Source organism: Peromyscus maniculatus, chromosome 5 (genome assembly GCF_049852395.1).
Source record: "Peromyscus maniculatus bairdii isolate BWxNUB_F1_BW_parent chromosome 5, HU_Pman_BW_mat_3.1, whole genome shotgun sequence".
NCBI lineage: Eukaryota > Metazoa > Chordata > Mammalia > Rodentia > Cricetidae > Peromyscus > Peromyscus maniculatus.
In genome coordinates, this window is record NC_134856.1 from 51,400,063 (window position 1) to 51,472,151 (window position 72,089).

Genomic DNA, 72,089 nt, shown 5'->3' on the forward strand with positions numbered 1-72,089 from the left:
ACAGGACAGACTACTCTTGAATGTCCATTGTTGTCTCTATCCCTCTTCTTCCTGCTTGGTGCTCTGTAAGCTGCTTATTGTTTCTGGGCTGGCCCCAGAGTCAGGACATCCACCCACCTGTTACCTGCTTCCCAGCAGCCCCACTGACAACCTTCCTGGCATCAGATCCCACTCTTGAGGCTGCCATATGCAGCTCATAACAAACACAGTAAGCAACTTTCTGAATGTCACCTGTGGAGCAAACAAACGAAAATTGATGGGCCATCTGATGCAGGGTTCTCCTAGTGGGAAGATCTCACCTCCCTTAGCAGGAGGCTGGAGCTGCAGCATGAGGCTGTTTGTTAACACATTCACTCAGTAGCTTACCCCAGTGAGCAATGAGATGCTGCTTCCTGTTAATCGCTGAAGTAAGTGCAGAGGAACAGTGGTAGGTACGAGGATGCATTCTTCTAGGTATTCAGTTTCCTTGATGTGGAGACAATGGGCATCACTTCATATAAAAAAAAGTGCAGAAAAAAAAGAAAAGAAAATAGCATTAAAAGGAAAATGGCCATGGCTATGTTCTAAGGGGAGCTTTGGAGAGCAGGTGACACTTGATCTGCACTTTGAAGGATAAGGTAGAATCTGCTAGGCAGCAGAAGGGATAGGGACAATTCACCTAGGAAGAGACTCCCGTGTGAATTTTGGAGCAGAACAGGAAGTAGAGACTCACTGGCCAGGAGCTCACCGCTGGACTGGGCTGGCCCATGCCATCTCAGGCATACTTTGTGGATCCCTCAAGAGCATGGCAGTTTGTTTTCAAGTGAGCAAGTGATATGTTTGTGTGTGTTAAGGAACAGGAAGTGGAAATGCTGGGTGTGGAAGTGAAACAGAATGACGGGGTCCCTAAAGCAGGCACCAGAGGCAGGGGTCACAGCAGACAGCCTGCGACCTTGCAGAAGGACCACCTTTCCCATCAGCTGGATGGCAGTTCTGGGAGAGGGGAGTCCGGTTCCCTGAAATACTCTCATGAGCAGCCAGGGTTGAGAGACACTGCTGGCTTTGTGGATCCACCTGGGGGCTACACTGAAGTGTAAAGTATGGGACATCGCTTCTCAGCCAAGATCAAGTGTAATAATGGGACGCTGTTCCAGTTCGATTTCTGTTATTGTGACAAATACCCTGACCAAAACCGACTTAGGGGAGAAAAAAAACCTTTATTTCAGTGTATAGGTCACAACCCATCATTAAGGGAGGTAGGGACCAAAGCAGGAACTTGAAGGTAGGCCTGCTCGTCATTCCACAGCATCACCTCCAACCACCGAGCCCACAGGCCCCGAACTACTGACATCCTTCTGTCACTGCGGATTCATTTTGTCCCTTCTAATCCCGCCTAAGTAGAAACATACAGGGTGTGCAGAGTCTTTGGCTCATCATAATGTTAGAGATTTGCACATGTTGTATGTACCTGCAGCACAACATCTTTTTTTTTATTTATTTATTTTTTATTGCTTAGGGACAGTCCACTATGGGAATAGACCACATCTGGTTTGTCCATTCACTTCTTGCTTATTTTTTTCAGTTTTGACAACTATGAGTAACTGAGACTTTGTGTCAACTAGCTCTTCTGATGATTCTGATGCTGGTGGGCTCAGGAACTACAGTTGAAGATATTTTCACTGGTATTTTAGAGGTGAGCCCCTTCTGGTAGACCCCTTCTTGTTAAGGCCCCTCTTGACAACCTGCTGTGTTGTGCCATGTGGATGCTTCCTTAAAGCTCATCATGTTCTAAGAAGACACTGATTTTATTTTGTCTCTGGTTAGCCTACTTGTGATAGGGTGTCCCATCAGACCTCCCCTTGAATCTGAGTAGTGTCCCAGCCTTGAACACGGCCTTTCATCTCCACACTCCTTGAGGTGTCTCTGTCCCTCTAAATTCCTCAACAAGCTCAAGACTCTCCTTTCTTTTTTCAGTCTCCTATGAAAGATATGTCAAAGTAAAATTACATTTTTATTATTCTAAGACTGTAGCTGTGTAATCCCTCTTGGTGGCTCATGTTTTATTACTGAACTCGGGGGGAAAATAAACCATGTTTATTTTTTAATGGGAAAGAATGGAAATGTACAAGAACAAAGGGATGGAACTGGATTCTTACTTTGTTTGTTTCTATCTCACTCTCTCATTCTGTTCCCTGTTGTTCCCCATGATGTCTTGCCATTTGTAGACATCAGTGTTGTGTATAACCTGTGGTAAGATGTACCCCATAAATTTCAAAGTTTACTTCTGATATCCCAGTGGAGGTTTCTCCAACTTGAGCAACTTTCCTTCCAGGTGCTATGTTGTGTGACACCTACCCAGTGAACAAATGTCTACACATCTCAAATCAGGAACCGGCAGCAGACCAAGATATGGATACCACCGTCCAACTTGGTGAATCAGTAAGATCAATAGAGTTCCTTATAAGAATATGGGTGAGAGGTTACTTACAGATGCAGAAATGACTCAAAGGCATCTGTATCACCAAAGTCTACCTTAACATGAGTGACAGCTCACAGAAGCTGGAAACCTGGAATGTACTGTACAACCTGCAGGTAGCTCAACAAAAAGAATGACCTTTCCAGGTAGATCAGTTGGCCTGAGTCTCTTCCAGGCAGCTTGGGTGGCCCCTGCTTCTTCCAGGCCTCTCAGTTTGTCTGAGAGTATCTCTTAGCAGGGCTTACTGCTTATATCTGCTTGGAGAGGGAGGGGCCTAGTGAATCTGATCAGTTTCAGGGACTTCCTGAGACCTTTGTGTTTCTGAGATTAATGAGCTTCCCTGAAGCATAGAGTATTTTACCTCTCTTATAACATCCTATTTTTCTACCTCCCCTTTTAACATCCTATGTCTTAATGAGCTTTCCTCCAAGGTAGAGGTTTTCATCTCAGAGGAAACTGCCCTAAAGTAGATAACTCCAGAGCAAGGGCTCCATCTGACTCATGAGTCTGCTCTTCCCTTTGGTAGTTCCTTAATTGATCAGAACGTTAATCTTTCAAAATCACACATAGAATGCTTATAGGAGCCAAGCTTCAAAGCCTCTTAAGCTATTTATGTCCATATCCCAAGAGATCCAGAACTCAGTCCTGTCGTCACCCTTATGCCCAAGAGCAAAGTGAAACATGGTACCAATCATTGTGATGCTTCCAACACACTGTTCATAGCTTCAGGGCTTCCATTGCACACTTGAGCAACAGAGGCTCTGAGCTGAGCAATTTCTTAGTCTAGTTAGCTCTTAAGGAAGCCTCTGGGTTCCTTTGAGGGAAAATGATGAAAAATAGTCCTTGAAGCATAAGTTTCACAGGAGCAAAGACTTTACTCTTGTATCCTTTATTGTATCTCTAGCATGTAGTAAATTCCTGGCAGTGTATGGGTGCTCAACAGATATTTATAAGACTAGATTTTTGTAAACTAAATACATGATTTAATGTTTTGTCTTGGCTAGGTGTCCTGGAACATGTTCAGGCCACTAGCAGGTGACAGTGTGGTTTGAAGAGTGTGTCCAGACTAAGAAAAAAAAAAAAACACAGGCTGAGACTCCCAGGTCTGGGATGGGTGGGACCAATAGACAGTGGGAATGCATCACTGGATGCTTCTCTTGTACCAGAGTAATCAAAGAACCCATATGGCCCTGCAAATATCTTGGTAATTAAGGAGCTAGGAAAATTGCTATCCTTGTTTTGTTCATGAGGGCACCCATTCATGGAATTAATAGTCCTGGAACTTGCCAAAGCTCACCAGAGTGAGTCACAAGAAAGAGTCAGGGTCAGGATTTGAACTCATGAATTCTACCTTAACACTGGACTACAATGCTGAGAAGGCAGTTGGGCAGGACCCACGTTATGGAAGAACTAGTTAAAATTAAGGTCCAGGCAGCCTTTATGGGCATGAAGCCAAGCAGAGATTACTGTTCTATTGTAAGAAGACACCACAACAAAGGCAACTTGTAGAAGAAAGCACTTGGGGGCTTTCTTACAACTGTAGAGGGCTAGTTCATCATCACCATGGCAAGCAACATGGCGGCAGGCACAGCACTGGAATGGCAGCTGAGAGCTCATATCTGATCCACATGATGGAGGCAGGAAGAGTGAGACTGGGCTTGGCAGTGAACTTTGAAACCTCCAAGCCCACATCTATTGACACACCTCTTCCAACAAGGCCACATCTCCTAATCCTTCCCAAACAGTTCCACCAGCTGGGAACCAAACGTCCAAATATATGAGCCTATGAGGGCCATTCTCATTCAAACCACCACACCCTAGGAGCACCGCACTGGGGCCCAATCACAGAATAGGCAGGTCTCTACAGAGGGGTGGTGAGGCAATCTGGAATTTGAGACTTTTTCCTACAAGGAGGAGGACAGCAGATACCAGAAACAGACCCATAAATGGGAGTGTAGCAATGCCATAAACGACCATGGTGAGATGCTCCAGCAATGCACAGCAACCACCAACGTGGGGCTTTCAAGCTACCTCTGGACCTTCACAGAGACCTTAATGAACCTGTGGGCTTGATGGGGGAGAAGGCGGAGAAGGCTTTGAGCTCTCTGCAGCATGAGCTCACATGTGTAGCACTATGCTTATCTCTTTTACATGTTAGTATTCCACGGGAGACTTTGTTTAATAATACAAACTGGTGTTCTGAAAACCGCTAGCCTAATGACATCTAGAGCTCTGCCTTCTGTGTCTGCAGTGGAAATCAATCAGAAGTCCTTCCTTCAGACATAAAGACAGTGTGGCCCACGGCCCTACTTGAGAGTCCTCTGAGGGTGGGTGAGGAGAAAGCTCACTCTGTGCCCACTGACTCTGTCCTTACTGCCCTCTCCTGACCCATCTGTCACGAGGCAGAGCAGTGGGTGGGATGGGCCCAGCCAGAGGGAGATCTGCACAGTGCCTCAGAGGCCCTCGGGTAGGGTCTGCCCAGTCTTGTTTCTCTTTTGGCCGGAGCTCCACAGCAGCTCGGTTCGAGAGCATGCCTGGGTCATTATCTGAAAGAAATGGCCTGAGCTGCAGCCTGCTGAGAGCAAGGAGGGAGAGGAGAAACAGTAACTTTGATTTATTTGGGACAGGAAGATCTACCGATGGAGGGAAGAGGGAGAGGGGGTGACCATAAAGCTGGCTCTGTTTTGTGACCTGCCACAATCAGAGGCCATCACGGTGTGCTGTAGCAAACGTGAGCAAGGTGGCCACAGGGGGAGCCAGCACTTCCCCCGTCACAGACCAGTGGAGCTGGAAGCCCAAGGTGAAATAAATGGGCTCGGGCACCAGTGCCTGGGCTAAAGTTAGGCCCTTTGTCCATCTTCCCGAAGGTTGCTCCTGTGTGTCCACGTGCTCACCGCAGGTACTGTGCTCTGCGGGGCTGCTTGGTTTTAGAGGCTGGGGTGGAAGATGGGCTTGGCCTGCTAAATCCACCCCGCCACTCAGATATCAGCTAAGCTCGTTCCACCAGGCTTACCTCGCCTTCTGCAGTGGGGATACCAGGGCCTCCAGGCAGCGAGTTTCCTAACCAAGTCACTGCTGGGGGACATCTATTCCAGCATTAGTCTTCTCATGATGGTTCCAGAATCCTGAAGCTCCAGGTGGTATGATCTGCAAGGTCCAATGAAGGAGATCCCTCATAATCAGATTTATTTAGGGACCCCTATTATCCATTCCTTTGTGCTCCAATCTTGGAAGTTTCTGAAACCAGAGCAGGGTGAGTTACTATTTTTTTTTTCATTAAAGATTGGAGAAGTTTTTGTTGTTGTTGTTGTTGGTGGTGGTGGTGGTGATAGTGTTGTTGTTGTTGTTGTTGGTGGTGGTGGTGGTGGTATGCAGGTGCCTGTGGCAGGGTGTGTGTGTGTGTGTGTGTATGCATGCACATCAGCACATGTAGGGAGGCCAGATGACAACCTTGGGTGTTGTTCCTTCAGCACTGTCCTTTTTTTTTTGGAGACAGGGTCTTTTGCTGACTTTCGACTTGCCAAATGGGTTAGGCTGGCTGACCAGGGAACTCCAGGGATCCACTGGTCTCTACCTCCTCCATGCTGAGATTGGAATCTCTCATCACCACACTCAAATTTTTTAAGTGTATTTTTAGAGATTGGACTCAAGTCCCATGTGGGCAAAGCAAGCACATTGTCAATGAGCCACCTCCCCAGTCCCCAAGGGGCCACCTTCCCAGTCCCCAAAGGTTGCCACCTCCCCACCCCCAAGGGTTGCCATCTCCCCAGCCCCCAAGGGTTGCCAGCCACCTCCCCAGCCCCCAAGGGTTGCATGGGTCTTTACCATATACCGTGAAGCACCTCCCCAGGTGGTGTTTTCTTTTAACTGACAGGTAGGAGGAACTGCAAGATCTCTGCGCCAGCTACTGTGTGGAGGCATGGCAGACCTCCAGGCAACAGAGAGGCAAGAGTCTGAAATACTTTCCAACACACACCTTTGGCCTGGTGATTTGTATTTGAGCCAGAGTCAGTCACCTGGCTGAAGAGTTGATACCCATGAGCCATGTGAGTGACATATCTAGGACTTGGTGGGTAAGGGGAGCTCAGGGTCAAGGGGTCTGGATTACCATTTTATGCCAGGCACTGTTTTTTTTTTCTGCTAACCTTGGGAGCCCAGGGAGCTGTTGGCCACTCTTTTCAGAAGACCATGGTCATTCACTACTCTGGCTGGGGACACCCACAGTCTTGACTGACGGCGAAGACCCACCACAACCACGGGATCCTAGCCCAGCTTTGGCTTTTGAGATGTGTGACCTTAGCTATGTCAGACCTTAGTTTAGAGTGAATGAGGATGATATATATTGAATATTTTCTGTTTCTCCGTGTCAGTTCTTGAAGTTTTTCCACCTTTCTCTGTAGCCAAGAGGTTCACATCTATGGGTCCTTCCACGGCATTTCCCTGCCCTTACGTGGCTGAATGGGTGCCTCTGATGGAAGTTTCCAGAAACAACTTGGAGAATGGGAAGAGAGTGAGGTCAGAGTACTTAACGTTCAAGACCCCTCCTTTCTGAGTCACTGTGAGCTGGCTTTATCTCTGCCCTCACTTTGGCTTTTCTCTCTGGGTGCTGGTACCCATCCCTCCATTCACAATCTCTGTTAAATTCAAGGGCCTCATGGTACCTTCTTGCCATCCCCAGCCTTCTGGAGGTGCTGCCTATGCCACGTTTTAAGTGGTTTGTGTTGTTTTCCTAACTCATCTCATTTACATGAGCCATCTGTGTCCTGCTACAACCCTGTATATCCACCATGCAAACAGGGTTGGAGGCATGGTTCAGTAGGTTCAGAGCCTTAGCATCCATGTAAAGAGTTAGGCATGGTGGCATGCATCAGTAACCCCAGCACTGGGAAGACAGAGACAGGGGGTCCCTGGAGTTTGCTGGCCAGTCCATTTAGCTAAATTGGGTGAACTTTAGGTTCAGTCAGAGACCCTCTCTCAAAAAACAGGTAGTTAGTGACTGAGGAAGACACTTGATACCAGCCTCTAGCCTCAAAATGCACATGCACGTGCATGTGTGGCTGGCACACTGAATGGTCCGTGAAACACAGCCATTCTGTGACCCTTAACTGTTGTCACATTAGCATTGTCTCAAGGAAGGGAGAGGCGTATCGTTGGTTTTAGGCACTGGGTTTAGCAGCCTTTTGGCTCTTTGATATGTCTGATGATAATGTGTTCCCCAGGGTTTCTGATGAGTCAACAACACCTTTCCTGAGACCACAGGTCTCCTTCTCACACCACGTTTAACTCCTTTCTTTTCACTGGCCCTGTCTGCCCTGTGTCGTGGCTCAGCCTAGTCCTGAAGCCCAAGCATAGGCAGATGCAGAATACAACATTTTTTTTTTTTTTTTAAGACAGGGCTTTTCTGTGTAACCCTGGTTGTAATTTGCTCCATAGACCATGCTGGCCTCTAACTCACAGAGATCCACCTGCCTCTAACTCCTGATTCCTGGGATTAAAGGTATGCACTACCATGCCCAGCAGGCAAGATATAACATATATCGACAGATACATTTGCCAATGACATAGAAGATGAAAGGGTATGTCTGCAAATATCACCATGGTCTAATTCCAGAAAACTTTAATCACCTGAAGGGATCCTCGTGCATGTTTACAATAATTCACTCTTCTTCCTAATACCCCAGGCCTTGGAAAGCAATGCCTGCCCTTCTCTGTGTATAGATTTTCATCTTCTGGGCATTTCCTATAAATTTGGAATCATGTACAATGTACTGTTTACAAATAGATTTTAATCCTCAGTGCAACATATAGGAAAATCCGTTGTATGACTATACTATGTCTTATTTATCTGCCTCCTGCTGACAGACATTTAGACTGTTTCTATTATTTGACTACTACAAATACTAAGGCTGAGAACAATTGCCTATATATGTTCTTTAAATACAGAACAGTAGATAACAAACAGGTCTGGTGGGTGGGTAGGGTCCTGGAGGGGAAGGCTAGGCCAGGTGCATTTTAGCCAGCTTTCCAGGGATTCTAGGTGTGGCAGAGTTAAAGCAGCCCTGGCGATCACCATCTTAAGCATTCCCCTTGAGGTGGTAAGCCAAGATGGGGTCATTGTTTCATCCCTGTGTTGTTTGTTTCTGGCTCTTTTTTAGGGACCCGACACCCAACTCCCAAATAAATCACACATGGAGTTTTATTATTACTTATGAATGCCCGGTCTTAACTTGGCTTAGTTTCCAGCCAGCTCTCCTTATCTTAAATTATTCCATCTACCTTTTGCCTCTGGCTTTTCCCGTTCTCTAACTTCTGTAAATCTTGCTCTTACTCTGTGGCTTACTGTGTAGCTGGGTGGCTGGCCTCTGGAGTCCTGCTTCTCTGGCTCCTAGATCTTAGATCTTTCCTCCCAGATTTCTCTTCTATATATTCTCTCTGCCTGCCAGCCCCACCTATCCTTTCTCCTGCCTCGCTATTGGCCACTCAGTTCTTTATTAGACCATCAGGTGTGTTAGACAGGCACAGTAACACAGCTTCAGAGTTAAACAAATGCAACATAAACAAAAGTAATACACCTTAAAATATTCTACTACATCCCCGCTTAAACATTTCATTCATCTAGAACCTTGTTTGTGAGAAATGAACTGTGTTCCTCTGCCAGCAATGGTTCTGCATGAGATGTTCCAGCCTAGATCAGGTTAAGGATAAGCCACAGGGAGCTCTGATTTCCTTCTCTGACATGCACACTGAGCTGATGGCCTCACTACTGGAGAGTGAGCTGTGGATTTTCGTTTGTTGTGGGGAAAGCAGATTGCATCTGGTACAACCAGTGGGAAGCCTAGACCCATAGATATAACCACAGGGCATCCTGGGTTCTTGGAAGTTAAGCAGTGGGTTAGGTGTGAGGACTGGGGTTGGGATGGGCAGGAGTTGGCTAGCAGGTACTCCTATTGAGACTGCAAAGCTGCATGGCTATGTCTCAACACTGGAGCAAACCCTGGACTCTTCCCTCTTCTTGTATTGAACCAGACACAGCGTTAGCTTGCCTTTCAGCTGCTCAGAGAAATCCTGGCTGCCTTTTCTGGGAGAAGTTGCTGCTGGCTTTTGGAGGATACGTTTGCTCCTTGCTTTGATCTGACTTCTAAAAGAAGAAAGCATTTTATTTTTTTATAGCAAAGGAGACATCTAAGGAGTTTGAGTATTTAAAATTAAAGTCTCCCTTCAGCGTGTGAAAAGCAATATTAGTGTCAGTTAGGTGTAACGGAAGAGTAGTTAGTGTAACAAGACATGGGGAACCTGAAAAAGATCTGTATCCAAGTCAAAACCAAGGTCTGAGCTAAGCTGTCCTTTTTTGCTACTTAATTTTTATTTGATAATGCACATAGTCTGCATGTGAGCACCGGTAATCTCCAAGGGACACATATAGCCTATTTCTACCTGATAATGCATGGAAATTCAGCATAGCACTTGGCTGTTCTTCCCTTGAGGATCCTGAGATGGGGTGAGGAGCATGGCATGTAACTAAATACACAGGACTCCCAGGGCATGGAGCCACCTTTCCCTCTTTATTTAGGAAGTGGCTGCCCATTTATGTTAGCTCCTATACCATAATGTGAAGGTTTACTATAAAGTTAGTTACCATTTTTGCATACCGTACTGTGTGCCGGGTAGTGCTGAACATGTTGTACAGAGCCTTACCACAGCACTCTAAGGTAGGTGCCGTCACTATTATTACTGTACAGATGAGGAAACCAGAGCTCAAGAAGGTTAGGAACTCAGGTCACCCTATGCTTGGTCCCCCAGCAGTCCTCTTCACTACTCTCTTAATCCAGAAGGACTCAAGCTGTGGTCTGCAGAACCTGGGAGGGGTTCCATAGACCCTCTGGGAGGGGATCCAGGAAGCCAGTACTTTCCCTTAATGTTATCAATCTACTGTGGGTTCTTTCTGCTACTCTGATTTTTTACTGGTGATGAAATGTACCTGTGGGTAAAATGGATAATATCCCAGCCCGGATCAAAGCAGTATGATTGTACCGCACTGAGAAACAGTGGCTTCTTCCCACTTACCGAGCTGCTTTCCAAATGCCTACATGTAACAAAATTAAATTGTGAAACATCAGAATTTACTGTCATTAAAAAAAAACTTATTTTAACTAAAATATAATTATATAATTTCCCTCCTTTACTTTCCTCCTTCCCACCCTTCCTATGACCCTTACTACTGTCTCTGAAATTCATGGCCTCTTTTTCTTTGGTTATTATTGTCACACACACACACACACAAACACACACACACACACACACACACACACACACACACACACACACGCATGCGCAACCTGTCGATTTTATTTAGTGTTGCTTGTATGTATATGATCTCAAGGTTGAGCACTTGGTATTGAATAATAAAATAAGGGCTCAGGAAAGTGTCTCTGACAGTCCCACTGACATTACCATGGCACATGTGACATCGTGTGCCTGAAGTCAGAGTCAATCCAGTCCCACTGGCCTAGGCTGGAGCTCAGGGAACCACCTTGGCCAGCCTCGCCTCACTGTTGGCACTGTGTGGACCACCATCTTGTCTGGCATATAGCATTCCATGACATGGTTTCTTAAGAATGTCAGAGCCTGAACCTCTAGTTACCCAATAGATTGACACCAGTCAGAAAAGCTGTCATCTCTGTATGGGTTTCATTTCATCTGGGGGTTGGAGGTGGGGCTGGGGCTCCCGTCTATCCAACTGATGAAAGACTGATCACATGCTCCAAATGGAGACGTTAATCAGGAGGTTGATTTCAGTGAAAGGGAGAGCATCATTCAGGTCATGTGTTCTCACGAGGTGAGGAAGGAAAATCCCCCCATGGACTCCTGGATACCGTAAGAAAATTCCAGCAGACATACATCAGAAGCTCATTATCATCACTGGGTTTCTACTCTCTGCAAGACACCGTGCCGAGCTGTTTTCAGGGATGATCTCATTTTTCCCCCCAGCATTTCATAGACTGGGAAGCTGAGGGCCAGGGAAGGAAGTGGCCGATCCAGGCTTTGAACTTACTGCTGTAAACAGTACTGTCTGCAGAAGTTTCAGGTCTTAGATTTTTCTCTTGCATGACTCCCCTGAGATGAAATGAGAAAGCCAGTGCACTTGATGGCAGTTGGAAATACAAATTCTCAATTAGACAGGAATGAGCAGAAGGCCCAGAGGCAGACAACGGGAAACTGGGACAGTGAGGAAGAGAATGGATGTGGAGAGGAAGGGGCGGGGGCATCGGGCATCACGACGGCTAAGGTGTAAATGTGTTGACTATCGTGCTGAGCAGGGAGTCCTGCTATTTGTCTGCTCTTCAGAAGGAAGGCCCCTCTATGGAAACCAGAGGAAGTCAGTACTCAGCACAACCATTTCTCACGGAGCCAGAAGTTGGGTAGCAGGAGAGACTGTGTGGTAGAGACCAGTGCTCACAGGAACATAAGACACTCTAGAAAGCCTAGGAAAATCCATGGGGGACTACGGCTCAGGCAAGAGCAGATGGCACTTGAGTCTGTGTCCACCCCACTAGGCTGGCACTGCTCTGTGCCCCCAGGGTCTTCTTCTTGGACATGATGTTACTACCCAAAGAAGTCACATTGTATAGTGACCCAAACATAGCATGTCCCCAGATACTTCTTGCCCTCCTCTCTGACAGGAGCAGCTGAGCACTTGCCTGTTCAGAGTCACCCCGTACCCAGGACTCAGGAATTGTCTGGGGGATCAGATCGTAAGGCCCACATAGCCTCACAGACAGCTCTTCTTCTAGCAGCTCGCTCACCCACCGAGGTGGAACAGCTGCAGTGGGCGGGACATACAGGCTGGACACACTGTGTGGGTTCAGTTTCATCCCTTCTCCTCCCAGTGTCTGATAAGCACCATGCCGGTAAGCCACGAGCCATGTGGCAAAGTATAGATTAATAGAAATGGGTTAATTTAAGATAGAAGAACTAGATAACAAGAAGCCTGCCACGGCCATACAGTTTGTAAGCAATGTAAGTCTCTGTGTGTTTACTTGGTTGGGTCTGAGCCGCTGTGGGACTGGCGGGTGAGAGAGATTTGTCCTGACTGTGGGCGCTGCATTGTTGACTCTTCCCAGGAACTGTGCGGGACAACCACTGTTCCTTCATCCACGAGGAAACTGGGCACGGGAAGGAGCAAATCCAGGTGTAGGGGCAAATTTACCGAACCTTCTCTCTCCTTTTTTTTCCCCTCTGCTCCACTGTATACACCTCCTCTTTCTCTTACACAGTGCTGTGTGCAGTTTAATAGCTGCATGGCCATGCCTCGAGAACTTCCACCAAGCAGGCTGCTTTCTCTGGGCAAATGGACAATCCACCTCCTAACACCTGAGACCCAGCAAGACCACAGATGTGAAAGGGCCGGGCCAAACTTGGAAGCTGTCTACAAAATATTTGTTTTTTATTTATGAAGGCCCCCATCACGTTTTAGAAAGAGATTTGAAGTAGCCTATTAGTTGTCATTAGCGTGATGATGGTTAATGATTATAATAACAAGACGGGCATAATTGGTTCAAATTGTGCCTTTTGAAATGGACTCCTAGGAGGCCAAGCGGTGGGGAGGGCACAGGCAGCCTCTGCTGTGGGGAGCTGAAAAGATGGGCCTAATTGGTTAAAAGCAGCTTTGCTAATTGCTCTGGTAAGGGCCTGGGAGAAAGCTGTGGTATGATTATACATGAACCGGAGTCCCTTGAAGCCCCGTGATTCCAGGCTAGATCTGTTCCTCAAAACAGGAGCAGAAAAGAGAACAGATGTTCAGCCACTTGACAGATTTAATAAGACACTTAGAAAAATTACCATGTTCACATTGCCCCTGCTGACCCCAGGCTGGAAGCTGGGGGGAAGGCCTTTCATTATGGTTGTGGTTCTGAGCTGCAGCCACAGGGCATTTTCCTCTTGGAAGTGTCTGTTTTCCTGAGATCCCATTGTTCTTGGTCCCTTTCACTCCTACATGCCCAGGAGGGCTTCTAGTGGTTGGCAGTAGGAGAAGAAGAAGAGCTAGCAAGAGCCTCCTTGGCAAGGAGCAGCCCTGCCTCAGTTCTGGGTGGGTGTGAGCCACTGCCTCCCAGTGACAGAGCAATTGTGTCTGGAGGATGGAGGAGCAAGCCCACCTACGGCAAATCTGGCCAATCTTGCCCTGTGAGCTGGCGCATCCAGGCAGAAGAGCCCAGAGACGTGTTACAGAGAGAGCAGTTCCCTCCACATTGAGCATTTCCTCCTGGGGAGAAGAGGGAGTTTCCTATCAGGGAACAGAATGTGCAGGGCTTCAGGAGCTCAGAAACTCACCAGGTTCGCAGTGCCTTCCCACGGATGCATAAGCAGCAACAGGTGCTGAGGACAGGACTCTTCTGTGAAGCTGCCTGCTGATTGTGCAGGGAGCCCCAGGGATACAGCTGTGTAAGTCGTCACTCACGCTAGGGTGGGCTTTCAGGGACACAGCCGCCTCTGAGTCATTTATGCTCCTCTAAGTAACCCCTCCCTCATGAGCATGCGACCTCAATAAACTCCTTGACTGCCCCCAAACAAAGTCTGGGTGAAATTGTTCCTTTGGTCTGTTGTTAGGGGTCTCTCTGGAGTGAAGAGATGCTTGTCTCTTCAGCCAGACATCATAAGACTGAAGAGTGTGTTAATCACGGGGACAGAACAGTGTGAGACTTTCAATGACAATGTCTGAGTGTGAGTGTATGTGTGGGTACTCTGCTTTAGTCTGGGAAGGCTCTGGAAAGCCTGGCAGAACCTGTGGGTAACTGGTTATGGCTTTCTGGATGTCCCCAAACACCCTGAAATGAGCCTTCTTACTCACAAAGTAGAGGAAATAACAAAGTCACCCATCTCCTGTGGTTACTGGGGCAGTAAAATGCACAATGCAAAGCATCTGTTTCTAGCTGTGTTTTAACAAAGGGCCTCACACTAGGTGCCTAAGACAGTAGGAATTTAGAAGGCCCCAAATCCCAAATGTCAGCAGGGCAGCATCCCTCTGTGCTCCACTGTTACCCAGGGAGGGGGTAGGGAAAGAGCCTTCTTTACATCCCACGGTTTTTAGTGGCTCACAGCAAACCTTGGCTTTCCTTGTCTGAGAGGCATCATTCCAACTCATCCTCTGCCATTGCAGGAAATCTTTCCTGTTTCCATGTCTTCCTTTCCACAAGGCAAACACACTGAGCTCATCTCAAGGACCTCAGTCATGCCTGCAAAGACCTTATTTACAAATAAAGTCACATTTTGAGTTTCTGTGTCCACATGAATATTTAAGAGGCACTATTCAAAACCCGCCACGACAAATGAGGAGGTTAGAATGCCAGTTTGAATTTAGAAAGCTCTAGATAAATGTCCTCTACTACGCTCGCTCTGTGCCGCCAGGACTACGGCTGTTGCTATTGTAATACTAGAAGTACCAGGTCCTAATTGCTCAGGTCCATCTGAAAACCAGCTGATGTTAATTGTATGTGTCTGAGTCACAGTTCCCCGGGCAGGTAAATTGGACATGCTGAGATGTAGGGGTGACAATGGGAAATACATAAACATAGCGTATTGATACGACAGATTATGTGCCACTGGTTAATTGCCATGTGCTATCTGAGCTCTCTGAGAAGCTGGCCCTGGAACCACCCTGATATCAGAGCTCAGTATGTTTGTCTCACCGCCTCCAAGGCCCCTGATCTGAGGATGGGCTGACCCACTAGCCGTGACAAGGGAGAACAGAGCAGCCTGAGAACGAAAACACCATGTAGCTGCTGGAGACACCATTTTCAACTGATGACGAAGGAGTGCATCCCTTGATATGAAAATGCCTGCAGTAGAAGAGCAGCCTGAAGTTCAGCCATGGGGAGCTCATCAATGGAGGGAGAGCTCAGTCAGGAACTCCAGCTGGCTGCCTTGTCTTCCTCAGTCTATTTCTATGGGGTGCTGTGAGTGCCCTGCTTGAGGATGCCATTTTTCTGTTGCTGTATGATTATTTTTTTTTAACTTGGAAGCCTCACCCAAGGGGACACTCTGTTCTGTCCTTTGGTGTCTCTGATGACTGCCTCAATGGAGCCTCCGTAGTCAATTTCTTCTGGATGTTTTAAGTTTCTGGTATGTTGATGCTCATCTATCTATCTATCTATCTATCTATCTATCTATCTATCTATCTATCTATCTATCTATCTACTTACCTACCTATCTATCAATCATCTATCTATCTATCTATCTATCTATCTATCTATCTATCTATCTATCTATCTACTTACCTACCTATCAATCATCTATCTATCTATCTATCTATCTATCTATCTATCTATCTATCTATCTACTTACCTACCTATCTATCAATCATCTATCTATCTATCTATCTATCTATCTATCTATCTATCTATCTATCTATCTTCTTTCCTGTTTACCTTCCTATCTACCCACCTGGAGCTTCTTTATCTGACACTCACTATTCTTTGGATTTCTGTATACTTAATGCATTTATTCATTTAAAACCCAAAGTATGGCTGTCATAGATCATCTTCTGGACTGTACAGAGCAACTGGTATTGGAAGTTTAAGCTGCTTTAAAGTTAGAAACAGTCTCTTACTCATGCCCTCCAGCACTGAGCCCAGAAGAAATTGAACTGACATTGGGTTCAGAGAGCTGTAAGTTTCAAAACCAAATCTGACCTAATGTTTAGAGCTGTCTTTCTGTCTGTAATCTGGAGCTGGTGTTTCCTCCCTTCCCCATCAGGTTCCAGTGGATGCTGAATCTGATGCCCTGGACACAGTGCCATCTATATCTGAGATGGAGAATGAGGCCTCAGTATCCCCAGAAACCAGCTAGCTTGGAATTCACAGGAGTAAGATGATAGAGACCCTGTCTCAAAGAATGGTTGCCCTCGAGAGGCCTGTTGCATGCTTTCCTCCATGCCCTTGCTCTCAAACAGTCTTATGGGCCTCCAAGCCAGGACTCGCTAAGAAAGTCAGGATGCCTTCACCATGAGTTCTCCAAAAATGAAGTGGATGGAGAAGAAAAAAAAAAAAAAAAAAAAAAAAAGAGCCAGTCCTGGGGGTACTTGCCAGGGAGGCTGAGATACACGGAGAGTGAGTTTGAGGTCAGTCTAGGCTACTTAGGTAGTTCAAGGCTAGCCTCAGTTACTTGAAAGATTCTGTCTCAACCCTTCCTCCCCCCTGCCCCCGAGCCAGCATGTGCATATTTAGTTTGTTTTCTCTTCCATTCCTCTCCTGCACCTCTCTGCTGCTGTGACTGCTCATCCTCATCACAGAGCCAGGATGCTCACATCGGATGCTTCTCCAGAGGTTGCAATGTTAGGGCTTTCCAGGATAAGCTGGTTGAAAGTCCAGGATGTGCACATAAAAAGCAACATCTTTTTGCTCAGCCTTGGACTAGCAAAATGCCAGACTCTGGCCCACTGCACGCAAATAAAAGCCTCGCTTCTTTCTTTGTGTGGGTCAGTTGGAACCTCTTAATGAGTGCTCTGTTCTTCTTGTCAAAATGCAACTTCCTCCCTTCCCAAATTCAAACCTGTGCCTGAGAGGTCATGTGCTCTGTGCCAGTATTATTATTGATGAGGTGGAGGCTTCCTGGGGTCTGATGTCAGTCACCGGAGGAAAAAGAATAGCAAAAAGGGGCCAAGAGAGGCCAGTGGCACTGGGGACTCCCAACTCCTCTGGAGGGTAGAAGATGTCAAGGCTTCGTTTGAAGAAGAGACCTTTGAATAGAGAGCTAAAACCAGAGCAGGAAGTGACTAGATACAAATGGGATGGAGTAGACGGAGAGAGGATGCTACCTCTGTAGAATGTGGAAGCAGACCAGCTTCCCTGTTCCCTCTCTGGGTCTGAGCTGAACTACTGTGACAGAGATTATATGGCTGCAGCCTGAGACACTTACTTTGGGGCCTTCCCAGGAGAAGATACTTTGTATGTTTCCTCAGGCGCCAGCCTCTAAGTACAGCTGCCGTTTCTAAGCAAAGAAGCAAGGTATTGCCTTCTGCGTGGGTCTGCAAAGAGACTCATCGGTCTGTTCCAGCACTGTAGCGTGGCAGTGTGGCCACCAAACACAAACAGCTTGGCCCAAGAGTCTTTTTTTTATGGATAACACCTCTCCCTCCCTTCCCCATCCCACTCCTCCTTTGAAAAAGCTGCCACCATCTCAACCTTGGGGAAGCCACATGGAACTTTGAAGATCCAATTGCTCTCAGAACACCATTGCTGGCTCTCTAGTCCTCAAAGCCCTTAAAGTCACCCCTAGGAGGGCCCTGAGGCTATTTCAGCACAAGCGCAATGAACTCACAGTTTAGGGAGCCCCACCTACGGCACAGTCTCCCCGGGCACTTCCGGTCTGCCCCAGGTGCTCTCCGGAAGCTTGCACTGCAGACACCCCCCCCCCCCCATGTTAACCTCCCTAACCTCTGCCCTAAGGCGGCTGAGAAGATAGGGAACAAAGTTCCTGGTACTGGGAGGATTGTTTCAAACATGAGCCGTAGAGCTGGGTTAGGAAGACGTTTTCCGTTTCCCCGCAGAATGAGCATGTCCACCTCCCGAGAAAGAATCTTCAAATGAGGCAACCCTAGATGCTCTTTAAGTAGGTTTCCTTTCTTCTTCCTTTTTTCTTCTCTCTTTCTTTTAAAGATAGCCATGAAGCTCTTTTTATTTTTTATTCCAAAGAATACTTTATGCAAAAACTCAGTGTACAATGCAGATCAAAGCCAGCCTGCCAAGGTTGGCTGGTGCCTGGTGTGCTCAGCCTGGAAAGCTGGCTGCTTGACTTCTCTTCTCCCTCCCCCAAGTGACTCTGGGCACCTTTGGAGAAACACAGAGTTCCTTAGACTATAGTTGAAAATTCCTGCAAGGAACATTATGGAAGATGCTGTTGCCAGTGGAAGAAACAAAATATGGTAGGTTTTTAAATTTATTTTATTTTATTATTATTATTTTTTATGCTCGATGAATACGCTGTTGGTTGACTTTTCTAAATCTGGGCTAGTGGAAACTGGGCCATATGCAAAACACACATCTGGGTCTCTGGCCCTTGCTCCCTGATCCCCTGACACAGGGAAAGCAAGACACTCAGGTGGCAGATGGTGGGCCTTAGAATCAAGGCCCTGTGAGCATGCAAGGTCTCTTCACCCTGTGGCTTGCGGGCCATGCGGAGCCGTGTCCTCGTCAACGGTGTACCACTTCCTGAGGCACATGGCATGGAAGAGCAGCTGAGATGCTGATGTAGTACAGAAGTGGAGGCCAGCTCTCCCTAAGCTGCTGAGATGTGGTACAGGAACATCCTGACTACACTCTGTAGGAAATGCCACTGGGGTCCCCGAGATGGGAGAAAGGCTCAGCTTCCCAGCTCAGCTCGGCAGCTGCACTGTCATATTATTACAGATGCTTGTCATTGAAGCATCCCTGTCTGCAACCTTGACATGTACTCATTCAGATTCATTTTTCAAAATTGCTTTGAAAGCCAAGGCCCATCCCATCCATTAGAGAACGTCTCTGTGACAGGTGGTGGGGGTGACTGAGGCAGCTGAGTGGCTCCCAGTGAATGGCAATTGCTAGAGGTGCTTGTAAACGGCATAGCCTATCTGGTGCCAAGTCTCCATGGAGTTTTGAGGGTGGCTTTTTCCTGCTCCTCTTCCTCCACCTCTTTTCCCTTCTCCTTCTTCCTCTTCCTTCTTAGGCATACTGTTTGTACAGGGCCATAAGACCCTCATCTATCCAACTAGCTTCATAACAGTGAAGTCCTGAGACCGACAGACATACAGGCTGGCCTCTGCAGATGTGATCATGTTACCTGTCCAAACTGAACAGTTTCAGGCAAGCTTTTTAGATACTTTAGGTTTTTGATTCCATGTATGTATGTATGTATGTATGTATGTATGTATGTATATGTATGTATATGTATATAGCCAGGTGGTGGTGGTACACACCTTTAATGCCAGCACTCAGGAGGCAGAGTCAAGTGGATCTCTGTAAGTTTGAGGCCAGCCAGGTCTACAGAGCTAGTTCTAGGACAGCTGGGGCTGTTACACAGAGAAACCCTGTCTTGAAAACAAACAGAACTAATAATACCCACCTCCCCACCTGATCCATTGGGTAATGGTGACACCCTCCTTAGAACTCCATCTGTGTAATAGGAGTAGGATCCATCCCACCTCACCTATATGATAGAAATAATATCCAATCACAATCTCATTTATATAAAAGAAGTGATGCTATTTGCCCCTCAACTTCATCCATGGAACAGAAATTATAATTCCTGTCTCCACCCCCACAGCACAGTGTCAGTTCTGAAACAGATATAAAATCCCTACCTGGCACTTTCATTTGTGAGAATTAGAAATGATATACCCACAGTGCTGAGCAATGCATGGAATGGGTATCAGGTTTAATATGTAATAGCCATAGGAACTTAGCCTTTCATAGGCCCAAGCTAAGACATGCTTTGGAGCCTCAAAATATCTTTAAAAATAAAGGAATCGTAGGGGGAGCAGAGGAATCTGGGAGGAATGGGAATGGAAAGAATAAACGAAAGAATCTCAAAACCATTCCAGAATCTGTTACATTTTAAATACTTGTTTTAGACAGATGACTACTGTTAGCAAATAGGATAGAATGACTAGTCTCTCTCCTGGGCAGTTTTGTGTCAACTTAACACAAGCTAGAGTCATTTGGGAATAAGGGCTCTCAACTGAGAGAATGCCTCTATAAGACTGCCCTGTAGGCAAGTCTGTAGGGCGTTTTCTTAATTAGTGATTGATGGGGGAGGGCCCAGCACATTCTGGGTGGTGTCACCCCTGGACAGGTGGTCCTGGGTGCTATAAGAAAGCAGGCTGAGCAAGCCATGGGGAACAAGCCAGTAAGCCTTCATGGCCTCTGCATCAGGTCCTGCCTCCAGGTTTCTGCCATGTTTGAGTTGCCCCCAGTGAAGAGACATTATAGGGGACTGTAAGTTGAATTAACCCCTTCCTCTCCAAGTTGCTTATAGAACATGATGTAATATTGTGTCCGGCCCTTGAGATTATAAACAACGTTTCTATTCTAGTTCTGTCTGTCCAGAAGTCAGCTGAATCATCCTAGCATTGAAACACGTTGTGATGGGCCAGTGAGCCTGGTGGAGACAGTGAGGAGGGAACTGGTTACAGCTGTTGGGCAGATGCTGAATTTCAAGTGGGACCCTACTGAACGACACAGATTGACCCATAGGCCAGATCCATCCTTGCATGCAGGACAATTTCTAGTAAGGCAAACCCTGCTAGCTACAGAATGTCCCCAGCTGTGTGGCATCCAACCACAATTCCTGCAGCACTTGCCTCGGCAGTAGGGAATCTCCCTCTGCATCTGCAGCCAGGTTGTGGGGGATGCCTCTATCAAAGCAGCGTTCTCCTCATGAGGACATGTTCGTCCTATTATTTGGTCTCATGTGTTGATTTCCTACAGAGAAAATGCTTAGCTTTCTTGGATTTTACTGAGATGGAATAACTAGGTACCTGAGTCCTAATCTCAGGAAAGACTCAGCACTATTGAGTGGGACAGAGTATAAAAGATGCACCTCTTATGCAGTGGTGGGAACCCATCCTGAGCCACCCTCATGCGCCATTTTTTCACTTAAAGTTTAACTATCAACACATATTTCCTGTGTCAGGTGACCATACTTCTGAAAGAAAAGCAGTGGCGAACCAATGAGTGTATTGGGCTTACTTAAAGGAGCTTGGGTGAAAGTTTACTTACAGAGAGATGAATGACTTGGGCAGCTGCATCATGGACTCCACTCCAGCAAAGGCAATAGCTCATGGGGGCCATTCCACTGCTACACTTTGCCTAGCATGAAGGCAGTTCCACTGCAGATTCTCATCTTCCCCAGCAACAGCTCACGGCTTATATAACCTCAAGGAGGGGATCTTGTGGGTCTTGTAAGTTTTAGGAACTTAGTAAGTTTTGCGAGCGTCCCTCCTTCCTCTAGGAGGGAATGTTTCAATGTGAGGGAAATATCTGCACAGCATGTGGTTTGGCCAATATTTGAATGGCTCTGAGAACATCCATCAGGGGTGGCAGATTCCAAAATGCAGACCTGAGAAAATCCAAGGCACATGACCACCGCAGGGAGACGTGAGGACCTCTAGCCATTCCACCTGAGGCTGGGATGCAGGTCAAGAACAACCTTTGAGGAATTAATTTTGGGATCACTCCCCACTTTGATCATTCCTTGCTCGTGTCTAGAATTTACTGCCACAATCAAATAGAACTTGCCGCGGAGTTAATTTGAGATTATATTTCGAGATTTGCTTTATCATTGTTGTAGCAAGTGGTAATTAGGAATAAAGTGGGAAACAATTCCCATAAAAGACTGTGATTAGCATTGATTATGCAGATAACTCAGGCTCTTCTCTGGCTCTGTGTTTCTTCTTCTGGAGTGCTAATTGCATCGATTCTGCCTTCTCCCATTTTCTGAAGCAAGGGTCTTAGATCTAACTCCACCATCAGGGGCCCTTGCCTCGCCCCTCCCACTGCCGGCTCTGGGCCCCTCCCCTCTCACTGCTGGCTCAGGGGCAGAGAACCAGAGCATTGCTTCCCATGCCAGCCTGTCTAGAATGCCATGGCTCCTACTTCTAGAAGCTTTGACTATCCCCGTTCTGCTCCTCATGAGCCGTGGGTGCCAGGTGGAACAGAGGAGGCTGCCAGGGAGGCAGTTAGTGATCTTGCTGGTGGTCAGGGAGAAGTGTCCTCAGACCTAGGCTCAGGAGGGAAATCTGAAGCAGGCAAGGGAGAGCTGGAAACATCAGGGGTCCTTGACTTTTCCCCAGGTCACCTGCTGTCTGGGCTAGCAGAGCAGTTCTGGCAGGAAGGATTGGTTCAGAAACAAAAAGAATATTTTTGTTCCTCTTCTACACACTTCCTCATTCCCTGACTCCCTTTCTCCGGGATTTCCATTCGCAGACCCAGCTTTAATTGTACAGTGAGGGAAAGCAGGCTGAACTGTGAACACAGAGATTGTCTGGCGATGATATGAAGAGATTCAGCTTCTAGGTGGAGGGCCACAGGGATTGGGTCAAGGTAAGGGCTGGAGAGCAGATGAATGCCAGGTGTCTGAGAAGCTGCAAGAAAGTCTGTGGAAACAGTGACCCGGACGGAAGTTGCATGGAGGTGACAAAGACAGAGCTCCGAAGCATTCGGGCTTTTGTTTTGAGGGAATTCTTTAAGCCTTTAGTTCATTGAGACAACTTCATTGAGACAAGGTGCCTGGGCTGTGGCGTCTTTCTTGGAAGTTTCTGGTCGGAGCAGCTATGTCCTCTTGCACCAGAATAACTTGTTTTTTGCAGGGAGGGTTGTGGGATTGATTCTTCTTTCCAACCAGCATGGTAAAAGTGATTCCAACACTAGCTCTCAAGTCCATCCTTCTTTTGAACTTTATGGATGCAAATACAACCCCACCATTTCTGGCTAAAATCACCCAGTGACTCCTTAATGCTGTCAGTGCCAAGTTCCAGTTTCTTTGAGAGCTATTTTGTTTTTTGTCTTTTATCGTTGTGTGTGTATATCAGATGACAACCAAAGGTATCAGTTCACCTTGTTTGAGGCAGGGTCTTTTATTGTTCATCCCTGTGGATGCTGGGCCAGCTGACCCAAAGCTTCTAGGGTATATCTTATCTCCCCCTCCCCCATCATGCTGCAGAGTGCTGGGATCCCTGGCACATGCTGCTATGCCTGGCTTTACATGGGTTTTGGGGATCCAAACTGAGGCCCTCACACTTGCATGGCCAGTGCATTACTCACTGAGAAATCTCTCCATTCCCCTGCTTCTTATTTTAAAGCCCTGTTTCATCTGAATCGTGATACTATTCTGTTACCATGTCCCAACCCTAGCTTCATTTGTCCATCTTCTTTCCCCTTCTGCCTCTCTTTTCTTTTCCTTCCTCCACATACCCATTTATTCTTTGTCCATCCATCCATCCATCCATCCATCCATCCATCCATCCATCCACCCACCCACCCAGCCATCCATCCACCAGCCAGCCAGCCATCCTCTCTGATTCAGTCACAGCTGTTGACTTGCTGTTCTCCCAGTGCCTTTGTTTCATTCTGTCTTACCTGCCCTTGCCTCTGCCTGCAAGGCTCTTTCTGGCAATCCCCATGGGGTGCACCACCCTCCTTTTTTTGGGTCTCTGTTCTGATGCTGCTTTGCTTTACCATGCAGGTTAGTGTCTGGCAGAGAGAATGTTGGGCATCTGACATGTGGTCTGTTGTTTCATGATCTGGGCGATGATGGCATTTCTGTGCTCTGTTCAGTTTTAGATGGAAATAGTGTATGTTTCTGAGTGTGTGCACTTCCATGAAAAGTTGAAAACACAAACACTGCCTTTCAGTCTCACTCTGGTTCTTATTTAGTCCTGTTTTCTACCACTTCCTGGTATTCTTTTATATCCCCATCCGTAACATCTGCCATCTCCCATGCCACATGTAAATTTTATGAGACAGAAAGTCAGTCTTGTTTCCTGTTCCATGCTCAATGCTCAGCACAGTGTCTGTCATGCAGGAGGACATAATCACTGGTGGATGGATGGGAAGTCATGGCTACATACCTTCAGTGACTAAGAGGTAACCCAGAAACTGGAGGTGGAATATCTAATTCAGCATCTATTTAGGATGAAAAGGCTTTAGGAAGGCCTCATTTTCTCATGGGGCTCTCCTCTCAGACCCTCTGTGCCACCTATCCTGATTACTTGGCCCTCCCATGGCAAAGCCTGGTGTATTTCTTCTGGATGATTCTCAATACCCTGGCCTCATACATGTGCCCCCATACTACAAGCCCAGCTGAGAGTGTCATGGAACACTGTCAGGTGCCAAAAAAGACAATGCTTTAGGAAACATCCAGGTGGATGAGGCACCCAGCTCATCCCTGCTTTATCCTCAGTAAGTGTGCTGGGGTACAACACTAGTCACTGGTGAGGCTGAGGGACACAGGTTCGAATAGTATCTATGCCTTGATTTCAGGAGGGGGTCTTCAGTGCTTGGCTGTGCTGAGTCTCAGTCCCTCTTGTGGATACTAGGGATGATTATCATATCCACCTCCCAGGATTGTTCTGAGGATTCAGTGGGACATGGCCTGTCATGATCTTGGCATGGGTTTTATCATTCTGCTGCTGTTCAGAATGGCTAATGGTCTTAATCATTCATTCATGGTGAGCTCTCGAAGTCACAAAGCATATCTCTAAATATAATCTTAAATCAATGCTGTAGCTAGTTCTAAATGATTATAGCATATATAATCACTGATATCCAGTGTTCTTCTGGGAGGATATGATGTCACTTTTTTTTCTACTTTGCGTCTCCAGGTTTCACAGAGGCGTGAAACACGAACTTTTCATTCATTTTCTTGTAATGTAACCAAGACAACATGTTATAGATGCTTGGAAAACTCACACAATGCTTTGCAGAGGCACCTGCAGTGTGCCCCACAGTCCAGTTTGTTTAAGGCTTCTTTCTTAGATAGCATTATAGAGAAGACTTCGTTGATTAAAGTTGAGGAACAGCCACTCAGTATCTGGAGGGGATGGGTTAATAAGAAGGCCACCCCTTCAGAGTGACTTTGAGTGTCCTAGAAAGGGGCGGATATGAGATCACTTGCAACCGACATGGCAGATATGAGATCACTTGCAAGTGATACGGCAGAGGTACAAGTTGCCTCTCTCCTCTCCCTTCTTCCCTGTCCCATGCAGTTTAATTAAATCTCAGAAGAGATTTTAACCCTCTCATTCAAGATTTCTTGAACTACCTTTTTACTGGCCTTAGGGGGTTTTGTTTTGTTTTGTTTTCAGAGAAGTTCGTCTGCCTTGATCACTGGTTGCTTTTGGTCTTTATCCCAGAGCCCGGAGGAGGCCAGTAGACAGCCATTCTCTGCAAGGATCCAGAGCTGAGTATTGAGCTGCACCGCAGCTAAATCCTCCTATTAGCCTGCACCCAACTTCCTTCAGCTGTGTTTTTCCCCACACACATCTCCTGGGGTCATTACAATCATAGCAGCTGATTGATTTGAAAACAGTCTCCCATTGCTCTGGTAAGCGCCAGTTGACAGATTACCCAGGTACAGGAATTCATGTGTCTGGGAAGGGAAAGAGAAGGGGTCTGCTGGGCGCAAGGCTTCGAGGCTTCGGCTCTATATCTTTAGTTGTTTAAAGAAATTGATCTTCTCATTCCTTCAAATAGCTGATGGCGCTGACTCCCCTTCTGCCTCTGAAATTCTGCCTTTGTGGTCAAATAAAGGCTGCCTGAGTGGCAGGCTCAGCAGTGACTGGGGACATGCTGCAAATACAGAAATGCAGGCCCATCCCAGGAATCAGAACGGCCTCTGCCGCTCTCCCCGAGATAGCCTAGCCCTGGAAAAACGGAGAAGTATGGCTTTACAGCAAATGTGGCTCTGGCAGGACCCAGCAGGCTTTGCGCTCAGCATTAGCCTTTTTTAGACAGTGATGGGGACTTTGCCATGGAAGTGACTTATGGAGGAGAAATGGCACGTATCTATCTGAAGACAACTGCTCAGAGGTCAGATAGCCCTCTTCGCTGGAGCTCTTCTGCCTGTGTGGCTGATGGCAGTTCCTTTGGTCTGACCCCATTTAACCTCTCTGCGGGCCCAAGGTCCCACGGGGTCCCACGGGGTCCCACTAGCCATTGCTGCAGCTGTTATCTCCTGTGGTGGCCCAAAGCCTCCCCAAGAGTTGGTTGTCTGATTCACTTAGAGAAATCCAAGCGCCAGGAGAGGAAGCACAAATTAGTTTGTTTTTGCCTTGCTTATCTGTCTAGAGAAAGCATCTCTGCTCTTTCAAATGTCTGATAAATGGACTTGATTACCCTCTTCAAGCGAGCACGTGGGAGAGCGCAGGGAGGTGCTGGCTGTTGGAAATTCCACCAGCTGCCAGCAAATCCCTCGCTTAGCTGTTCCCTTCTCCCTCCCGTTGACAGGAGTGTTTTCTGAGACTAGGTTTGTTTTTGCAGAGTGCTGATACTCAGGTCTTTTGTCTTGCTCCCTGTGAAGAGGTGTTGGTGAGAATGTCAGAGAAGGTGAAAGCAGGGAGTGGGGACCATGGGGTCCTTCAGAGTCAGTTCATCCCAGCCACTGCTGTTTGATTTTTACTGTTTGTCGATCTGTGTTCATCCAATGGTGAGCTGTTGAACTCAAAGCATGGTAGCTCCCAGTATGTTCTTTCTGGTTTGCCACTTAGCTGCTGTGAAGCCACCAACGAGACATTTGATACCTCGTGGTTGCAGTTTCCTCATTTAGAAACCATGTGTAGTGAATGGGTCCATCTCATAGGGGTGTTGTCAGGATGAAGCTAATGAGCATGTTTTCTTAGCATCTCATGCCTGCACTTGTACATCTGCTGTTTAACCAACACTGTTATAGGTCAGGTGAGCCAGTCGGCTGCTATGTGAACACAGGGGCAGAGAACAACATAGACAAGAATCCCTGCCCTGACCAAGTGGCATTCTCTAAGAAATAGGGCAGTAGTGCTGTTGGTTTGTGAGCATGTATGTGTCTGTACACATAATGTGTGTGTGTGTGTGTGTGTGTGTGTGTGTGTGTGTGTGTGTGTGTGTGTGTGTGCAGGCACACATGCAGGCTGATCAGGCCCCCTAAGACCACATCCCAGAAGGCATCCTTAAGCTATGACATTTGTTTTGAGCTTCACATAGGCTGGTGTCAATCATGAGGGAGGGCAGCGGCAGTAAGCCACTCGGCCAAAAACCAGGGGTGGGAAAGATACAGAAATGAGATCGGCAGGGTGTCAGGTAGCAGGATCAGACAGAAATTCTTACTGAGTGGTCTACAGGCTTCACAGCCATCAGAATTGGTGTAGGAGAAGTCACTTAACACTGCCGATTCCCACCATGACTCCAGAGGTGTGATTCAGATGGTCTGGAGCCAAAGCCTGGGTCTGAAGGAGAATCCTGAGGTCCCATGACAATGCTGATTGGTTGATGTACACAAGGCCCTGTTCAAGGTGTGTGTTTGCATCTTTGTGGTTCTTTTTCTTTCATTTTGGGATTTTTCGTGTGTGTGTGTGTGTGTGTGTGTGTGTGTGTGTGTGTGTGTGTGTGTGTGCATGTGTATGATGTGCTTGTATTCGTTGTGTACATGTGTGTTATGTGCCTGTGTGTTGTGTGCATGAGTATTATGTGCATGCATGTGGTGTGTGTTATATGCCTGTGTGTTATGTGTGCATGTATATTATGTGTGTGCACTGTGTGGTTTGTGCATGTGCATGCATGTGGAAAGCTATGGTTGATGTTTGGAGTCATCCTATACATCTCTCCAGCTTTTTCACAGAGGTAGATTTTCTCACCTCAACTCAGAGCTCCTGGATTTGACTAGTCTGGCCACCCAGCTTATTCCAGGAATCCCGTGTCTCCTTTTGCTCTCTGAGCCAGTGCTGGAATGATAGGCAGCCGTAACACCCACCTAGCAGTTTTGTGGGTGATGGGCTCCAAAGTCCAGTTCTCACACGTAGACAGCAAGCCCCTCAGCACTGAGCCATCTCCACAGAAGGGCATCATACTGTAGCCCAAGCTGGCCTTAAGATGCAGACATTCTTCTGCCTCAGCCTTCCAGGTGCTAGGATTTCAGACATGCACCATTATGCTGGACTTATTTCTATGTTTTCATCTTAATCTTGAGAAAGCCAAGGAATGTCTTGAAGTTTTTTGTTGATGGTGGTGATTTCTTTTGGCATAATGGTGTTATGTTATAAAAATAACCAAATCATATTTTTAGATTCTACAGATTTTAGCAAAATACACAAATTCATATCCCTGGATTTGACAGTCAAGACAGAGGTGGCTTTTTATTCCTCCCACAAACTCTCTTACGTTTTTTCACAGTGAAGCCCCTCCCTCCCTCCCTCCCTCCCTCCCTCCCTCCCTCCCTCCCTCCCTTCCTCCCTCCCTCCCTCCCTCCCTGTCAGCTATGGCTGTTTTTGCTGCTGTTGTTAGTGTAGACATGCTCTTTCCTGAGTGTCATGTAAATAGAACTACATAGCACACAGGCTTCCATATCTGGTTTTGTTAGCTTAGGATAACACTTCCATGGCCCATCCAAGCTATTGCATATGCCAGTAGTTATTTCCTTCCTATGAGTGAGTTCCATTAGCTAGGATGAGTACCGTAGTTTATCCTTTAACACTTGATGGCCGTGTGAATTGGTTCCAGTTTGCAGGGAAGGCAAATACGCCTCATGTAAATATCCTCATATAGGCATTGCATAGACGTTTACTTCCCCTGTATAAATAGCTAACACTGGAATTGCTGTGACATACAGTAAGGGATGTTTAGCTTTTAAGAAACCAGTGAACTCTTCTAAAGAGGTGACATTTCACCACTTTAAATGCCCACCATCCTTTTGCTCTATACCCACACTGGCATTTGTTTAGTAAAATCGGTTTTCAAAAGAATTGTTCCCTTATTATTGTTTAAATTCATAGTTCCTCTATTGCTAATGCATTTACTTACTATGTGTTCATAGCTCTTCTTTGGCAAGCTGTCTTTTCATATCTTATAGTCATTTATTAAGACTGGATTATTTGATTATTGTGTTTTGAGATTTTTTTTGTATATTCTAGCTATAATGCCTTCACCACTCATGGATTTTAAAAGTATTTCCTCCTAGTCTCAAGCTTATATTTAATTCTTAACAGCATCTTTTGAGAAGCAAATGCTTTGAATTTTATAAAGTCTAAGTTATCATTTTTAATAGCTCACAATTTCTGTGTTTTCTACAAGGAAACTTTTCTACTTTGAGGAGTTCCTCTTAGATTTCCTGTAGTAGTTTGTTTGTATAGATCTGTGATCGATTTATGTATTATGTATATGTAAAATTTAAGATAAGAAATGAGTCACATTTCTTATCACTTCATCTTATTTTAAAAATGAGACCAATAGGATGGCACAGTGGGTAAAGGGGCTTGCCACCAAGGCTAATGACCTGAGTTCAATTCTTTGGACTATAATCTCTGGATGCTTTTATGTAACAGTAGTTGTGACAGAGACTAGGTCCTGCTCTTTTTCCATGTAACTTTGATTCAGCTTCCCCATTAAAAAATGTTTATTTTATTTTTATTTTAGTGTGTGTGTGTGTGTGTACACATTCATGCCTATGCCTGTTGAGGTGAGAAGAGGGTGTTGGATCCTCTAGAACTGGAGTTGCAGGCAGTACTGAGCAGCCTGACATGGGTGATGGGAACTGAACTCAGGTCTTCCATAAGAACAGCAAGTGCTCTTAGTCACTGGGCCATCTCTCTAGCCCACAGCTTATCATCATCATCATCATCATCAGCAGCAGCAGCAGCAGCAGCAACAACAACAACAACCCGGGTGGGATTTTCATTGATGTTTCATTGATTCTTCATCAACTTAGGGAGAGTAAAAACTGTGAGTCTTCTGATACTTAAACACTGTCCACCATTCCATTCACAGTGGACCCTGTCATTTCACCCCATACTTCTTGACAGTGTTCAGCACACAAATCTTATACATATCTTATATTTACCCCTAAGTGTGCTGCGGTTTGGATTATATCTTAATTGTGTATTAAGAATTCTTTGCCTACCTATTCTTGCTAGGGTATAGAAATGTAGTTGAGGTTTGCCTATTTATTTTACATCTTGTGACATTGACACCTACTCCTTCTGATAGGGTTTTTTTATGGATTCTATTTTTTTTAAACACAATCATGACATCTATAAGTGACACTTTTCTTTCCTCACATATGCACACTTTTCTCTTTTTGTTTCATATTACATTTTTTAATTGCCACATATACTACCAGGTTTCATTATAGCATTTTCAAGCAAAATTTGTTTTTGTTGATTCTCCCCCACCCATTTCATCTCCCATCCTCTGGACCCCTTGTATCCTCCCCCAGCACAGCCTCTTTTCCCCTCTTATGGAATGTGAACTATTTCTGTCCCTCCTCACCTTCCTCCACTTCTTTACCGTTCCCTGGTCTCTTTTCTAGTCTCTTCCACTCACACATAAAAATACACATCAGCTAAGATCTGCATGTGAGATATCTCAGGGTTTCTAATGCTGTGAAGAGACACCATGACCACGGCAACTCTTCTAAAGTAAAACATTTAACTGGAGCTGGCTTACAGTTCAGAGGTTTAGTCCATTATCATCATGGTGGGGAAGCGTGGCAGCATGCAGGCAGGCATGGTGCTGGAGAGGTAGCTGAGAGTTCTGGATCCAAAGGCGGCAGGAAGAGAGAGTGACACTGGGTCTGGCTTGAGCATCTGAAACCTCAGAGCCTGCCCCAGTGACATACTTCCTCCAACAAGGCCACGCCTCCCACTAGTGCCACTCCTTATGAGCTTATGGGGGCCATTTTCCTTCAAACCAGGAAAGATCTTGTGATTTTTATCTTTCTATGTCTTCAAAACAGGAGAGAACTTGTGATTTTCATCTTTCTATGTCTTAGTTACTTAGTTTAATGAAATAGCTTGCAAATCCATCAGTTTTGTTGCACACATCATGATTTCTTTTTTTTTTTTCTTTTTACAGCTGAATAAAATTCTACTGTTTTGTGTGCACCACATTTTTGTTTTCTGCTCATCTGTTGATGATGGACATCTAGGCTAACTCATTTTACACTTTTCATTTTTTTTCCATGCTGTGCTCTAGGACCTCTATTATAATGTGCAACAGTCATATTTAAGAGCAAGTATCATTGCCCTCTTCCTGATTTAGGGAGAAAACAGAGGGTTTTAAGGAGGTCACTGTTGTTGTCACTGGAGTCTTGCACAGCGTCACCCTGGCTCAGGGGCTATTTCCACAACATTGTTGCACAATGACCAGCCCCAGGATCCTAGTAGACACTGATATTTGCAGCCATTTCTAGGCTACCCAGTTGGAGCCCTGTTGTCTAGGTTGGGGAGGTTGTATTAAGCTTGGACCATCACCACCCAGGACATGTTTTGTTTTGTTTTTTTCTCTTCCTGATAGGCAGAAGTCAAACATAGACACAGTTGTTCAAATATATTTCAGACTTCTGCTTGTACTATGTCTGTTAACATCCCACGGGCCAAAGAAAGTCACATGGGCAAGCCCGAAGTCAAGTCAGGGAAGTACAGTTGTCTTCCCATGAGACTGTGGTGCCAGGGTGGCAAATGGCAGTGCTATAGAGTAGCCAAGAATTGGGGCCAAGAATTCACCAGTTAACATCTCCTAAACCAGGAACCATTTCCAACTGTGGGTGGTAGACTGTGGTCTCCCTTGCTGGGCAGTGAACACCTGTAGGGCCAACACATCGTCTGCCTTACACTCCTGTATCCACTGTGACCAGCAGAGCATCTGCTCCAGCCCTAAGCACCAGGAGCCGTGGGAGGTTCACAGCTATCCCACTCTTCGGCTGCCAGGCGGGCGGCTCCCGCTCCGGTATTTACTTTGCTCATCTGTGTTTATAATCAACCCACTGGGCTTCAGAAAAGCTGCTCTTTAGTGATGGCAAAGGGTGTAGGGTAAACAACACGTTTGTGCCCTAGGGAAGTCCTCGTTGGAAAGTGGTGTAGAAAGAGCTGAGTGCCAACAGACCTGGGTTGTGTTCTGGTTCCATCACCCACTTGCTGTGCAAGGGCCACCGCTGTGCCAGGTCCCAGGGGCTCTGTGTCCCTCTCCAGAATATACCAAAGAGAGGTGTAGTGTGTCTACCTGATGCTCACTCTCGAGGGGAGGGAGGGGAGCGTGGATGCGGGATCATAAAGGTTAGAAAACTGAGAGGATTGCTGCTGCTGTTGTGATGGTCTTAGGCTGCTGGGTAGCGAGAGTCAGAGGAAAGCTGTGCTGTGGGTTGATGCTCCAAGCAACACGCCTCGTGCCATTTTAGAACTTTTTCAGAAGTCATAGTCTGTTTCCCCAGTCCCCATGTGGTCCTTGTCTGCTGCCCCCTGTGGTAGAGGGAACCCCTGTCTCCTCTCCTCTCCTCTCCCCACTACTCTTCCCCTTCGTTTCTGCAGCACGGATTGCAGAACTGCCTGTAGCACCAACACACACCTTCTCAGTGCCGGAGCTGGAGTGGAAGATTCTGGGGCCGGCAGCGGAAGCTCTTCTGCAGGGACTCAAGGCAGCTGGCACATTAAGAACCACTTAATATTTTTGTTCATCTGTTTGCAAGTACCGGGCATTGAAGGGACTTGTAGAAGACAGATTTATTAGAGTACTCAGCGGTTCCTAGAACTGATAAGGAGGCTGAGAACAAAGGGAAAAGGACAGAAGCCAGGACCACAAAGGATCCCCTTTGCTTTCCTTCTCTCTCCTCTCCTCCGGCTTGGTATACATGAATTGTCCTCCTCCAGTGTGCCCATGGCTGTCTCATCCCTTGAACTGCACATGTGCTGCTCTCGATCTTGCTTAGAATATTTTCCCTTTCGCAAAACTTGCCAAATCCCACTCACCTTTCAGATCTCAGTAGTCCAGGCCAGTGTCTACATTCCTATATGACCTGTGCAAACACCCTCTGTTTAATACCATGCTCGCGCCATATTGTTAAATGTTATTTTTCCCATGAAATATATTCTAAACCCATATATAGATCACAGAATATTTACATATGGAAAATCGCTGCTCTGTGTATTTCTCTCTCTCTTTTTTTCTCCTTTGTGTCTTGCATACTAATGTCTCTATGTCAATGGTAAGTGAAAGCTGGGTGGGGCAGGCTGTAGATGGGCAGTCCAACAGACATAGTGTCTACCTTGGGGAAGCATCGGCAGCATGATCCTCCTGAAAGAGGAGGCATTCGGTAACAACCTCGGTTTCCTCTGGGCACTCTTCTTGCTCTGTGTTCTGGGGACAAGGATGTAGGTGGCGATGCTGGGTATGTGTCCCCGAGAACCGAAGGACACATATTACCCTGGGGGTCTACACACACTCATCAGTGCTGAGCTCATGGTGGGGCAAGGTGTTATGGAAGCTGGGGAGGCCTCCTCCCCCGTGATAGACTCTCCAGCAGGATCTGGATGCCATTTGCTGGAATAAGTTCTGGATGCCTGATAGTGGATGATGTAAGGGGGTATGGAATGACAAGCCACAGACCTACATGAGCGTTCTGGAACTGTGTCTCCACGTGACACAGCAGTGCAGCTATCTAGTCCTCATCTTCTGTTCCTCTCCTCCTCTCCCCGAGACCCTGAGCTGTGTGGTGGCGTGGCTCTTCACTCTTGAGGAATGAGTAGTGTACCAGGCCTCTGCCCCTTTAGGATTTAGGTGTCCTCCTCGCTCTTGCTGGGTTTGTTACTGGCTAATGGCTTGGGGTTGAGTGTTTCCATGGTACTGCTCTGGCTGTGAGGAATGGTCTGGTCTAAGCCTATGCATGCTATCTGAGACCAGCCAGTGACTGAGGAGTTGTTAGTGGTGTATGGGTCTCTTCTTGCTTCAGAATGAGACAGTGTGAAGGGCCACCAGTTCTAGAGCTGCCATGTGTTGCCAAGGTTATTCTGCAACAGCACCGTACTTCAGATTCCTCCTAGCTTAATCAGCGTCCCCCTCTTCCTTCAGGGGAGGAAGCTAGTAAGAGTCCTACAGGCAGGGTTCCATCTCAGAACCAGTTTCCCAGGAAACCAAAGGTATCTCCCAATCCTTGACCTTTTCCAGTCTGGCAGGCCTAGTAGGTGGCTCCTGAAATTTCCAGGTGGTTGGACAACAGATCAGAGCAAGTCAGTGACTTGCCCAAATGCCGTCCAGATGTTGAATGGTGAGCTGGGGGTAGACCTGCTCAAGGGCCTGGTGGCTCGAAGGAGCATGAGCAAAATGAACCTTGAAGAACAGATTCTCACTAAATGCCGATGATTTCCCTTGCGAGTTAGGCTAGCACAGCAGAGTGTGAGGGAAGGGGGAAAATGTACATGAAGGCTTGTGTGGCTGTGACACCCTTCGATAACACAGGGTGGGGACATTTTCTGCACCCCTTGGGCTGGCTCAAATATTAAGCCTTGCCATCCCTACGCACCCGGCTCAGTGCTTTCAATCACCGAATTTCATAGAAAGCACCTTTCTTTTCAGGATGCAAAGCAGACACTACCCTGTGAATTGCTTTCCCCCTAAAGACTCAGTTTTCTATGTGTTGGAATACTTTTTTTTTGTTAGAAAACATTTTGGCCACACACTGAGCTGATTATCAGGGTAATTGTGCTGTAATCACACCTGAGGAAACTTTAGCAAATCATCTCCGACTGTCCGCCCACTCACGGGGAAGAGACTCAAACCTGTCAGAGCAGAACATAAGAACAGCTGGGTTCATTCACAGAGAGACGCTCCTTCCCCTGCGCGGCTCTTTCAATGGAGAGATGGACTGGCTGTCTGGGTCCCAAGGCATCCTCACATAGAAAATGCTTCCATGTTCATAGCAAACAGCTAGGCCAGTCAGTTTCCTCAAAGATTTGGGTATGGATGGCTTATGAAATAATTCTCCCTTTAGCCATTTTGGATGTCAAGTTGAAAACAAAACAAAACAAAAAAACACCACCAGACTATAAAGATTTAAAATAAAGAAGTCTTATTTCTCAGTTTTAAACTTTTAAGAGACCTGAGCTTGGGTTCCTGTGTATAGTGTGATTCTGGGGGGAAAAAATGTGCCAAGTAGTCAGTTTAGGCTAGGTTGTGTTATAAGGCATTGAATTAATCAGGTTAGGCCAAGTTGTGCTATAGTAACAAATAAACCCTTTCAGTTGGGTAGGTTAGGATAGACAGCGCTGTCGAGTAACAGATAAGCCCCTTTACTGCCTCCATGGTTTACCATCAGCCACACAAACCCTCTATAATCCAGGGCCTGGTTTGTGAGACAAGTCATTTTTCTTTAAGTTCTGATTCAGGATACTTTGGGGCCCAGCTTTATATCAACAAGCATCCTCAGAGGTCACTGTACCATGGCAGAGGGAGCAGGGAATATGCATTTCTATTCTTTTTTAACTTTGGCTGTGAGAGGGCACATGTTTCTTAGGCTAACATCTCATAGAGTAGGACTCATCATATGCCCTTGTCTAACACAAGGAAGTTGGGAGATATTGGGGGAATACAGAAATAATGGGGTATAATAAATACCCCGCTAACACCAGGTTTCAAAATCTGTACCTTCAAAAAAGTTAACTTAATGGTCTAATGTTTGTATGAAAGAACTACCCTGTGCCTTTGGTGGTTGATCCAGGGCTAAGTTCCTGGCTTGCTGTGATGAGTGAGATCTCCATGGTCCCCACAGCACTGAACATTGGCTATGTAGGGAAGTCAGATACGCAGACATGAATGACAGTCACTCTCTGTGACTGTCACAGCACAGAAGATAGATGATGCAGTGGCAGCCCGTGGCTCCAAGTACTGGACCTGTGTTGAGGGTGCATGTTGGGGAAGAGGCGCTAGCTTAGCTGAAATCGGAAGGTTAGACATGAGCATGCTCAGAGTGGCCAGGTCACTTCCATGAAGGCTTCGGAATGGGAGACCATCTCCTTCTTTTCCTTGAGGGGGCTGAGAGGTTGCCTTGAGAGAAAACACATTTAGGGTGTGCACAAACTGGTAACTATGACACATACTCAAAGGGAATGTAGGTGCCATTCCCCTTATTAGAAAGAACCAGCTTCATAAACACAGAAGGAAGGGAAGAACAATGGTTGGACAGCTGCGCTGACTCACGGCTCTCATTAGACCAGAAAGCAACACTCTTCAGTAAGTTGCAGTGCAGTTATACGTGATATCTTAGTGGACAAACCATTAACTTTACCTAACTTATGTGTCTGATGAGGAGTAAGTAATATGCAGCTGTCCATAGTTCACTTTTAGTAGCAGGTTTGCAGTCTAATTAGCTGTGAAATTGGTTGAAAGTGACACACAGGGATACTCCAGTAAAGGCCACAGGACCAGAAGTGAAAACTGGTCTGTTTGTCCACTGCAAGTCAGGGCCAGAGGAGCATTTCTTGGAGATCTGGTGGATCATGCTTCAGAGGTCCGGACATCAGCCTCCTGTCTACTGGACTCAGCCACTCTCCTGCCGATTCATGGGTAAGACAAGCATGCTCTTTTCTATGCCCATGTGAGATTCCCAGGGAGGAAGCAAGAATGCAGTGGGGGTGCAAATTTGAAGGAACGGCTGACAGAAATACATTGGGCCAGCCAGAAATCGGCTCTGTCCGTTCATCGCTCAGCTCATCCCATTTTGCCTCTATTGTTACGTGGGGAGTAAAACATTCATTTGGAGAAGAAATCGTCAAACTTTAGTGCTTTGAGATAATTTATGCTTTTCATCAGCTCACCAAATTGAGAGAACGACTCGACAGAGGTCCGCCATCAGGCGATCTCAGCCGAGAATTCTTTTATAACGTTCACACAAGGAGCCTCCTTGGAGATACTGGTAAACAGCTCAGTGATGCAGAGATGTCTGAGAAAGCGCACTTGCAGAACCAGACAGCGAACAAAGGGCTTTTGCGGCCAGGAAACGCACTCACAGGGGACTTGTCGTCCAGGACTCTGCCTCTGATTGGAAATGCAATCACTTGGCTCTGTTTAGCCGAGTCCAGTAAGGGGCCATTGGCAGCAACACTCCACTAACTAGAAATCTCTTCTGCAATCAAATTAGGCACAGCCACAGCATCCTCATGACACACGCCTGCCATCGCAGACATTTTATTGCAGAAATGCTTTTTAAACATTAATTATGCTGCATATGATGTGACCCAGATAAAATATGGGCATATTATGACTTGTCTGTGGCTTTGGAGTGTGCTGTTTAATCCTTGGCAAAGAATTAATGGAGGACAGTGGGCTGGGCCTTTTGTTTGGGGTTTTCATCTACGTAGATTCTGTAAAGGTGTCTGTGAAAGGGTTTGGGTTCATGGACTGAGGAGATTGGCCCTGGATAAAGTACTTGCTGGGCCAGCTTGAGAACCTGAGTTTGAATCCCCAGCAACCATAGAAAATCTGGGCACAACAGCTCACGTCTGTAACCCTAGCACTAGAGGATGGGTGTGGGGCCAGGAGGATCCCTCAAAGCTTACTAGATAGACAGTCTAGCTGAGTTTCTGGGCCCCAGGTTCAGTGAGAGGCCCTGTCTCATACAATGAAGTGAAGAGCAAGTGAGGGAAACATGGCTGTTGAATTCTAGTGCCCTTTCTATCCTGCATACAGGACTCTCTCTGTCTCCTCCCCCATGCCACCCAAGTCAGGTTTCTGACTGCTCACTTAGCTGGCCTTCTATACCCACTTTCCCCAGGAGGACCATGAAGGCACCCGAGTTCGTCGGAAGGCTCTGTGATTGCTGTGAGGACTCATCTTGTAATGATCGTCTGCTTTGGCTAGGCAAAGTCATGCTTTGCCAGGGTAGATATTGTATGTTTTGGTGTGGCCGGTGAAGGAGACTTATCCTTGAGCATCTTTCAACCCAAAGGCTGAAGTCAGAGTATGGGTGGGGCTCGGTTAAAATCTTGCCCTGTTGAGAAGGAGGGCGATGTTTCACTCCATAGCTGTCCCTCTTATCCTCCCACAGTATCTGTGTTGCTGTTTTCTTGGTTTTGTTTTATCTAAAGCAGTGGATGTCTTTCTTTAGCTAGAATCTTACATGAATGCCCAAAGGCAACAAAGAAGGAAAGGAACCACCTTAGGTGAAGGAAAGGTTTTCAGAGCCCGGTACTCCAGGCCCCTCCCAGCCATTGTGGCACAAATCCCACGGGCCAGGGTCAAGGCCATTGTCCTCCATGGTACCCCATTCTGAGGGTTTGTGTCTAGTGATGGTTATGTATTGTGGAACTATAGTGCTATGTCCAGGGGAATGGCCTGTGGCCCAAGCTGACAACTATCTCTGTCTCCTGGGAACTTCCCTTCTCCCTGGGTAAATGGAGACAAAACACTTGAGAAAGTACATTATAGATCTAGATGGTATGAGCATGTGAGCTCCAGAGGACAGGACCGGGAGATGGGAAGCCTGAAAGAGGAAGTGCTGCAACGTTCAGCAGGGTGATGGGAGCAGGTCTTGCTGCAAAGATGGTGTCTACGTGAAAGAACTTAGTTGAGGGGGAGGGTAGTTCTAGGCTGTGGAAGGACCAAACAGGAGCCCAAAGTCGTAGCCACACTTGGGTGAGAGCAACCTGCAGAGGTAGAAGGCCAGAGGCTCAGGGAGGAGGAGTGGTGGGGAGGACAGTGAGTCGCAAGACAGATCCGAAGGACCTCATGGGCCTTGAGTGGGACTGATGGGAAACCACGAAGGCCTTCATAGGATCCCTTAGACCTCTGTGTTGTTGACAGTAGGCTAATGCTGCACAAGAGGGAATTCAGTGAAGCGCAGATTTGCCTGGAGGAAGGTATTGAGGGAAAGCCTTGTATGTGGTGTTCTTTCATCCTGGTATCTTACCACCTGGTTTTGGGATCACTTCAACTGGAAACTGTGACGCTGAGAAGAAAAACTAACACACCTGTGTGTGCATACAAGCTCATGAGTGTGTGTGAGTGTACACTGGCATGGAGTGTGTAGATGCAGGCCTGTTAATGTGTGTCAGTGAATGGGTGTGAATGTGAGAATGTGTGAGGGTGTGAGGGTAGGAAAATATGAAGATGTATGAATGTGACTGTATGAGTGCATGCATGTGACACCGTGTCTCTGTGTGAGTGTATATATGTGATTGTGTGTGTGTGTGCATGTGCACATGTGTGTATGTCAGAGAGAGAGAGAGAGAGAGAGAGAGAGAGAGAGATGAATGAATGGATGATGGGTGTTTGTAGGGAAGAGGAGGATGCGACTTGATTCATGGGTGATCTGAACCAGATCCCTCAGTGGAATGCCTGGTGGAATCTCCATCAATGATCTGCAGGCCAAGGGAGGGAATGAGAGGCGGCCACAAACAATCATGGCACAACTCAGTGAGTGGCTTAGAGCCATGCCCCAGCTGCTGATCCCAGTCCCAGCCCTCCTTCACCCAACAGCATCTTTTTCTCCAGGAGAAGCCCTTCTTTCCAGGTCTCCCTACACATCTGCTTCCTGTGCCTCCCTACCTCGAACCATTGGGGAGATCCTGTCACTTTTATGGCATGAGGTCTATGAGTGTGGCTCATTTATTGGTGCAACTCAAGAACCCAGCAAGTGCATAAGACTTGGGAGGAGCTTAATGTTTGCATAATTCATGGGGCTGTCTTCACTTTTTGTCTGTGTTCTCATCAAAAGCCTGTCTACATGGAAACCAGGGTCCAGAGCCTCACTGTACCGGTCACATAGGTTTTTCTTTAAGTGTGTGTGTGTGTAGGTCAGAGGCTGGTGTCAGTCACATGTATTTCTCACTTGCTCTTCACCTCACTTTTCAAGATAGGGTCTCTCATGGAACACGGAGTTCACTGACACAGCTAGATTGGCTAGTGAATGCTGGGGACCTGCCAGTCCCTGCCTCCACAGCACTGTGATTGCAGATGTGTGCCACTGTCCCTGGAGTTTTATGTGAGTGCTTGGAATATGAGCTCATGTCCTTGTGCTTGTATGAGAAACAACTAACACCCATTGTCCCAGCCTTCTTTAAAGCTTCCTGAGAGATCAGTCTTGGAGCTGCTGATCAGATCCATTAGCCTGGCCAGTCCGTCTTGAGAGTCGATTTCCTTGGTGGCAAGAGACTACTTTGTGGTCTAGTAATTGTGCTCTTTAAACAGCATCATGGGATCTGAGCAGGAATGAAGCATTGGGACATTGCTTAGGTCTGGGCAGAACCTTGGGTAATCGTGTTCATGGATGGGCAATACTTGGGATGTAGTGGAGACTGGGGGCGGGAGGAGCTGAATAAATGTGCCAACAAAGCAACTACAAAAAAGTACAGTTGCACATTGTAAGTTTAGGAAAAGAAACTAACAACCACGGGGAGCTGGGGTGACGGGACAGCATGGCGGCAGGTGGAGCGTTGGTCATCCAGGCACTCGGCTGGGTCAGTTCTTACCCACCCTTCTGGAGTGGCATCTTGGGTTCCCCCGGGGGTCATCTGGGCTGTGAGTTTCTGCAGTGCTCAGTTGCTGCCCGGGGAGCTGTTGGGAAGAGAGATGTTGGCACAGAAGACACAGCACAGAAGATGGTCCCTGCGAGACTCTCAGTGGAATCTGGAGTGCTGAAGGAATCAGATTAACAAGATTCATGAGTGGAGGAGAAATTGGGTCACATGCCACCCCAGGAAGTGGGAAATTGTTCATGTGTGGAGGAGTGGAGGGAGGACCCTGCCGTGGAAGGAGACAGAGCAGTGTGGATTGTCCCTGTAGGGAGGTGGCTGTCATGCCTGAAGGCCAAGGGCTATCCCAGGATAGGGGGAGCACATCAGAAAGGGGGTGTATGCACTGCAGTCGTGAGACTCACGTCTAAGATGCAGCGCCACTGTCTTCTTGCTGCCTGTCATGGGCTGAATGGTGACCACCAAAATGCCACGCTAAAGTTCTTACCCTTGGTGCCAGAGAAGACGACTGGTTTTGGAAGCGAGGCCACTCCGAGAAGTTAGACGAAAGCAAGGTCACGTGAGTGAGCCTTCACCAGTTGACTAGACTCCTGATATGGAGAGATTAGGGTACAGTCATGGACAAGGGGACAGCCATGTGACTATACTGCCATCTGGAAACCAAGGAGAGAGGCCTCGAAGGACTCAACCCCATCAGCACCTTCATCTTGGGCTTCTAGACTCCATTTAGTGAAAAAACAAGTGTGTCCTCAAGCCACTTACCCTCGGCTGTGTTGTGGCAGTGCCAGCAAGTCAACGTAGCACACCAGTGGCCTTGGGCACACTCTTGCTCCTCTCTGGGTCTTCATCTCTCCATCTGTGAAATGGATACCACATCACTCATCCCGTGGGGTAGGCAGACGTTCTCTCTACACAGCGAACACCACACAAACGGTAGCTCAGAATCACCTGTGGTGACATCATTCATCTCTCATTACACTGCCGATATGGTGACGTGCCTACAATGTGACAGGCTATGGGACAGGGCCCACAGCTTCCGGAAACACAGATCAACCTATCACTACCTCTGTGGCCCCAGAATTCTCTAGTGAAAACCAGTGGTCAGATCAGTGGGATACATATATGGGTGTAAGAAAGGAATAAATGCAGTGGAGAAAGTAAACACAGGACCACGCTGGGATGTGAGGTAAGCACGCTGAAAGGTTATAGGTTGATAGCTGAGAACAAGGACCAGAAGTAGATGATGGTCCAGGCCAAGTGGGCATCTTGGAGAATGTGCTGCAGAGAAGGAATAACATGTGCCAAGCTCCGGGGATCGGGTTGAGAAGGTGTCAATTTACTTGGAACCCACAGACCCCAACTGCCTGCATCTAGAGGGTCCTGGGCATATCTGAAGCTGTGTGAGGTGAGAAGCATCCTTCCTTTATTATGTACCCCATGGTCATTAGCAGGGATGGCACAGATCATGTGCCTGGTAGACAGTTGGTCCAGGGGGGCCAAGTCTGGCTAGCAATAGCTCAGAAAGTCAGAGGCCCCAGCTTCCTCAGTGGGGACTGGAGTGATACCTATAGCTATTCAGTAGGCATGAACATCTCTCAGAGAGGAGAGGCAGAAAGAGCTGGCGGCCCAGGTGAATGGGGCAGCCCACTGGAAAAGAAAGGAAGCCTCTATCAGCTTGTGAGCTCATTGGAAGGAGTCCATTATAACTGGCTTCTCTAGAGGAAATCAGTCTCTTACATGTGTGTTCAAAGAACTTGTCAGTCACAGACAGGAAGAAAGCCAAGCCATCCCCCAGGCGGGGCAAAGGTAGAAGATGTCTAATGAATGGTACATGGTGGAGAAAGCACACTATTATGTATGTATGACCATAGCAACCTGAGCAAAATACTATCAGGTCAGTCCATTTTTCCTAATTATAGCTTCCTTGTGTGTCTTAGATTTAAGAAAAAATGAAGATGAGCACAGTGTCCCATACTTCTAATTCTAGCACTTGGAAGGCTGAGTCAGGAGGATTGTAAGTTTGAGGCTAGCCTAGGTTGCATATCACAACTCTATCACACACACACACACACACACACAAAAAAAAATCTTATGTTTTATATCCTGGTCTTATTTATTTTTTATTTTTTTATACAGGGTCTTGTAAAGCCTTTGAGCACACTCTGTAGCCAAGGATAGCTTTGATCCTTTCCTGCCGCGTTCTTCCTACCTCTACCTCCTGGATTAGAGATGTGTACCACCACACCTAGTTTTGTGCAGTGCTGGGCACTGAACCCTGGATTTCAGCCATGCTAGCTCTCTCCCACGTGAGCCATATCCCAGTTTTTTTGCCTTTTAAGATCGTAACTGATAAGCGTTTTTGTTATTATGTGATTTCCTATGAACATCACGGTTATCACATTTCATTACCTGAGTGTGTGAATTTATTACACTGTTATTTCATCATCACCCTGGGAAGACCATCACCCTTGTTGTAAAGAAGACCTTACCGAACATCTTTCCTCGTGCCTCTTTTTTTTTTTTTTTCTGTTGCTTTTTCATTTCCTCATCCAACATTCTTGGTCCTTTCCCCCTAGAATCAATTTCCAGATGTAGAATAGAATTACTTTAGTAAAGGGTACAATTTCTTCAAGGCTGTCAGGATCAATGTGAATCATCTTTATTTTCTTCTCTATTGGATCGCTTACTCCAGTCAGCTTTGTTTCCCCTGTGAATTGGAAAAGCATTTTCTCTGAGTCGTTACCCAGGATGCCTCCATACATGTAGAACAGGAAAGGTTCGAAGGTACAAGTTACTTCTGCCTGAAGGTTCTTTAAGCTCCAAAGTCCCATTTCTGTAAGTGATGGCCTCCTCTTACCCCATGAAGATTTTTAAATTTTGTTCAACTATTTTTCTTAAAGAGGGATGCCCACAAATGACCATGATATTTAACTGTGCAGCGTGTTTTCCTGGTGTGAGATTTACCAAGCTTGATGTATTTAGGAGGGATTTAAAAAGCATTTAGCACTGGTATCAGATTTGTTTAGTTTTAATTGTTTTATGTGAGCTGAATTGGTATGAGAAGATTTATGGTATTCTCTGTGAAATTCATTTTTTAAGAAACAGGGTGCATTTCACAAAATAATCTTGAAATGGCTGGACACCCTTATCTTTTTTAATGGTTTTAAACCCCTATTAGCTGTAATGGGGTTTCCACAAATAAATTGCTACATTTAGTTGAAAGATACCAAAAGCCCAGATGACCCGCCCCAGCGGGGGGATCTTGAGCCACCCTGTCACAAGCATGCCATTCGTCTCTTCTCAATGAAGCCCAATTTCCAGGCTCCATAAAAGAGCAGGGGCGTATTGACTGGACACGATGCCATTCCGACTCCTGAAGGCTGACAATGGGCTTCCATCGCTGCCTTAGGCTGACTGGGGAAAACAATTCTTTAAAAGCTCCTGATAAATGACATAAATAAACCAGCGAGGAGCCAGGGGCCTGCTCAGACTCAGCCACATTATATGTCCCTGTGACATATTATTGTTTGAGGACAATGACAAACATTCAGACCATCCATGGAAGCCACTGGGGGAACTTTTGTTTCTCTCTAATAGCTCCTGAAGCCTTTATGGCTAATAGTGTGTATAATGAGTCCAGTTTCCTAGCCTCTGAGAGGAACGATTGGGTTTTTGTGTGGGGAGGGAAAGCCTCTGGGGTTTGCCCAGCAGTGATGGAATTAGGTCCATTGTATGGAGGCACCCCACACCCCAGGGTAAATAGGATGGAGGGATATGAAGGTAGGGTTACTAGCCAAGATGCTAAGCGGGGCCTCACAACTGAGTTCAAGTCAGACTAAGGGGTGAGGTTGCACCAGACAGAGGGAACGGGGCAAATCTAGAGCCCAGATTCTTCTCCAGGCCACAGAGGGAATGTATCCCTGCTTGAAAGATGCCTGTGTCATACCCTCCTCTGCAGTGGGATCCTCAGTCACCCTCTCATCCTTGGCTTTGAGATCTCCATGCAGCAGCAGCAGTCCTGGGCTGGAAATCCTTGTTAACCAGCTCCTTAGGTGTTCTTTCTGTAGCCACACTGGGTGACTGCTGCAGTGCTTCAGACCTACTAGGAGTAGGAGGGGGCATCTTCTTCCATTTCCTATGAACTTGATGTTGGGATGCCAAGGTCCTAGTGCCAGATACCCGTGCCTGCCTGTAAAGAACTGGCATGCCATTGCTCTGAGTCTCACACTCTTCATGAAGCAAGGAGGCTCAACAATGTTATCACTAAGAAAACTGAGAAAATGGTCAGGTGTAGCTCTCCCCCGAGCCGACAAACTCAAAATAGCTTTAGGTGGAGCCTGAGTATCTGTTGATTGTCTCTTTGAGGAGCAAACATTTGACTGGATTCATCCCTGTTAGTTCTCATTCATTCATTCATTTGCTCATTCATTCTCTCTCTCTCATCTATCTATGTGTTTGGGCTTAAGAAGGAGGCTTTCTCTATCTTGATGAAAGAGAATAGCAATAACAAATACAGGATGAGTCAAAAGTTCAGGCAGCAGAGCCAGGTCAGCAGCCTGAGTCTGGGTGTCCAGGACTGGGGAGAGTTGGAACCCACCCTTCATGCTAGTTATATAATCTTAGACCCTCTGCACTGAGACTTCAGGGCAGAAAGAAAGCTGACAGTGGGTGAGAAAGAAATTAAGATCATCCAACTCAACACAAAGATGGGCATCAAGTGTCACTTTGCCAGGGAAAGTAGAAAGAAATTTGTCTTAGGATTCTCCAATCAAGCTGATCACTGTATCATGATCATTCTGATAGTAAGGTCAAGATGTGGCACAGGAAGAAAGAAGGACCTGCCAAGGAGACTGGGATTCAGAAAAGGCTCCTTAAGGGCTCAAGGGCAGTTTCAGTGGGTAGTCATTGGGATAGTGGGTGGCAGGATCTTATGACAGGGACAATAGAAATGAGGCCAATAAGACAAGCATGGCTAATTTACTGGGACTTCAACTTGGGAGCAGAAGGGAGCCATGATCAAAGAGGTGATCAGGCTGCTCCTCTGAAAAAGAAACCAGGTTTTTGTTCATTGTGTGGTGTGGCCTGAAGTTGGGTAATTACCCATTAGTCATAGGAAGTGAATGAGAGGCATCCATGGAACCTCCTGAGATGATTAATCTTGACTGTCAACGTGACTGGATTTGGAATCACCTGGGAGACACACCTCTGGGACTATCTGGGAAGATGCTTCCAGACAGGCTTAACTGAGGAAAGAAAGTGAACAGCACCATATATCTTGGGTTGAAGGCCCATAAGGAATAGAAAGGAGAAAGTAAGTGGACTGCAGACCTTTGTTTCTCTCATTCCTGGCTGCAGGTGCAATGCGACCAGACACCTCATCTTCCCGTCACCACACCATAACTCCATCAGAGACTGTACCCTCAAACTGTGGACCAAAATAAAATCTTGCTTCATTAGCAACTGGAAATGTAACTTTTTTAAAAATGTGCAAACAGCCTGGCCTCGTATTGGGGGCTTTAACAGATGGCAGCTTAACCCAGGAGTTATTGAGTCTTTCTGTTGTTAAGTCAAAAACTGTTGACCTCTCTTGTTGATGACATTAATATCTTGTGTGATTATTGTAAATGTGTGTTACAGGGATGGAGTTCCCAATGTGTAGGGATGCGCTGGGTCATTCAGGCAGTGTCTTCTTCTCAGAGCTGGGCTGGAGCTCTACTTAGGGACCAATCTGGCCTGGGCCTTATGACAAGGTTGAGGGACTATAGGTACTTGAGTTGCCAAGAAAGCACCAGGATGAGGTAAGAGAAATATACGCTTCCACAACCAATAGGCCAATTCATCCCACACAATGGTCTTGATCTAAACATTTCCCTAATGATGAAGACATCTACATAGTCTGATTCAAAACTTGAAGCAGAAAGAGGCGTAGGCACAGTGTGCAGACAGATTTCAGGCCTTTTATTCTGTTTTACTCATGCTTCTGATGTTTGTGGGCTCTGGTGAAGACTTGGTGTCTTAGCAAAAGCAGCCTTTATGTTTTTGCAGAGTAACCTAGGTAACTGAGATAACTCACACATTAGAATCGTTATCTCTAGCAAGCTAATAATGTACTGCTCAGATATGTGACCACCTAAGCTAGTGAGTTCTAGATCAACTTGAAGCAAATACCACACCTTTGCTCTGACAGATTGATATACCAGTTGAGTGGGCAGTTGAGTGGCACCTTACTGAGGGCATTTTGTAGGGTAAGGTGTTTTTTGTTTTGTTTTGTTTTGCTCAGTGACACTTCCCCCTTGCTTCTGTCATGTGTAGTCTTTCAAACCCTACTAGCTTTGGCTTGGTCTAGTTGTGAGGGGTTTCCTAGTCTATAAACACCTTGGCCTTCGGGCTAATCCGGTGTTTTATAACAAAACTGTCAGAAGCAGTCTTTTTTTTTTTTTTTTTTTTTTTTTTTTTTAAAGCAAGTAGCAGGTTACAGTCCCAGAAGTTCTTTGATTTTGATTCTCTCACAGTGGGGACACCACCTCACGTGGACTGGTATTGTCAGCCTCATCTGGCAAGCCATTAGAAGTGAGAAGCTCTGGGTGGAGTTGGCAGCCTGGGCTGTGAGCAACCCTCAGCTGACGCTGAAGCAAGCGTCAGAATGATCAGAACCGGGGTGTGAGTTTAAGTAAGGCAGCAAAGGCAGAAGGCTCCTGAGGCCAAGCCCATGTAGTAGGGACAAACTCCAGGAGTTTGTGAGGCCATGGCTCCCTGCATCTGGTTGGTGCTGAGAGGGTTGAGAGGAGAGCTACAGACCATGGTCACGTGTGAGCTTCTGATGCTAGGAATGTGGGGATGATGTTGGTGTGGAAACAGGAGCAAGGCTATACCTCTAAGGCCGAGAGTCTTTGGGGTCCTCAAATGATGATGGTTTGGAGTATCCATGGTTACAAGAGACAGGTATGGAGATACCAACATCCAGGGATGTGCTGCGGTTGTTCAGGTGCTATCTCATTGGAGCCAGGCTGGAGCTGTGCTCACAGGACCAACGTGCCTCCCTCATAGAGTACCAGTGGGCAGAGGAGGAGGACAGAGCTTAACATTTTCCAATTCTCTGTGTCCAATGTGCTCACACACACACCCTGTCTCACAGCTGACATCTTCCTCACAGTCAATAAACACAATGTGCAGCCGACTGTGGAGTTATCCAACACAATTTTCAAAGATCTCTTTTATTGTCTGTATAAAACCAAGCAGAAACTCCCTTTTTTTGGGAGAGCAGCAATAATACACTCAAAGTGCTCTGGTAAAAACCCAGGAGGAGTGAGCAGATACATGCCATGCACTCCTGGCCCCCCATTCCTGTGGGTTCCGCTAATCAGAAACACCCCTAACGGCACAGGCTCTAAACACAGGTAGTCCCCATGTTTCTAAATGTTACATGGAAGAATATTTCAGTGCCCTTGTCCTGATGTCACACACACACACACACACACACACACACACACACACACACACACACCATAAGAAGGAGCGAATACCTGGCTCCTGTTCTCACTGGAGTCACTCAACAAGCCATCTATCTACCTCTGTGTATGAAAACTGCATCCTCTTCTTTGACTTTGGAAGGAGGGAGGGTGGTGTTTCGCTTCAGGCCAGGGTGTTACTGAAACTTTGCTTAGTTTGAGGAAAATCGGGCACTTTCCTGGATCTTCCTGGTTTTGTGCATCACCACTTTTTCTGGCTTGCTTTGGCATTCTGCGCAGAGCTCAGCTTTCTCATATATTTTTGGTGAAAATTAGACATTTCAAAACGGTTTCCATCATGTAAGTAGGTTCTTCGCATCTGGTGTGTCCATTGGCTTGCACCGAAGAGACTCCAGAATCTCAAATAAGATGCTTGAGATTACCTTGTAAGTTTTTATGTTGAAAACCTTTGGGTATATAAGAAATTGATAGAATAATACAATGAAGCCCATGTAAGCACAGCTCAGCTTTAACAACTGTGGTGGTTTGATTGAGATGTCCCCTATAAGTCTTGAGCGTGAGTACTTGGTCCCCAGTTGGTGGCTGTTTTGGGGGGAATTAGGAGGTGTGGCCTTTCTGGAGGAATATGTTACTGGGGGAGGCTTCAAAGGGTTCATGCAAGTCCCAGTGTCTACTCTGCTGGTTCTAGATGTGAGCTCTCAGCTGGTCCTGCCACCACGCCTTGTCCGCACTGTTGAGCTCTGACCCACTGGAACCATCAGCCCCTCATACACTCTTCCTTCCATTCAGTGCTTTGGTCATGGTGTTTTATCATGGCAGTAGAAAAGTGATGCAACAAGTTTCAGCAGATGTGTCCATCTCTCCCCATGCTCACATCTCTCCCTCCTTCACCCTCGCTTGTTTATTTGGAAGCAAATCCTAGTCTTCACATGAAGTGTAACTATGAAAACTCTTAAAAACATATAACTACAATAGCACTAACACAAGTAAGAAGTGACGGTCTGTTACCATCTACCAATTCCAGCCGCTTTCAGATTATTGGCTGAATCATATTTTTGTTCCATTATTGGTATGTTTGAATCAGGATCCATCTTTCTGATTAGTCAACATGTTTCTTAGAAAGTGATTTTCAAACCATTCCTTGCATGCAGCAAACTTTGTCCTGTTTGGACTCTAAAAGCCCCACATAAAAGCCAAGAGGTTGAGGCCAACATGTCATCTTTCCATAGTCCAGTGATTGGCCCAGCAAGTCCATCATCTGCCAGACTCTGGCAACAAAGACCAGAGGCGCAGGTGGTAGAAAACAACATAGACGCATGTTGCCAGGACCCCAGCTTGGGTCTAAGCTGTTTTCAGCCTACAATTTGGTCATGTTTTCAACACAAGTGGGCAAATACCAACATGGTGTTTACTTGATGAAGAGCTGATGAGCCACTCAGGAAAAGACTTAGATCAAGTGAACAAAGTTCCACAAGAATTGGTCAGAAGGTGGGGATGGCTCCCACCCACCCATCAACACCACTAAACTCGATGTTCCTACTGGAAGCATGTAGCATGTCCCACTCACACTCTGAAAGTGTTTAGTGCAAGGGCTCTAGATGTGAAGATTGGTGGATGACAATGCCTTGACTTGGTTTTTGGTTGAGGGCTTGATAATATCTCCTTAAGTCTTTAAGGATTCAAGCAACCCAGCCAGTGTGGGTGATGAGTCTGGTTGAGGTTTGTGGCCTGTACATTAGCTACTTTTCTCATTCTCCTCACAAAATACCTGATGAGAGCAACTAAAGAGGTAGAGGCTTATTTTGGCTCACAGTTTGGTGGGTCATTCCATCATGGTGACATGGCGGCAGGAGTGTGAAGTGGGTGGTCACACTGCATTTGTGATCAGGAAGCAGAGAGAGAGAGAGAGAGAGAGAGAGAGAGAGAGATGAGTGCTGGTGCTCAGCTTGCCTTCTCTTTTTATGACCAAGACCCAAAATCCATGGCATGGTTCCATCCACATTTAAAATGGATCTACTCACTTCAATGAACCCAGTCTAGAAACACACACACACACACACACACACACACACACACACACAGCTAGAAGCTTCTTTCCATGGTGATTCTAAATCCCATCAAGCTGGCAATTTTAACCATCACAGCCTATGTATTGGCTCTAGTATGGAGAAGCCACAGCTGAGTGTCTTGAAACACTGCTATGGATATCCCTGTCTCCTTTAACGGAAGGGAGGGTATGGGAGACCCATCTATGCATCTACCCATGTCCTGCATGTCCGTCCTCTCTATTTGTCTCTGCTTCTCCTCACCTAGCAGACAGGTTCTCCCTATTTGGCTGAGGACGGTGGCTTTTGGCATCCCCATATTATTCATTATTATTCATTCACATAAAAAGGGATTTCTCTCTCTAGCTATTTATATGTCAACCCAAGTGGTGATTCTAGACTGGCTGCTATGATTTGTATGTAGCATGTTCCCCTGAGACTTTGAATACCTGATCTCCAGCTAGTGGCATTTGGAGGTTGAGGCAGAGGGAGAGCTGGTAGACATAAGACTTTAGGGAGAGCCTTGAGATCATAGCCTACCCCCTATTCAGTCCTGCTGTCCTCTTCCTGGCCAATGCCTTGTGAGAAATTGTTGCTGTAAGCTCCAACAGGACATATTCTCTGAAACTCGGAGACAAAATAAGTCCTCAAAATGCTTCCATCAGGTATTTGTCACAGCCGTGAGAGAAGTGACCAAGACACTGACGTTTCATGAATCGTGTGTCCAGCCCAGCGCAGTGACTGTGTTCGGAAAAGCAGTGCACTCCAACAGGTAAACTCAGGTCATGTATCTACCTGCGTGACTGGGCTGGCACACTCTGCCCCCAATTCCCTCGGACCCCAACTGACCAAGGGAAAACTTTGGGGTTGGCTCCCCTCCTAGGTTTTGAATTTGGTGGTTAATTCTGTTTTAGGTAGTGTGGTTTTCCGCCATGTTTTTCCGGCCTGTGTTCATCTCCCTTCTATTACATGTCTTGTTGGTTGGTTTGTTTTGCTTTGTGACCCACCGAGTTTAATTAGGGTGGGGAGTTATTTACTGGAGCATGGACATGCAGAGAAAAACGACCCCCTCTCCCCTGCAACTGTTAACTCCCAATAGTTCCTGGAGGTAGAGCTTCATGAGCCCCTCTTCTAGCCATGCTGGAATGTGGACAGGTCCATCATGTCCAGGTCTCGTGCAGGTGACCACAGCTGCCTTGAGCTCAGGAGTGTGAGGGCATGCCATGTCCCAAAGCTAGCATTTCACAGACTTCTCCCCATCCTCCCCATCTCTGACTCTCCTTTTCTTTCTTCCTCTTTCAAGTCCAGTTTTTGACCAACACTGGTTTAGACTGAATGCGACCACTATCTTCAGGCAGTGTGTGCATGTTTACTTGTTTTTAAAGTGGGATTTGAGTTCTTTCTTGTTCCTGTTTCTTTGTTTATTGTATGTGTGTTTGTGTGTCCGTATGTTTGCATGCCTGTGCCATGTTGTGCCTGTTGAGGTCCAAGGACACCTTGCAGGAGTTAGGTCTCTGCTTCCATCATGCAGGCTCCGGGGATAGAACTCAGGTCCCTGGGCATGACAGCAGGCACCTTTACCTACTGAGCGATCTCCTCAGCCCCTGCTTATTCACTTATAACTCAAGTACTCTCTATCGCTCTCTCTCCCCCTCCCCCATATGTTTTTGATTATTCAGGACAGCCTATGGCCTATGGCTTATCTTCTTTTCTGTAGCATACTATCTGTAACTCCATGTGGGCTAATCCTTGGTCAGGACCCTTTTGCAGAATGGTTACTAAGAGAAGAAATAATATTTTTCTGTAATAATCTACTTAAAAACAATCTACTTGTGCTGAGCATTCTGCAGCAAACAACTGGGCATTGCCAGTGCTTTCCTTTAGATTCCAATATCAACATGGCCAAAAAGAAAAAAAGTGTAGGCTTGAGTTAGAAACAACGGCAAATTAAAAATGCAAACGGCCCACTGAACTCAGGGGACAAACTTCCCAGGCCGACCAAAGTACCGTCAGAAACACTGCAGTGGTTATGAAATTTTAATTTGTGATCAGGATGTCTCCTCTCAAGTCCCAACACGACTTTCCAATATATCTTTCAAATTATAGTGGGACTTGGTGGATAACTTTTTAAATATCCCTTAAATTGCAAGCAGATGAACATTTGGCCCCAAATACTTTACAATTCTTACTGCGGTTAAGCTGGGAGCTTCAGCAGGAAGAGTTACATCAGTACCAAGGGCTTCGCCTCTCCTATCTTTCATCTCCCAGCAAGGAGAATGTGTCTCAGGCACGCACTCCAAGTTATGTTTAACAATCCCGAGACATCATCTCTATTCAGCCGCACAGCCTCCGGTGGAGACGGAGTGAATATTAAATAATCAAGGGGGCTGCTGTGAAATCCTGCTGTGTTTGGGCAAAGCCCAGCATTAGGGTGACTGATTTTTTTTCTTGATATTAGATTTGCATCTTGTTTCAGAAATAATATGCCTTAAGCTTTTAAAATGAGCATTTCCAAGTGATTGAGGTCAGGGACAATCTTGAGTATTGATGGTATGTTCGTGGTCTAACCCTGCGCAAAGTAAATGTGGGAAAAATTTATTCAGATGTGGCTGAACTTTTAAGATCTTGGGTAAATTATCTATGCCTGCTGGAGTGTGGAAAGAAAGTGAGAATGGGAAGGGTGGAGAATTTGGGGTCACAAAGGGCCTGAGATGTTTGTGTTGACTAGAGATCTGCTCATAGCTGTATGAGTAACCACATATTCAGCACCTTAAAATAATGCCCATTTATTGGCACAGTGTGTGGCTCTGAGGCCTAGTACAGCATGGCTGGATTGTCCACTTAAGGTTCATACTGCAAGCAGTTATCAAGCTATAGGTTGGAGCGGGTCTTCACCTAGATGGGTCTGATTCTGCTCTTTGCCTTTTAGCAGAATTCAGTTCCTTGTGCCTGTGGAATGGAGAACCCATTTCCTTACTGGGAGCTACTAAGGAGACCTCTCTTAGTCCTTAAAGGCTGCCCAATTTCCTTGTCCCTCCATGGATCCTTCTGTCTTCAAGCTATCAACAGTGGTCAGACTCTCATGCTTTGCAATTCTGATTTCCTCTGTGACTGACATCTAGACACAGGTCTAAAGGAGTCATTGGTTGAGACAAGCAGTTCCAGATAATGTCCTTATTTTAAGATGAACTGATTTGGGACACATTTATATCTAGAATGTTCCTTTTATTGTACAACATAATACAAACGGGTGAGTAACATCATGTTTACAGTCTCAGGGAATCTACAGGGTGTCTACAGGGCCTGTCTGTCAAGGTGAAACACTGAAGAGGCATCCTAAAATGTTATGTACTGCAATGGTATTAACATTCTCACCTGGTGCAACAGGTGTGGTATTATTCTTAGGTGACCATGAGCTTTTGGTGAGTATTGTTAGAGGAGAGTAACGAAGGAATGCTGCTTGGAGACTAATTACCAATATACTATATCTTTTAGGTGGTGGAATAAACCCAAGGCAGCCTACTAAAGCAACAGGCAATTTCTTGTGTCCTTCTTAAAAATACCAAAAGACTAACATAGCTACCTGAAATTTTAATGAGTGAAAACAAACCTATTCAGAGATACAGGCAAGGCCAGGCTTCTTCTGTCACTCTTAGGCATCATGAAAAAGAGGCAAGACAGTTCTGAGGGCATAGCCTGGCCTGGCCTCACCAGGCCTGGGGTCACCCACACCTACATTTGTGTCTAACTGGGTGAAGCAGCCCTGCATATATGCATGTATACATGCCAGGAGGGGCTAGGCCAGCTTGGTCATGCACAGTAGACACTGAATTTCATTGTTGGATAAGAATATATTCATTGCGAGTTCACAAAGCAATGGACATAGAACACGCTCTCTCACCAACTCAGTGTCGATGATATTTGGGGCAGATCATTCTTTGTGACGGAGGCTGTTCTGTACATTGTAAGGTGTCAGCCCCTGGCCTCTACCCACTAAATATTGGCAATAGGCCCTCTGAGTTATAGCACTAAAACATGTGAGCAGACATTGCCAAATGTTTTATGGTGACTGTGTTGGGGGGTATCTTTACCCTCTGTTGAGATATATGATTATGCAACATGAAGGGATGGAAAAAGGCAGAAGGAAGGGGCAAGTTTGGACAGGGGATGGGAAAGGGAGAGAAAGAGAGAATGAGAACATTAGCACATAACCTTACTGGGTTTCTGATAGAGCCAATACTAGAAACCATTGCCTTGACCTCCTGACTCTCATGACCTAAGGAACTCTACGTGATCCAAGGGCCATCATAGACAGAGAAAAACAGAGGATGAAAAGTAATTAATTCTATGACAGGAATGGGTCCGGGAGTCTGTCTGGTTGGGCTTTGGTGGCTAAGGTTCTTGTGACGAAATCTGAGAGACAAGGTCTTGGCATCATCCCATTATGAAGGGATGGTGGAAAAGGTTCACTCAGCACCTGGGTCCTGCAGCACCCTGCAAAACACTTTCTTCTCATGGTCTTAGATGTCTCACTTCCATTGTACAGAAACAATGGAACCGCTATTAGGAGCGAAAATCCATAAACATCAAGAAGAGTGGGGACCCGTGACCCATAAAGCTGATTTATAAAGAAAAATTTGCCAAGAAAACTTGATTGCTTTTATTGATAGAATGGCTGAATTAGAAGATGAAACGATCGCGGCAGAAGTCATAGATCTTACTTCTGTAATGCCGCTGATATATTAGCTCACAAAATTTTACTTGACAAATTAATTCAAATTGGGTTGGCGGAGGAGTTGTCGGCACAGATTGAGAGCTGGACTCAGGCTCATAAAGCCATGGTAATGACAAACAGCCAGGGACAGAGCTGCTGCGAGCTGCCCAATGTGCTGCTGGAGGGAAGATTTGGCCTTGGCTTCCCTGAATCTCTTAATCCCATATCTAGAAGGGACCAATAAATGCAGGGTGCCTGATCACTCAACGGGAGGGCCCAGAAGGCCATTGGGAATTGTAGGACAGGAGGAGGAATTGTGCAGACAGCCTCCTGGAGATCAATCTGCAGGGAGGATGATCATGCTAAGTCTTAGGGCCTTCAGGACAAGCTGGGGGCTTGTCTAAGCATTCAGACAACAGAACACGTGGTTAATAGCCATTACTTCTTTTCATGGGGGAGCCTCCTGTCCTGATGTGAACACATACATCCCAGTGTCTATCATAGCGCAGATGTGGAGATGGTAGGGAAACTGAAGAGTTCATCATCCATCCTGCAATGAGATGAATGAGCTACATCTGCTCAGGCCTGTGTCAACAACCATGATGTTGACTGAGGAGAGCTCAACCCAAGAAAGGGACCCAATGCCACTTTCTGTCCAAATAGGCAAAGCTGTGCAGCTCCAGGATGCTTAAATATTAAAAGCAAGAAACTGGCTATGACAGAAGTCAGGGAAGTAGCCATCCCTGTCGGCTAGTTGAGGTTGTGAGCAAAAGGCCATGTCATCTTGGGGAGCTAGCTATATAGGTCATCCATTGACCTGGAGTTTAATTATGTGGATGTTGCTTTAGAATCACTCTTCAAGCCGGGCGTTGGTGGCGCACGCCTTTAATCCCAGCACTTGGGAGGCAGAGGCAGGCGGATCTCTGTGAGTTCGAGGCCAGCCTGGACTACCAAGTGAGTTCCAGGAAAGGTGCAAAGCTACACAGAGAAACCCTGTCTCGAAAAACCAAAAAAAAAAAAAAAAAAAAAAAAAAAAAAAAAAAAAAAAAAATCACTCTTCAAATCATGGCTATACTCCATTCGCTTTTCTGAATGAATGCACACATTCTCACAAAGAAAAGGAAAAGGGAACTCAGATCCATCTATAGGGAGCAGCCCTTTGTCAGTTTCAGTGGACCACTGCCGTGTGGGAATGGGGTCAATGTTCTCAGATCAAGCTTCTAAAGGAATTTTTAAGTAAGCTGGTAACTAATACCAAAATTATTTAGACACCACAAACTTAACAACACAGGCCAAAGAAAACAGGGCTAAAGGTGAAACTGGGCTATGAATGCCAGTTTGTGACTTCTTTCCCCGCCCCCCCTTCAAGGGGTAAGTAAGGGGAAGACAGGCATTTCTGCCCTGGTCTATTTAATGGTGTTCTTTGCACGGCTTGTCATTTGGGAAAACTCATGATAATTGCTAATGAGTTAGCTGGTCTTTATTCTCATGATTCCATTCTAGCTGACATTCAGAAAATTTAAGAAATGTGCCCACTATTAGAAAGCTAGAAGGTGGGAGATCTGAGCTTTGACCCGAGGCAGATTTAATTGCAGAGCCTGCGCTCTGGCTGGTTATTGTGAGGGTCTCTGAATAGGCAGTGAGCCTGGTGCCTTTCCTGACCCTCTGACCCTGGCAGACATCACTAATTGATCAGTGCTCTTTCCTGCTGAGCTGAGACCTGTTTTCCACCACATTTCACCCCAGCGCTCCAGGAGCCCACTCACAATTAACTGCAGTTGGCAAATTATGTGATCTGCATTTCCTCTTCTGACACCACGCTGTTTGATTCCCACAGGGGTGGGGGAAGGCGGTGGGAGGGTTTGGATAGATGGTTCCTGAAGGGGGTTACTGAATGCTAGTATTGCCAGCCTCAGTCTGGTGCTTCCAGTAAAGTCCAGAGCCTCTCAGCATGTCTGTCCCTCGGGAGACTGGATTCTATCTACTGATGACATTGGTCTCATCGCACCTTTCTGCTCCAGACCCAGCATGCTGGCCAAGTACTCTCCAGAGCCGGAAGTGATCTTAGTGCGGAGAGGTCACCTTGAAGGCTGTTCTTCTCGCTTACCTGTAGAAAGGGGAGCGTTGCCAAGAGTGACTAATGGGGTGTTAAATGATCTTTAGAAATGAGAAGAGCAACGGTGTACATGACATCAGGAGGTTAGTACCAGGAGAGAGTGTGGTGACCGCACAGTGTACTTAGATGTCCTTCTCCTGAACCATGGCTAGAGAGACACCCCCAAGTGGAAGACCATTCTAGAAACAGATCACTAAAGCCGGATAGAGTCCATCTCCCTCATTTCATAAATGAGACCCATGGATTGGGCATGGCTCTTTCAATGAGCCAGGATGTTGATTTTATCACATCCCATTGTATGAGAGCCAACTGCAGCACAGAGGTTAGAAGAACAAGCCTTGGGTTAGACTCTATTTTTAAAATATTTCTATTTTAAAGTGTGTGTGTGTGTGTGTGTGTGTGTGTGTGTGTGTGTGTGTGTGTGTGTGTGTGTGTAGGTTTACGGATGTGTGGGTTCATGTACATATGTGTGTGGGTACATATGCACATGTGTGTGCATTCATGTAGAGGCCAGAGGACGATGCCAGCTATTCTTTCTCACCCACCATCAGCCTTGTTTTTTGAGACAGGCTCTCTAACTGAACTAGAACTTACCAAGGAGGCTGGCTTGCAGTGAGCTCCAGCTCTGGGGTTACAAACCTGCATCCTACCAACCCGGATAATTTCTACGTGTAGGTTCTGGGGATCAAATGGATATCCTTGTGCTTACAAAGGCAGTGCTCTACTATCTTAGCCATCTCAAGCTGATGTATGTTAGTCTATTGAGTTGACACCCCAACTTTGTTAGGTTATAGCTCCACTCCCCCCCCCCCCCCGCCCCGACAAATTTGTTAACCTCCCATCTACAGATGCAGAAAACAGCTGGGCATATTCTGTAGATCTGTGAGGATATGAGAGGAAGAAATGTAGGTAAAGGCATATGAGTCCAAACCCAGGAATGAAGCAAAGGCTCATATTATGTATGCCTTTTAATCTATATGTGAATGTATTTCTATAAAATCTTCTAATCTAATGTTGTGTCAAATGACATGCTGTAAAGCCTGTATTTCCAAGGGCTTCGGTAGTTACAACCGATCCCTTTTGAAGGTAGATTTATGTGGCCATTTTGACTCTGTTATATCATTTTGGAAGGTTAGCACAGTATCTTTTACAAGGAAATATTACTTTGGTATTACTGAACGAGGTAACACACCCCAGCAGACCTTGCTGCCTCCCCGCTGACACGATTCTCTGAGGGAGTTGCTTCTCAGTTGCAGAGTGGTGGGTGTATCTGAAAGCTTCCCGCTTTGGGCGTCTCTTAATAATAGTGGAGAGAGTCAGGGCCTTTCTTAAGGGAAAAGAAACATCCATTGAGAACAGAAACCATCTCAGTCACAGAGACAGGTGTGCTGTGTCCTGAACATTTTCCCCAATTCCTTTCCTGACAGCTGTGGCCTCAGGGTATTGGTTGTGAGCCGGGGGAATGGTGTGGCATGGTTAAGGATGCCATGGCCGATACTGCTGCAGGCAGCAGATCAGGACGAGGAGCATAATGGTCTGCTCAAGTGAAGATGGAGCAGAGAGCAGAAGCCTGGTGTGGGGTTATGGGACAAGACTCGAGGCCAGGTTAGTTGCAGACTCCACAGTCTTACGGCATTCATTATCCAGGTTTCCTAGTGACTGTAAAATCCTGTGTGTTTGGGGCAGAAGTGGGGGAGTTCAGAGATGATTAACAGATACCATTTAGATAGCTAATAGATAAGGGATAGAGAAGCTAGACCCACGGCTAATGCTTAGATAGTTAATAGATTGATGGGTAGTGTGCTCAAATTCTATTGTTTTCCATCGTTGCTGTAACAAATCACCATAAACGTAGTGCTAGAATAACATGAGTCGGTTTATGTTTTCAATTAACTTAAGTAAAATCTTTCCATGTTGCCCAGACTCGTCTTGAACTGCTGTCTCTGCCTCATGAGTGCTGGGTCCAGGGGCTACCTATCATGGAATATTAGTTAAAGATGTGTTGCATTCTTTTATGTTGCATTTGTTTAACTCTGTGTTACTTGGCCGGTTTAAAACACCTGATTGGTCTAATAAAGAGCTGAACGGCCCATAGCTAGGCAGGAGAGAGAAATAGGCAGGGTTGCCAGGCAAAAGGGACAAATAGGAGGAGAAGGGAGAAGAAAGGAGGAGTGAAAAAAGATGGAGAGGAGGATGATTGGGGCCAGCCACACATCCACACATCCACACATCCACACAGCCACACAGCCACACAGCCTCACAGCCTCACAGCCACACAGCCACACAGCCTCACAGCCTCATAGCCTCACAGCCACACAGCCAGACATGGAATAAGAAGGAAAGAAAAGATATACACAAACAGAGAAAGGTTAAAGCCTAGAGGCAAAAGGTAGATGGGATAATTTAAGTTAAGAAAAGCTGGCTAGAAATAAGCCAGACTAAGGCTGGGCATTCAATAGTAAGAATAAGTCTCTGTGTATTTATTTAGGAGCTGGATGGCAGGCCCCCAAAGAATCAAAGAGAAAAAAAAAAAAACAAAACCCAACCAACTGTAGCTATCATGTCTAGGAAATGTAGCTGTATAAGTCGAAGACTGATTAGTTACCTTCTTGCTCAGGATTTCATAAGACCAGGATCAAGACGCTGCATAGGGCGTGGTCTTCCTGTGGGCTCTGGATCAGTCCATTCTAAGGACCTGGCTAAACTCAGTTCCTTTTGTGGTAAGACTGGGACTCCTGACTCGTTGTCCTCGGGGACCACTCTGGTCTGTGAGACTTTGGTCCCTCCTCCTGCTTCTGTGGGACAAGCCATGATTTCTCTTTTGCCACATCTCTGTTGCTTCCTATTCCACATTCAAGGGCTCTTGAAGTCACATTTGGATCTGCATGGTTGACTCATAATAATCTCTCTATTTTAAGGGCAGCTAAACTAAGCTTAGTTATATCGGCCAAATTCTCTTTCCAGAAGCACCTACGTTTGTGTTCCTTTGGATGATGAGTACAGGGGTGAGAACTTTGCAGGAAGGACATCTTTAGTATTCACCTGCCATGGGGAGATAGATGAATGAATGGCTTGAATGATGTTACAAATAGGCAGCAGATTCATAGATGATAATTTAATAAATGGATGGATAGCCAGTTAGATAATAGGCAGACAGATGGGTTGATGGCAATGTGTTAGACCCATAGTAGATCATAGTTGTTGTGAAACTACAAATGACTCTACAGTTAAGGTTCATGGAAGGGCTGGAGAGATAGCTCAACAGTTCTCAACACCCACATGGTGACTAACAACTTCCTGTAATTCCAGTTCCAGGGGTTCTAACAACCTCTTCTGGTCTCCTCAGGTACCTGTACTCACACGCTCATATACCCCACACACATACACATAATTAAAAATAATTAAAAAAATCCTTTTAAAACAGGGTACAAATAGAATCCCACCCAGGAGTGAGTCTAAGGATATTATGGTCTGGCCTGTTTTCCTGTTACTTTCTTCTATATTTCTGACTCAATTAGTTGTTCACTGTGTATCCCATACACCCAAACTCGTAGCTTTTTCCACTACTGAGGCTGATGTAAGAGCCAGGTAGCTCTTTTAGTTTTTATAAGTAAAAGTCCCACATTCCATCTCTGTTTGTGCTCAGTGTACTCAAAACTACTCACCAAACACCTACTTTGTTGAGACGTTTTATACCAGAGGCACAATGATGTTCAAGATAGACACAAGCTCTCACAAGCCCAACACTGAGTGGCAAAGACTGATAAAATTCACAATACCACTATCAGGTGATCAGTGCAATAAGAAGAGGGAACACATGTCAAAACTCACTGGAGGGTCCCATGCTCAGGCTTTTGAGAATCTGGGAAAACTTTATGCACAAGGATGGGAAGGGGTTGGTTATGTAAGGGAAGTGGCCGCCTCGAACACCCAAGCCTCATCAATTCTAATTCAGTAGCACTGGTTATTTCTGTTCCTAATTGCCCCTGCACAGATCTGTACATTTGCTGTGTATTTAGGATGCGTTCATACTTTCAAATGCAAATGTGCTCTGCAGAAATGTCTTCTGTTTGTGTAACTCAGCAAAAGTTCTCTGTGGCTCTGGCAGGGATATGGGCTTCGCAGCTTCTGATTTTGACTTAATTTTAATTTTCGTTTTAAGTAGGGAGAAAAGTCAATGCTTGCCAGAGGAGGGGCTGCTCCATGGCTCCACTCCTCTCCTCTGCCAAGGGGCCCTGCCTGGGCCTTGGCTTCCCCTGCTGAGCCTTTGGAGTTTACAGTCTGCCTTGAAAGTGAAAGCTGTACTCAGGGGAAAGTGCAGAAGCAGCAGGCTTCTGTGGAGCAATTCTCTGCCTCTGAGGTGACATCACACTGTGTGTGTGTGTGTGTGTGTGTGTGTGTGTGTGTGTGAGTGTGAGTGTGTGTGCGTGCAAACAGAACTGGAGGAGCAGAACAAACAGGAGTTAAGGACACTAGCTGCTGCCCTTCACTCTCATTCTTGAAGTCCAGTCTCAGATCATGTTAAGCTCCCCCGGCAGTTTCCACAGATGCCGGGGAAAGGGGTGCTGCAAACGAGCTAGAATGGCTGGACACAGCCTTTCTATTACATCTCCACTGGTGCTCTGTGTCCTTCCTACAGACAGTGAACAGAGCTTGCAAAGCCACTTGCCTCTGTTCCCTAAAGCTGGGTTAAGAGTTTCTTAATTCTGGGTTGAGTTTGCAAAGAGAACGGAACGGTGCGGGGCTTCAGAGCCTTAATCTCAGTGTTTGAATCACAGCTTTATTCTGATTGTGTCAGAGTTGGTACATAACTCAACCTCTGTGAGTCTCAGTTTCCGAATCTATAAAACGGGCTCAGAGAATTAATGGGTGTCAAGTATAATCCTAGTGGTTAATTACAGCTTTAATCGGTGCCAAGCATGCTGCATGGTTCTGATTCTTTAATGCATCCTTTCAGTCTGAAGAAATGGCCATCGGGATCTTGTTTTATTGACCACAAGGTCACGTGGTTCACCAGGAATGTGGAACAGAGGGAGCGGTGCCGAGGCATGAGTAAACAACAGATGAATGGCTTTAGAGTTCTGGTTTCTGATCTTTTGGAACCCAAGCTCAAAATGAAACTGAGATGTAGACCCAGTATTAATGTTGGTAATGAATTTTAGAACAAGGGGAAAAGGTACACCTTTAATTGGATTTTGCAGTACAATTTAGAATACATTTGTACAAAATATATTCATGGATGATAAGCTTTATTCCAGTCTCTTCGTAGATAGGAGTGCATGCTGCATAATGGAAGGTTGTTCAGGAAGGTTAGCACTTGTGTGTCAGACAATGGAACTAGGTCCTTGCTTTTAGGATGCTTCTGGATTTGTCTAATTGACAGTTCTTTATTAGCAATCCACTCTTACTAATCATTTTCATCATGCACAGGGTCTAAAATCTTTGGTTGGTGTGGTGATATATTGTGTACCCTAATAAAATTTGCCTGAGGATCAGAGGACAGAACAAGCCACTAGATTAAACATAGAGGTCAGGCAGTGGTGGCACACACCTTTAATCCTAGCACTTAGGAGGCAGAGATCTGTCTGGATCTCTGTGAGTTCAAAGCCACCCTAGGCTACAAGAGATTGATTCAGTCTAGGAGAGAAACAGAACCAGGCAGTGGTGGCACTCTGAGTACTTGGGAGTCACATGCCTTTCATCCCAGCCCTTGGGATTTCATGCCTTTGCTCCCAGTACTTGGGAGGCACACATGACTTTAATCCCAGCACTAAGAAGGAAGTAATGAATATGGCTGAGTAGAGAAAGGTACATAAGGTGTGAGGAGACAGGAACTAGAGGCTTTTTTGGTTGAAGTCTTCTTGGCAGGAACCATTTTGGCTAAAGTCCCTTTTCAGGCTGAGGAGTTCTAGAAGTAAGACATGGCAGTGGCTTGTTCCTTTGTCTCTCTGATCTTTCAGCATTTGCCCCAATATCTGAATCCAGTTTTTTTTTTTTTTTATTAAAAGACCAATTAAGATTTGTGCAACAGTTTGGCCCTTCCCATTACTTGCCTATTTTTTTTATTAGCAATGAAACCTTGATAATTTTATAAGAGATATATGTTATATCTGTCAGAAATGATGGTGAAGAAAGGATGGAATGGGGAGCATGTCTCTCTCATACTTTAATTAATTTAGATGAGGCCATGATCTACTTGAGGTGTTTGGGGCTTATAAGCACAGGATTGGGAAAGAATGACCATGTTTATTGGGGATGAAAAAACTGTGGACAATTAATATGGATGGAACCTTACATTTGTTCTATTTAATTTTAGATATTTTCTTTATTTTCAATTGTGTGTCCAGTATATGTGTGTATGTGTGTGTGTGTGTGTGTGTGTGTGTGTGTGTGTGTGTAGGTGTGTGTAGGTGCCTGTGGAGACCAGAAGAGGGAACTGGAGTTACAGGTGGTTGTGAGTCATCTGATATAGGTACTTTTAATCGGAGGCGGAGCTTTTCTGGCCTGTGCGCTTGATCCCAAATAAACACACAGAAGCTTATATTAATTACAGAATGCTCAGACAATAGCTCAGGCTTATTGCTAACTAGCGCTTACATTTAAATTAACCCATTTCCATTAATCTAAGTATTGCCATGTGGCTGTGGCTTTACCAGTTCACTAGCATCTTGCTTTGTGGGTGGCTCACTGGCAGCTCCCCTCCCCCAACTCTGCTCTTCTTCTTCCCAGTCCTCAGTTTGATTGTCCCGCCTAACTTTATCCTGCCTCGCTATTGGCCAAACAGCTTTATTATTAACCAATGAGAGCAACACACATTCACAGCATACAGAAAGACATCCCACAGCAAGTACTGAGAACTGAGTCCAAATTCTCCTCAGGAGCAGCAAGAGTTCTCTTAACCATTGAACCATCTCTGTATCCCCAAATCAAGCATGCATGGCTGGGCACGAACCATCTTCCAACTATTACTGGACTGACTAATTTTGTGTCTACTTGACACAAACTAGAGACATTTAGGAAGAGGGAATCCCAATTGAGAAAATGCCCCCACCAAACTAGCCTGTGGTACATTTTCTTGGTTGATGATTGATGTGGGAAGTACTATCCTTGGGCAGGTGGCCCCGGGTGCTGTACAAAAGCTGGCTGAGCAAGACATGGGGAGCAAGACAGGAAGCAGTTGTTGCTCCATGGCCCCTGCTTCAGTTCCTGCCTCCAGGTTCCTACCCTGACTTCTGGAATGATGGATTTATAAGCAATAAGGTAAAAATAAACCCTTTCCTCCCCAAGTTGCTTTTAGTCATGGTATTCTACCACAGTGATAGAATCCCAATAAATATGCTCACTAATTATGGATGATGTGTCAGGCACTAGACAAAAGAGATGAAAAATAGTGAGTCTTTGGGTCTTATGGTGCTTACTGAAAGGAATAAGTACATTTAGTCTGAAAACGAGAAGCCCCATTGAGAGTCATAGTTATAGGAGAATACCAGAAAGGTGTCCAGTGTCTGTTGGGTCAGAGGACCTGCCTGTCCTAAATGCCATCGAAAGATACAATAGGCTGAATTCATAGGATGCAAGGTCTTGACAGCAAATGAGGAAGAAGGTGATGCTTCTGAGGGAGCGAAGGTCTTGCCATTCTAAAGTCCCTCATGGGAAGAGCCGGTAGCCTGTGGCCCCGACAAATAGAGATGTCTTAGACTCTGGCAGCTCCACGCAGCGGGGAAGCGTTTGAGACACTTTACAACTTGGTGAATCACCAGATGCCAATCCACGAGGACCCACACAGAAGTCATCGCTTAGACTGTCATACTGTTCAACTGCCGTCAGTGTGCATCTTTTTTAAGGGTCAGGAGGGAGCCTGGGAGAAGAAGACATGAGTCTATTTGGCTGAAACGTAAGAACTGTTCTGTTTTCTTGTGATTAAGACATTTATTTCTAACCAGCCTTGCTAGCAAAGAGGCCTCTAATCGCTGGTTCTCTTCAGCCCCTGTCATGACAGATTAGCATTAATAATTTAGAGAACAGCAGCATTAAAAGTAATTACAAACTGTCAGAAAGATACAAGAAATATGACATAGCTCAGAGCTTCTTTTCAGACCTCAAATATTATTTGAGGGGAAAAAATAATTACATTTTCCTGTTCATTTCCTAATACAAATAACTTAGGATATCTCATAATTCTTGAAATTTGCAATTAATTCATTGAAAAACTAATGTCAGGTTGAAAGAAGGGCCTCGCTGGTCACAGATTTCCACCATGGAATGATTCCTTAGGGCACATTTCCAATTGCCTTGTCAAGGCTCCTTTCAAATGTGTTAACACAGCAACATGAATAAATCAGGGAGTATTTAAAATATAAATGGTCTAAACTTTAATTGTACACGAGCTCAGCTTTTCCTGTCCAAATGCTAAACAGAAGGACCTTACTCTTGATTCAGGTATGTGTTCCTGTAAATTTACCTCTGATGTCAGAGCATAGTAAAATCTTACAAACTCTTGTGCAGTTCACACCTATTCTGTCTTGTGTAGTGTTTATAGTCATGTGAAAAACAAAATTGGGGGCAAAATTCTTAGCACTTTCCTCTCTCCTCTCCCCTCTCCCGTCTCGCTTTCCCCTCCACTGCCCCTGCCTCCTCCTCCACTGCTCCTGCTGTCTTTTCTTGCTAGCTAATGGTCCAATGAGAACCTGGCAGGAGCCAGGCCAGGGCTCTGCCACTGAGATTCAGTCCAAGCCCAGTTCCCACCTTAAGGACATGTGGAAAGTCCCTCCCACAGCTTTCCCCTTTCTTTAAGTCTTTTTCTCCTTCATTGGGCGTTGTTTTGGTGTCTGTTCTACTGCTGTGAGACAATATCCCAGAGGAGCAACTCAAGGGCAAAAGGACTTCTTTTAGCTCACAGTTCCAGGTTACAGCTCAACATGGCAGGGAAGTCAAGGGAGCGGGGTCTTGAAGCAGCTGGTTGCACCATATCCACGCCAGAAAGTGGAGAGTGGCAACTGCTGGTGCCCAGTTCCCTTTCCCTGCTTACACGTGGCCCAGCCAGGAACCTGTGCCACCCACAGGGACTGATCTTCCTACATCAACAATGCAAGCAAGACAGCCCCCTGCAGATATACCCAGAGACCCATCTCCCAGGTGATTCTAGATTCTGTCAAGTTCACAATAATCATCTGACATAACACGTGTGCTCTAACCTGAGGCAAACAAATTCGGAAATGGACAATTGTCTTTTATACCATAGAGAGATGGAGTATTGGGGTACCAGTGTCACCAGTGTTTAGGACCTTTGTCCAAAAACTAGTCACTGCTTTGTCTTAAAAAATTTACAGCTCGTGAAACTGAGCATTTGAATTAGACATGTGTTCTGTGACAATCATATCATCCTATATTTGTTGTTTTGTAAAAATAGAAAATTATTAGCAAAACATTTATTAATAATTCACTAGATTAATTTGATCTTGAAAGTAGACTGTCAATAGCCAACAGATGGAAGTAGACCAGAATGGGAATGTGTATGGGGTGACACCCTCCTCTGTCTACTCTCCCAATGCCGGGCATATTGTAGAGTACAAAGGACTGGGAGGAGGCAAGGATGTCACATGAAAAATAAGAGGTCAGAGAAAAAGAAATGTCACCATATTCTTTGTACTGGTTGGCTTTAGAAAGCTGCCATCTTATGATATCATTTAAATAAAAGGTTGCAGGGATCAGCTCACATGCTGTCACGTTTGTGTGAGGTCCAGTTTATATCTCTGCCCATTGGATTGCATCTGAAAAGCTCAACTTGATTTGTTGCTGTTTACCATAGGATGCAGATGTTGGATGTTGGCATCCTTTCCCTGGCAGTCCTTCTACCGTAACCTTATTATAAAGCTTTTAAAAATGTAGTTTTATTTATATTATTATTATTATTATTAATTATTATTTATGTGTGTGTGTATAGGCCTACCATGGCACGTGTGCGGAGGTCAGAGAAAAACCTTGTAAAGTTGTTTCTCTGCTTTCACCTTTACACAGGATCCAGGGATCTAACTCAAGTTGTCAAGGTTCATTGCAAGCGCTTTTACAGGCTGAACCATCTCACTGGCCTTTTACATGAACATTTATACAGACACAGTATTTTTACTCTCCAAGAACCTAGTGTAAAACATCTTTCCCTTATGAACAAAGACTTTCAAACATACCTCAGTGTTTGAGAAGTCATTTCCATCTATAATGTAGGACAAAGAAAGCCAGATCATCATAGGAAAATTAAAACCCACTATCTAGTGATAAGAGCATCCTGTTTATGTTCAACCCTCTAAATTTCTCATGAGTTGATACATTTAAAAATAAATCTGGGCCAGCAAGATGATTCAGGAGGCAAAGAAGCTTGCTATGCAAGCATGTTGAGCAGGATTCCATCTTCAAGTCCCAGAGCCTATGTCAAGGTAGAGAGATGATGCCTCAGGGTTGCCATCTGAATGTCACATGACTGCCAGGGAACGTCACACAATCCCACACACAAATACCATGCACAAGCACACACAATGTAAAATTAGCAAGTTAGTAGATAAATGAAAAATGATCCAACTGAAAAATGGAGTAAGTTGTGTTGTTCTGGCCATTTTGGATGAGCTTGTTCTTTCAATGGTGTATACTGCCATCTTTCCTTATTAATGACGACTTAGCCACTTAACCATTTCTGTGACTTTTAGTCATCAAATAACTTAATTTCAGCCATGTTTATCTAAGCACGTGCTTATATTAAGCATTGACGATTCAGACAATTTCTACTTTGTTACTATTAAGGTCATCTATGAGGGACATGCAGTTCTTGCTGTATTCATTCAGAACATGGGGTGAAATCAAAGCTGTCTATCATCTATCTGTCTATCTATCTATCTATCTATCTATCTATCTATCTATCTATCTATCTATCTATCTATCTATCTATCTCTATCTATCTATCCATCCATCCATCTATCTATCTATTTATCTATCTGCTTTGTGTATGTGGTGTGTGTGTGTGTGTGTGTGTGTATTTGTGTGTGTGTACACATGGAGGCCAGAAGAGGATATTGATTTCCCTGGAGCTGGAGTTACAGGTGATTCCTGTGATTCACCAAGTATGAGTTCTGCCAACCAAACTTGTGCCATGGAAGAGCAGCCAGCTCTCTTGACCACTTACCACGTGAAGAACAAGGAAACTCAGGTTGTCAGGCTTGGCAGCAAGCATCATTTTTCTGGTTCCATGCAGGGTACATTTTTTCAGCCTTGTCTTCTCATTCAACCACCTTTTTGGTTATGTGTAAATGGATTTTTGGCAAGCTGTTTGCCATTGTGATGTCTCCACAGATCATGTAAATTAATTTCAGACTCAGCAGTAAATGTCCTGGATTTTTCTAGAGAATGGGTTGAATCTATGTATCAATTTCTGAAAGTTTTACATCTTAGCAGTATCTTATCTCAATGTTTACAATTATCTTATATCCTGAGTCATCATAAAAGTTTTGTGTAATGAACTATGAACCAAAGGCTGAGGGGCCCCCAGCTGGATCAGGTCCTCTGAATAGGTGAGACAGTTGATTGGCTTGATCAGTTTGGGAGGCAACTAGGCAGTAAGACCAAGTCCTGTGCTCATTGCATGAGTTGGCTGTTTGAACCCTGGAGCTTATGCAGGGACACTTGGCTCAGTCTGGGAGGAAGGGACTGGACCTGCCTGGACTGAGTCTACCAGGTTGATCGTAGTCCTCGGGGGAGGATTTGCCCTGGAGGAGGTAGGAGTGGAGGGTAGGCTGGGGGTAAGGAGAGGGCGTGGGAGGGGGGAGAATAGGGGAGTCCGTGGCTGATATGTAGAACTGAATGGTATTGTAAAATAAAATAAAATTTAAAAAAAAGTTTTGTGTAAGCTCTAAAACTTATTTTCTTGATTCTGTTGGAGTTTGTTTGTTTTACATGGATAACCATAAATAACACTGCTAAATAAAGATGACTTTTGCTCAGTTTGAATCTCTTTGATTTTCTTGTCTTATTTTAGTGACTGGAAACTCTAAGAGAGTGTTTAATTGAAATGGTGAGAACCATTACATGGGCTTTTTGCCTGGATGAAAAATTCCTTTGTCTTCCTGTTGAGACCTTGTTTTAAATGAGAAAACTAGATCTTGAATTTTTCTTCAATGCTTTTTGTCCTGTCACTTGAGATGACCCTATGGTTTTCTTTTGGGGTCCATCTATTTTACAAGCAACTGATTTTTGAGCTGTCCAAACAAACTTCTATTCCTGGGATAGGGAGCTGGCTGGATCACTTTGCCCACAACTCGTCAGAACGTGGGTTTGAGCCTCTTGTTTCTCTCTCACTTTCTTGTCTTTTCTTCGGATTTCTTCTCTCTCCATCCTCTCTCTTCCATCTCAGAGTAGTAGTCCTCACAGGAGTTCTTCCTTTCCAGCCCCCTGAAACAGTGTCCAGAACTCCTACTGTTCTTCCCTTTTGTATTTGGTGGGGTTCCCAGTGCAGTTATCTGAGTCCAGAGTTTTATCTGTGACAGTTTTTAATAATACATTTATCTTAATTGATTTATGACCATTTAGGTGACTCAGTCTGTCTTGCATATTGTGTTTTCTGAGTGACTTGTTCATTTCATCTAAGCTGTCAGATATGTTGACATAGAATTGGTCATGATATTTTCTCGTTATCTTTTGACTATATTTCAGAACCTTCAGTTAAGTCATCTATTATTTCTGATATTTGGAATTTGGGTGTTTGTTCTTTTTCTCTTGAGGTTTATCAGTATGATTGTTCTTCTGGCGGGGGCAGTTGCTCATTTTGCCTTTTTTGTTGATGGTTTCATGTTATTCCCGATTTTCAAATTAGTTGATTTCCACCCCAATGCTTTTTTTTTTTTTTTTTGCTTATTTAGTTTTTTTCTTATTCCCCCCCCCCTAATTTCTAATGGTGAAAGCCAAGGTCATTGATTTGTGACATCTATATTTTTCTAGTACAAGCATCTTAGTGAACCCATTTCCCCAACAGGTAACATCTTAACTGAATTTGACAATTTTTGATGAATAGTGTTTTCCTTTTCATTCCATTCAAATTCCCTTCTCATTGCTTTCTTTTTTTTTGTGGCTTCCTTAGAAATGTGGCCTTTAGTTTTCTCAGATTTGAAGGCTCTTCTCTATATCTTTTTATTACTGGTTTATAACAAAACTCCACTTTGGCCAGAAAATATACTGTGTATGTGTGTGTACAATGTGTAACTTGAATCCTCATACATTGTGGACACTTGCTTTATGGTCTATAGTATGGTCCTTTGGGGGCAATGGACAATGGACATCAGTAAGAATGTAAGTTCTGTGTTAATAAAAGCTGTAAAAATGTCACTTAGGCTAAATAGGTTAGTGTTGTTTAAGCGTATTCTTATTGATTTTATGTCTACATAGTATGTCAGTTATTGAATGGGGAGTGCTGAGATATTTCACAAAAATGCTCTCTTCTATTTCTTTTCAATTCTGCCCCTTTGGGAATTGCATGTTTTGAGGCTGCATGTGTGAAGACGTGGACTTGTTTTCTGCTCTTGAAGAACTGACCTCTGTCACCGTGAAGGGACCATTTTGAGCTTCAATGATCCACAGTATGCCGTCTGTTTCCTACTCTCTCAGTTGTCCTTTTCTATTTGCTTGCCTCTTTTTTTTCTGCCTTTTTCTCCTCCCCAGTTGGTTTTATTAGGTGTAACTCTGTTGTGTTATTTTATTGGTTTCTTTAGGGCTTATAATTTTACATAAATCTGCATATATACATATATAAAGTTGATATCTTTTATAGTTTTAAATAAGAGAATTGAATAATATGAAAAAAGTCACTGTATTTACCCAGGCAGTTACAATTTCTAATGAATTTTCTCCCTTTCTCTCAAGTCAGCTTTACATCTGGAATAATTCCTTCTGCCCTAAGGACCTTCTTTAATATTTCTTGTATTATAGGTCTGCTAGTGATAAATTCTTTCAGATTTTATATGTCTGTAAAAGTCTATGTTTTGTCTTTGTTTTTAATAAGATTTAAAAAGAGTTCTAGGTCGACGGTGTTTTGTGTTCTTATAAATATTCTCCAGAGTTTCTATGGAACAGTTAAATTATAGGAAAGCAGTTGAATCCATGTGGGTCTTGCCTTTTACAGTCTTACATGAGGCTAAAGCTGCCTTGACTCTGAGGTTAATTCTTCCCTACAACTGAGTCAGGGCCATTTTACAAGCTCTAACCAATGCTGCATAAATTGAGAGCGCTTCAGTCTGGCTTCTTGGAAAAGCTTAAAGGGGGGGAGGTGTTTTCCACATTCCCTGTGGAGAGTTGTTTCCTCGTGAGGGTTGAGCCTCAGCCAGTCTCTCTGGTCTTCCTTCTCTGGCCTTTCCGCCCTAGAAGAACAAACCTGTTATGGTGCCATTTACATTATACTGTCTGAAGCCACCCCTGGAGAGATAAACCCCCTTGGTGCACAGTGGACACTGCATTCCGCACTGTCCATCAGACCATCAGTGTGTGCACAGGGGTGTGGGTGACAGAGGAGCCTGGGGTGAGGGAGGAGACACAAAGTAAGCAGATCTATAGCAATACTCGTTTATTCATACTTGGGGCCTTTTGCCTCCCCCCTTATCTTTTCTTTCCATCATAATGTAGCCCCCCTCCTCGCCCATCCCCCTTTCTGGAGGCATCCATGGTGGTTTCTTCTTTATTCTCCTATCTCCAAGGATATGCCTTTGTTCCCTTATCTTGGCTTGTTCAAGAATGTTATCTATATGGACACCTAATTTGTTCCGACACCTCTCTCACCTCCCCACGACCTTCCCACCATAGCTCTCTTAGCAAGGTCAACTCTAGTCCCCAGCTGCTGGCATTGTTCCTTATCTGTGCAGCAGGATGCATTTTATCCCACAGTCCACAGAGTGAAAATGCCACATCCTTCTGGTTCTCTGAATCCAGTTGTATGTGAAGTAGGGAAACATTTCAGTACTGCCCTCTCAGGATTTCTCACTGGTCGCCACATCAGAGCCAGCCAGCTCCTGAGGCCACTTGGCATGCAATTTCAGGAAAGAGTCCTGTCTCTGGCCTACACAGGTCACCATTTACTGCCCTAGTCCTGAGGTATTGTGGTTCTCAGGGCTACTAAACCTTCCAGTTACTAGTAGCCACCCCACCTACTAGTGTCTTTGTTTGTGGGGACCTTGAAGTGCTCCGTCGTTATTTTGTTGAGTGAGGATCGGTTTTTCCATCTATAGTCAGTTGAGGCTGTTACAATAGACTGCTCAAACATTCACTTTTCAGAGTTTTGAAGGGAAGTGTAAGCTGGAAATGCTGAGTGGCCAGGTA